This window comes from Salvia splendens, chromosome 17, assembly GCF_004379255.2.
Source record: "Salvia splendens isolate huo1 chromosome 17, SspV2, whole genome shotgun sequence".
NCBI lineage: Eukaryota > Viridiplantae > Streptophyta > Magnoliopsida > Lamiales > Lamiaceae > Salvia > Salvia splendens.
In genome coordinates this window covers 19375733-19447821 of record NC_056048.1, presented here as the reverse complement: position 1 = coordinate 19447821, position 72089 = coordinate 19375733, and the positions used below count along the sequence as shown (strand labels likewise).

The 72089-nt window shown below is 40.0% G+C and overlaps 2 protein-coding genes, 1 long non-coding RNA gene and 2 pseudogenes across 3 annotated transcripts; 4 read left to right on the top strand and 1 right to left on the bottom strand.

Annotated features, from left to right (window-relative positions):
- The first annotated feature begins 3236 nt into the window (after window positions 1-3236).
- LOC121775161 (E3 ubiquitin-protein ligase PRT1-like) lies at window positions 3237-6640 on the top strand. Its single transcript, XM_042172165.1, has 7 exons — window positions 3237-3388; window positions 3654-3682; window positions 3802-3981; window positions 4943-5248; window positions 5325-5513; window positions 5606-5691; window positions 6128-6640. Exons 1-7 carry the CDS (start codon window positions 3306-3308, stop codon window positions 6383-6385), a joined length of 1131 nt encoding a protein of 376 aa, XP_042028099.1. The 5' UTR covers window positions 3237-3305; the 3' UTR covers window positions 6386-6640.
- Window positions 6641-10565: 3925 nt separating this feature from the next.
- Window positions 10566-16647, top strand: LOC121775039 (annotated as a pseudogene).
- Window positions 16648-29709: 13062 nt separating this feature from the next.
- Window positions 29710-41954, top strand: LOC121773779 (60S ribosomal protein L13a-4-like). The gene is made up of 4 exons (XM_042170699.1): window positions 29710-30112; window positions 41137-41253; window positions 41342-41429; window positions 41649-41954. The coding sequence occupies exons 1-4, from the start codon at window positions 29841-29843 to the stop codon at window positions 41790-41792; spliced, it is 621 nt and encodes a 206-aa protein (XP_042026633.1). The 5' UTR covers window positions 29710-29840; the 3' UTR covers window positions 41793-41954.
- A 9274-nt stretch (window positions 41955-51228) lies between these two features.
- LOC121774427 lies at window positions 51229-59350 on the bottom strand (annotated as a pseudogene).
- Window positions 59351-62612: 3262 nt separating this feature from the next.
- On the top strand, window positions 62613-63453 carry LOC121774615. The gene is made up of 2 exons (XR_006044953.1): window positions 62613-63170; window positions 63272-63453. It is a non-coding gene; the product is annotated as an uncharacterized LOC121774615 (long non-coding RNA).
- The last annotated feature ends 8636 nt before the right edge of the window (window positions 63454-72089 follow it).

Genomic DNA, 72089 nt, shown 5'->3' with positions numbered 1-72089 from the left:
CCTTATAATGGTGGACGAAGGGAGAGTACTAGGCTCCTAAACCCTATATATAATTGTTTTTTAATGGCGATTAAGTAAAAAAATAAAATAAAATAAAATAGATAAATAAGTAATTACTTCATTCATTCAAGAGGTTCACTTTATATATATAGAAATAAACTCGCTCTCATCTTTCTAAAGTCTCGTGCCACTAGAATAGTTAATATAAAAAAATTAAATAAATAGTAGTACAGTAAATATAAAAATATAAAAAAATTTAATGTTTATATTTCAATTAAAAACATAAATGACGGGGAGTGATCAATTGCTAATTCACTTTCTAGTTGCTAACTACAACTAATTTAAGATCATATGATTTTAGAAATCTAGTGGTCTAAAATTTGTCACGTGTAATTTTCATTTTTATTAATTAAATCGAAAAAGATAAAAAAACTACCAAATTAGGGTTTTGGATGAAAATATCAATACAGTGTTTTGAAAATATCAACACAACACATTACTTATGTCAACACATTACTTTAAGACCACCCTCATCGGTGACTTTGAGATGGGGGCAAACATATAAGACAAAATAGAAAGAAATAAAAATAAAGCAAAAATTAAATAACTCAACCCAACCTCCAATTTGGGTCTTCCTAGCCGGCCCAACATAAAGTGGAGGGCAAAGGACACATGTCCATTTTCTATTGGCTCAATGTATTATTATTTTTGCTTTTTTTATTTACTACTCTCTCCGTCCACGAAAAATAGGGCACATTTGCCATTTTTGGTTGTCCACGAAAAATAGGGCACATTCAAAAAAAGGAAAATTTTCAACAACTTCTCTTTTACCTTTTTCCCTTCTCTCTTACTAATAATATGGATCTCACATTCCACTAACACTACTTCTCTCTTACTTTTTTCTCTTCTCTTCTACTAAAAATATGGACCTCATAATCCACTAACACTACTTCTTTCTTACTTTTTTCCCTTCTCTCTTACTTTACCAATTCTACATTAAAACTCGTGTTATTCACAAAATACCCTATTTTTCATGGACAGAGGGAGTATTAATTATTGATTAATCACTACTTTATTTATGTACATGTTTTAGAATTGTATACTATAAATATGAAATGTAAATATTTTAGATAATCACATTTTGAATATTTTGAACATTGTGAATTTAGGATATTTTTATTAATTTAGTTATTAATTTAATTAATTTAATTATTATTATATTTGTCTTTATATATCATTTCAAAATTATTATAATATGATAGTAGAAGATGAACGTGATACATATCAAAATTATTATGATGCCGCTGAGTTTATTCAAGATACACATACAAGAGTACATGAAGAAAATATTGAAGCCTTTTGCTATTCCACTCAACGGATCGGGAGCTTGTCATCATATATGACTAATCGAGCTCAACTCCGCAATAGAGAAGCTCATATTGCTCTTCGAGAATATTTGATTGAGCACATTTAGATTAAATTTGGCACAAAAAAAATAAATATGTACTAATGTTTATCTTGTTTAAGCTAGCTTTTTTTCACTCTTCATTTGTATTTTGGTTTGTTTATTTCTATTATCGTATTGTAGTATTTCTTAATGTGTGTAATTTATTATTATATTGTGCTTTAATTATTTGAATATCTAATATTTTCTGTTTTAAATTTGAATCATATACTTTTTTATTATAATTTTTAGACATTATTTAATATATTTAAATTAATTATAAATCAAAATATTAATGTAAAATATATGAAAAGGAAAATATTTAATTGAGTTGGGTTGGGTCACTTATGGAAGTAAAAAAGTTAATTGGTTTGAATTGAGTGAGCGTTGTGTACATGGAGGATAGAGAAATAAATATTTTATTAAAAAGTGATTGAGGTTGGGTTGGGTGAGGATCACGAATGGAGATAGTCTAAGATTGACATTCTACATGTATTATATTTACATATTTTATATACTATGTTCACATTTATTGCTGTACGAAAAAATGGAAAATTTTTGATTTTTTTTTTCAAATTTTGAAATCGGAATATATGCAAGTGAGATCTCGTTAGAACCCTAATGAAATTATCTTTAATTTGATATATGTTGTGCGAAAAAATATTTAAATCGAGAAAGTTATATGCGTTTTAAAGTTATATGATATTTTTCAAAATTTAGTTACAACTAATTTGTTGTAAATTGACCTTAATACATTTATTGACGTGTTTTTTTATTGATCGTATTGACATTTCGGAGCTGATGATCTAGGCCCATGATTTGAATATCTAAGGACTATTATTTAATTATAGTTAACAATTAAGTATTGAGTTAGCAATATAACACTCAGCATAAATGACTTGGTGATGTTTTTAATAATTCTTTGACAGATGTTAATAGTTTTAATATTAGAGCATCCGCAACGGTGGCCGCCCCGGCGGACGTCCGACCAGCGTGCCGGAAGTCCGCGCGGGACGTCCGCCATTAGGCAGCAGGGAGGCGGACGCGGACGCGGACGCGGACGTGCGTTGCGGACACCGGAGTTCCCCGGCATTCCGGCGACGTCCGCCATTGTGGTGCCACGACGGACATCCCGATTTTTAATTTAAAAAAAACTCTATACATACGGCTCGTTGAACTTCATTTCATTCGCTTCACTTGTTTTAACGAGTTTCTCTCTCTACTTTCATTTCTTTTAAAAAATATGTATGTTTTTTGTTTTAAATAAAGTGGTTGTATTTTCTCCGTATTCGTGTCGAAATTTTAATTCCATAAATTGTTTAATTTGGTGAATTTGTGAATTTTTATTATTGTGGATGTCCGTCCGAGTTTCTCTCTCTACTTTCATTTCTTTATAAAATATGTATGTTTTTTTGTTTTAAATAAAGTGGTTGTATTTTCTCCGTATTTGTGTCGAAATTTTAATTCCATAAATTGTTTAATTTGGTGAATTTGTGAATTTTTATTATTGTCATATCCGTTCGGATGGGAATTGGATCCCCTGCTGTGGCTCCAAGCACAGCAGTGGCTGCTGTTTCACACATTAATTTTTTTAAAATAAAAAAAATTAATATTTTATATATTATTTTAATATTATAATTTGTTATTAGAAAATTGGCTGTGTGTAACAGCAGCCCCTGCTTTGCTTAGAGCCACAGCAGGAGATCCAATTCCGTCCGGATGTCTTGGGGATGTCCGTCATTGTGCATTGGGATGCCCTTACGACGTGTCGAAGGCGTAACTTCCTGGTTAAGAATCTCTTTTTAAAGAAAGAGGAAGACGGTGAGACGGGAGCTATCTTCATGATTTTAGTGTTCTCGCAATGGAACAATGCGTTGCAAATCGTGCTGATATGGAAGAAGAAGAAGAAGAATTTCCAGACGAATTCCAGTGTTGCGTTTGCCTGTGAGTTTTTTCTGGTCTCTATTAAATCTAATTCTGGAACAAAATGCTCCATGTTTTTGATAAATTGTTAAATTGTTGTTACTCAGAAATCGGCCATAAAATGAATTAACGGTGTGATTTAGGATTTATCTCGATTTTTCGTTTAGGGTTGTTTGAATAAATAATGAGAGAAATCAATTTTACTGCATTTCGATTGTTATTTAGTGGTATATTTCTATGTTTTTGTATGCGCTGTGATTAATTGTGTTAGTCTTATATTTTGCAGGGATATCACGTACAAGCCTGTGGTTTTAGGTGTGTCTGTTGTAGTGGAAAGCTTCTATTTTGTTTAGTAACAAGCTTGCAACTTGTTTTTCCACTTGAAATTTCTCTTTGTTTGCAGACATTGTTCTTATTTTGTTACCATTTTTCAGCTTGCGGTCACATTTCTTGCTTTTGGTGTACATTTAAAGCCATGGACAGTTTGATGCAGTCTCGTTGTCCTGTTTGTCGCAACCCGTATAATCATTTTCCTAGAAGCTGTGGATTGTTGCATTTTTTAATCCTCAAGTTATATCCATCGCCCTACAAAAGAAGGGCAAAACAAGTTGCAGGTTTGAACTACTTATATTTAATTTGTGATAAGTTACTCTGAGTCACTTCATGAGATATGCTGTCCAGTTAGATTGCAAGGGGTTTTGTCATTGACATGCTCGAATCGGCCAATTATTTTTCTTCATTCTTCAAATAAGCATCTTCTCTGATTTTTCTTACCGGTTAACGAGTTGCAAAGCTGTGCCTTTCTGTGTACTTTCCCCAGCCTCTGTCAATAACCATATTCTTGAGGATAAGTAAAATTCCATTTTTATCCACAGAGGCCAGTTTTGATGATGCAAAATTACTGTGTTATTTTGGCCGGAAAAATATAGCATGACTCAGGCATTAAGGACAACGCTATTACTGTGTTGGATCCCGGAAGTGGCAAAGATTTGCTTGACTTATGCATATAAACAGATGATTTTTGAGCTATTGATACATGCAACATTACCTAAATGTAAGCCAATTAAGTAATCGTGTAGCCCTGTCGGCCCACGCCCCGGATTTTTACATAATTGCCCAGTCGCACCCCGCTCCCTGAAAAACACTTATGCTAGCACAATAATAAATTATACTCCCTCCGTCCCACATACTTGAGGCGCTTCTTTTCGGCACGGGATTTAAAAAAGTTGTGTTTAGTGAGTTAAATAAAGTAAAATAAAGTAGAAGAGGGAATAAAGTAAAATAAAGAATAAAGTAGGTGCAATTAGATGTTTTGTTTTTAGCCAAAAAGAGAAATGACTCACGTAACTTGGAACAAACCAAAATGGAATACGACTCAAGTAACTTGGGACATAGGGAGTATAAGTATATTAGATAAGTTGTGGGGTGATTCTAGGATGAAGATTATGTTTCATCTCTTCCTTTACTTTTATATTTTCTTGTTTATTCTAATTCGTGCATTTTAATGAACTCTAAACCCACACTACCATGAATATGAGTGGAGTAGCTGAATGCTCTTCTTTGTGATCTTTGCAGAAGAAGAAAAGGAGATTGGATATGCATCACCGCAATTTGAGGGAAACATTATTGAATCTCAATTAGGTGAAGTGGATGGCGCCCAAGATGCCACAGGTGAAGGAGATCATCTATCCATTAAAGATTTTTCACAACTAACTTTGCCTGAAGACAATACAAGTATCCAACCAACATCAAGCTCTCAAACTACTACAAATGATTCCAACTCTATCTCGAGAAGTACTAAAAAGGTCCTTGAAACCGATGTAGAATGTGCTGTTTGCAAACAACTATTGTATCGCCCTGTTGTTCTTAACTGTGGTCATGGTAAGCATTTCAGATATTTTCTACGTGCATGTCAGGAAGAGTATTATATTATTTTTCGATGTCTTTTGTTTTGCAGTTTATTGTGAGTCCTGTATTCAACCAGACGATAGTATCTATAGATGCCCAGGGTGCCAAAGTTCACATCCAAGAGGGATTCCGAGCGTGTGCTTATTACTACATCAATTCCTTGAGGAATATTTTCCTGAAGGATATTCGGGAAGGAAAATATCTTTAGCCCATAGCCACAGTCATAGCCCATCTGGAAGTATGCTGCCATGTTTATAATCTTTATATCTCGTGTTTGATAGTTCAACTTTATCAGTTTATCACGTCTTTCTTTTACATTATTGTCATAAGGCTCAGCAGGAAAACAGGAGGAAAGTGCCAAAGCTTCGGTTCAGCGAGCCAACTTTCACCCTGGGGTTGGTTGTGATTATTGTGGGGTATATCCTTTCACTCTTCTTTGCTTCTGTACATGATGTGGTATTTTAGTATTTCATTTCATGTCTCTTTTCAGATTTCTAGTAGATTGGTGGTTTGCATAATGTTCGGAATTTCATGGTATATGTACATTTGTGAGAGAGAGGATAAATCAATCTTTTTGAAGAATGTTGAAATTATAGATTCAAACTTTTGTCTATTCCAGGAAAGCATTGTTCCCATATCTATGCTTATCAGTTCCTTAGATGAAGAAAAAGTTACTGCATTCTATGGTAAAAGATATAAATGGTGTAGATGCATATAACCGGGAGTGAGCTTATTGTACTCATGTTTTTGACCATCCAAATGTGGATTTTGCTTGCCTATTTTATCTCGTCTTAGAGTCCAGTTATTGGAGGCTGATTGCATCTACTTTTTATATGTTTTCTGACTGCACAGATATGTCCTATTACGGGAGTAAGATATAAATGCAAAGACTGCGTGGAGAAAATTGGTTTCGACCTTTGTGAGAGTTGTTACAAAATTTCCGCCAAGCTTCCCGGTCGATTTAACCAGCAGCATACTATGGACCACAAGTTTGATGCTATACGACCACAACCTAATGATTTTATTATGGTGCTGTCAAGCTTTGGAGCTGAACTGTCTGCGGAAGATGACGGATCTGGTTTTGGCTCAGAGGACGACGGTGTAGCTTAATTTAATACATCGCCAAGGTGGATGTTCCATAAGAAGCAGCTACACTGATACCAAATACCTCTTGAAACGGTCGTTTAGACGATCAGGTTAGCAATTCTGCCATTCCTCTTCATGAAAGATGACTCTGCCTGCTTGGAATGTTTTAATACCCTTAAATTGATTGGAATGTTTTAATACAGTTGTAGTAATGCTATTATTATTATCTGTTTCGGACATCCAAGAATTTGCAGTAAAATATTTGGGATCCTTGAATTATAATGTATGTGGAAATTATGTCGATAAATACCCTTAAATTGTACCGATGTGTGTGATTTGCTTAAGTTCTTTCTCTTTTGGTGTTCTCAATTCGAACAGATAATGTAACTTTGGTATAAACCGAACCATAAACCATTACACACCCTAATTACGGTTCCCTGATATCTTCCAATTCTTGACTTTGTGTCACTTAGTGCAAAATAACCCATTTATCAACATGCCTAAAGGTCAAAAGTGATCCTAAACAGATGATAATTTTATGATTTTGGTCCAGAACATCATTATCTTTTGAACTATTTCATCCCCCACCATTGAAAATGGGGAGGATGTAATTCTTTTTGGACGGTGCTGTGAAAATGTTACAATTAACAGAGTTAAGTCAATTTTGACTGGATTAGGTTACTAATTACGTTTTATTAATGACTACTTGCTAAAATAATTCTTTTTGAAAAAATTTGAAATGAAAATAATTTTAGCAGAAGAAAAAGCAAAATACCAAAAAATACAAAATTATTGGAATTGTCATCCCTCCAAAACACCAAAAAATACAAAGCGAGATTGATGAACTGGAGCAGATTTGTAAGACATCGGTGCAGTAAATTGCTTGTTGATTTTCGAATGAATGTTTATCAAACACTTAGTGTGCAAACAAGTTTATACGACTTCTTCTACCTCTTCATGAATAAATGTTTGAAATTTTATTTGCTACCAAGTGGCAGATTTGGTTCATGAAAAGCAAAGAGAACACGGTACAAGGTGTTCAATTCCAGAATCGGTTTCACCATTTGAAATTGTATTTCATTACTTGAACTTGAATATACAAACAAACCCTACACCAACAAATAAACAAAATTCATACATCACAAAACTACCTAATTTATGTATGACCTATCATTCTCACTGATTGATGACAAAATCAAATCTCACCTATCCCCTTCGGTCTCGGGTAGTGACAACGAAGTCATGGCGTCGTCTTCGTCGATTGGCTCGCACCATTTGAAAAAACGACACTTTTTTCTCACAAATAAAGTATAGCTTCCCCCTTATAGGTTCCCATGATCCCATCAGTGTTGACCATTCAAGTGAAGCCACTATGTTGCAATGACAAAAATCGTACCGGAATCGGAAGTCACTTCCGCCGGACCCTCTGATGTAGTTCGGTCACTCCATAGTTGACGAAGTAGGGTTATTGCTGAGACTTAGGGTTCTTGAGTTCTTGAGAGCACATGAAACGAGAAAGAAGAAGAATGAAAACGCGTTTTGAATTTTCTATAAACATTCTTTTCTTTTTAATTATTTTTTATTCTAATCTAAACTCCTAGTTCAGTCAATAATTCAGTCAAAATAGATTTAACTGGTGTTGACCATCACTTTTTCACGACACTGTCCAAAAAGGACTAAATCTAGCTCGGTTTCAATTGTGCGGGACGGAAAAATTTAAAAGATAATATTTTATACCAAAAGCGTAAAGTCGCCATATATTTAGAACCACATTTAGCCTTAACTCTTTTGAAATTTTAATTTTCTTGTTAATGGAAATTGAGATCTTCCTCACTAGAGTAAAAAAGTTAATAGATTAGTGTTATTAGGGGCGCGGAGTGTACTAGGGCGATGAGGTGAAAAACTGGGAAGAGAGGCACAATTGGGCAATGAGGTGAATATCTGGGCGACGGGGCATGCACCCTATAAATCTGGTGCCAAAATGTAGAAGTATAATAATCATATATGAACATCTTAAATATGGCTGGGGAAAAATATCGAAATACCGGCTTTATGGTACCAAAAAAATATCAAATATACTGAATTTTCGATATACCGTGATTTTCGATACAATATGATACCTTACTGAAAAATTTCGGTAAGATAACGGTATGAATTTTCATACACCGCGGAATAACGTTGCATACCGAAATTTGGTATATAACGTAAATTAAGGTATATACCGTAAAATATAAATATAATTATATACTCCCTCCGTCCCAAGATAAGCGACTCGCTTCTTTTTCGCACTCATTTTGGAAAAATAATACTACCTCCGTCCCCAAAAATTTGTCCCACTTTGACCCGGCACGGGTTTTAAGAAATGTAATGGAAAGTGAGTTGAAAAAGTTAATGGATTGGGGTTCTTACTTTTATATATTAGTTTTATAATAAAATGTGAGTAGAAATGAGTTAGTGGAATATGAGGTCCACTACAAAAAATGATAAAAAGTGAAATGAGACAAAATTTGGGGGACGGACGAAAATGGAAAAAATGAGACAAATTTTCAGGGACGGAGGTAGTATAAAAAAGTTGAAGTGGGATAAGACCCTCCTCTACACAATTCTCTCTCTTACTTTACTCTCTGTCCACTCTAACTATTTTATATCATTTTTCCAAAACGAGGGCAAAAAAGAAGCGAGTCGCTTATCTTGGGACGGAGGGAGTATAAAATACTACCTCCGTCCCGCAATAAGTGTCACATTTTGCCATTTCGGTTCGTCCCACAATAAGAGTCACATTTCACTTTTATCATAAATGGTAAGTAGACCTCACATTCCACCAACCAATTCTACTAACATTTTATTATAAAACTAATATATAAGTGAGACCCATAATCCACTAAGTTATTCAACCCATTTTTCTTTATATTTCTTAAAATTCGTGCCCACACTAAATGTGACACTTAATGTGGGACGGTGGTAGTATATTTTATATATTTTTAAATATAAAATTTTTAAATATAATTATGACATATAAATATAATTATGAATGCAATATATTTAATATAATTTTTAAAATTATAAAATATAAATAATATTCGAAAAACTCAAATTATATACTTTCATTAATATTGAAAGTAAGGTATATCGCAAAAGTACGGTATATCGAAAATGAGGTACGATGGCGGTATGGAAATTCACCATACCGAAAATAAGGTATATTGAAGTTCGGTCAGTGGCGGATCCAGGAATTTATATTCGGGGGTGCGAGTCATATGATAAATCATTATATAACATACCAAAAATAAAAACTAATACTAAAAGCAATATATTTTGAAATATACAAATTTTAGAGTCATACATTTCAAAATACAAAAATAAACTACATTATATCTAATTTATTTTTCGACGAGTCTTCATTTCTTCAAAACGATTCACTATATCATCATTGGATACTTGTAGAAACACATATTTCTCAATGAAAGTGACCAAACAATCGTTCAAAGGTTGATCACCCATTCTATTTCTCAACTTATTATTCACAAACGTCATTCCAGAAAACACTCTCTCTACACTTGCAGTGGCAACCGGAAGAATCAAAATCAACTTGATAAGCAAAACCACATGCGAATAAACCACATCTCTTTTTGTTTCAACAAGTTTCACCAAAAGAGAACTAATATCTCGCAAATTCTGAAAGTCTTCATCACTTCTCATATCTCCAATGAATATATCAAGTTGGCACTCAAGGTCCATCAAATCAATGTTTGAAAAATCGGAAGGATAAAAAGTGGCAAGTTTGAGTACCTTTTCCTTGTGAAAAGAAGAGAAGCCATCTTTAGGATTGAAGCAAGCCATACATCTGAGCAATTCCATATTAACTTCATCGAATCGATTATCAAGTTCTTGAAGTAATAAGTCAATCACTTTGATAAACACATCAACACGAAAATGATGAAGATATGAAACTTGTTGAACAAAACGTTTTGATCTTCCATGAGGGCTATAGTGAGCTTTCATATCTGGAACAACAATGCCATGTTTATTGCAAATTGAGATTACCTTGTTCAAGTGAATCTCTCATCCATCCTCCCTCATTTTCTGTAGTTGATCTTTGGTTAAAGTGACAAGCCTCGTAGCATTATAGAAAATTCATTATAATAATAAAACATTTTCACTTATTAATTTTTGTTTAAAATTCATAATAACACTATTCTAAGTTTGCCCTTCGCTCAAGAAACACACTATAGAAAAGCTCCATCGGCAAGACGAAGCAACAAAATAGTTTCTCCAAATTTCGCCTTTCACTCCATCGCATCTCCGGGAATTGTGCAATGGCTGCGGCGATGACGGTGAGCTGCGCCGGTGGGCTACTGGCGATGCTCAACGAGAGCCACCCAACTCTCAAGATACACGCGCTGTCTAATCTCAATACCTTCGTCAACAACTTTTGGCCTGAGATCTCCACTTCCGTCCCAATCATGTATCATCTTTTTTCTTTTCTCTGTCTGATTACATGTACTGGGCCTTCTCTACCTTCATTTCTCTTCTAATTGGGAGTAAAGTTATGTTTTTTCAGCATTTTATGCCATGTTGGATATTGGATTCTGCCCTCCACCCAAAAATTGGGATTTCTTTGAAACTGTGGTGTATTTTAATCCTTGAATTCTGGTGGTTGGGGCTTATAGGAATAGCATCATGTAGTGGGAATTCAGTGAGCTGAGCTTCAGCTTTTGATTGATTCAGTTTGGACATTGGGTTTGATGGTGGGCTTCACTGGAAAGTAAAATTTCAAAGGATTAGTAATACAGGGAATGTGCCGTATAGGTGTACCGTGTTGAGGTAATTTCTAGGTAGTATGTGAAGTGAAACATTCTCTTTCAAGACAGGGGTTCCTAAGGCGGAAGTGAATGGAAACTCAAGATTCGCATTTTGATATTAATTTCGCTTCGCTATCAATACATGTTGTGTATGTGGCTTGGATGAGGACATGAAGCAAAATTATTTCGTAATCCATATAGTTTTTCTGCATCTCGCTGGTTTATGACTAGTTGTTTTGGGGGTGTAGCTGCCTATGGTTTTATGTAGCTAACTTGAGTTTGTACCGATGCATATTCTATGAGTTATCTTTGTATTTATAGTTTACTACTATCTGCCATTTTGGGATCTTTACTCGCCTAAATATCTGGTATTTAAGCACAATTTATTTGGGTTTTATTTTGTCTTAAATTCAAGTTTTATCAAGTCTGTTTGTGTATGTTTGACTTGTTATAAGTAAGATAATGATATTCTCTAATATAACTGCAGAGAAAGTTTATATGAAGATGAAGAATTTGAACAGAGACATCTAGCTGCCTTACTTGTTTCCAAGGTATAATATTTCATTTTTGGTTCTAATATGGTTACTCTTATTAGTTGCTTCCTCTGTGTGTTTGACTTTTAGAAATGACAATGTTTTTTGCTGTCTTGTTATCTTTGTCAGTGTGTACATCGGAGTAGTATTTTTTTGCAATTATGCATTCTTTATCTAAATTCTCCATATTAGGTGAAGACTTGTTTGATGCATGATAATTATTTAATCTTTTAATTTCTTTTGTCTTCTTTTTCAATGTACATTTGTTTCTCTCACCAGGTTTTTTATCACCTGGGTGAACTTAATGACTCACTATCATATGCTCTGGGAGCTGATCACCAGTTTGATGTGTCAGAGGATTCTGAATATGTCCACACTCTTCTTGGTAACTCTTGCTGCTTTGTCAAATTAGATTGTGTTGCTTCACGTGTAACTTTTGGTGGTGATATTATAATGTGCCCTATGTAATACTTTTGTCATCTTCTTATGTCCCTCAGCTAAGGCAATTGATGAATATGCTAGTCTGAAGACTACAGCAGCTGAGGCAAATTATGAATCAGCAGTAATTGACCCTAGACTGGAGGCAATTGTTGAGAAAATGCTTGATAAGTAAGTAAAGTTATATTTTCATCTGACTGAGAATTATTATGCAGTTTCTTTGCTTTGTATTGCCTTTTCTTACCCTTTCCTACAGATGAATTGCAGATGGAAAATACCAACAAGCTATAGGAGTGGCTATTGAATGCAGGCGACTGGATAAGCTCGAGGAGGCAGTTATAAGGAGTGACAATGTTCATGCTACTATTAATTACTGCATTGATGTCTCTCATAACTTTGTATACAGAAGAGAATACCGTCTTGAGGTGAATATTTGTAAACACATTTGATAGTTACTTAGGTGCCAAACTCTTGTGAATCTGTTATATGTTCAATATGAACTCTTTAGCATCTTATGAAGCTATTTGTGACTGTGTGTATTAGATATATAAGTATGACATTCTTGCTCTCCAATCTTAAACAGGTGCTCCGGCTTCTTGTCAAGGTATATCAACAATTTCCCTCACCTGATTACTTGAGCATTTGCCAGCGCCTAATGTTTTTGGATGAGCCCGAAGGAGTAGCAAGCATACTGGAGAAACTCCTACGATCTGAAAATGCAGATGATACACTGACAGCATATCAAATAGCGTTTGATCTCGTGGAGAATGAACACCAAGCCTTCCTTTTAAAGGTAAGGGATCTGATCCCCAGTGCCAAGAAGTCGCAGCCTTCAGAGTCAAAGCAGTCTGATTCTGCACAGCCAGATGCTGATGCTGTGACAGGAAGTATTCCTGTTGTACCGGAGGATGTTCAGATGACAGATGGGACTCAAGCAGATAATAGTACAGAATGTTCTAATCCACGTGAAGCTGCTTACGATGAGAGATTAACGAAAATGAGAGGGATTTTGTCTGGAGAGACTTGCATACAGTTGACTCTGCAGTTTTTATATAATCATAACAAGTGAGGCATTTCTCTAATTTTTTCTATGTATTGGTCTTTTCATATAACTAGATTCAGCTCACATGCCTAAAATTAAGTGGTCTAATAAACATTAGATTTCTTATCACCTTTCAGATCAGATCTTCTCATTCTTAAGACCATAAAGCAATCTGTAGAAATGAGAAATAGTGTTTGCCATAGTGCAACTATATATGCCAATGCCATTATGCATGCTGGAACAACTGTGGACACGTTTCTTCGTGAGAATCTGGTATGTATCCATTGACTGAATTAATTAAGAATTTTCCACCATATCATATACTATATCTATGTACTTCATATTCTCCTAAAACTTCATACTAATTGTATGTCAGGACTGGCTGAGTAGGGCGACAAATTGGGCTAAGTTTAGTGCTACTGCAGGACTAGGGGTTATCCACAAAGGTCATCTGCAACAAGGAAGATCGCTAATGGCACCTTACTTACCACAAGGTGGGGCTGGTAGTGGTGGTAGTCCTTATTCTGAAGGTGGAGCTTTATATGCTCTTGGTTTAATCCATGCAAATCACGGGGAGGGCATTAAACAATTCCTGATAGAGAGTTTGCGTAGTACTAATGTTGAGGTCTGTACTTTGACTTTTTCAAGTGATATTATTCTATGATTCTTATGTGACTCCATCACTAGTGGCTAAATGCTGGAATGTGATGAATGGTGCAGGTTATTCAGCATGGTGCCTGCCTTGGTCTTGGTTTGGCAGCTTTAGGCACTGCAGATGATGATATCTTCGATGAGATAAAAAATGTTCTGTACACGGACAGTGCTGTAGCTGGTGAGGCTGCTGGTATAAGTATGGGTTTGTTGATGGTTGGAACTGCTAGCGAGAAAGCTGGAGAAATGCTTGCTTATGCTCATGAGACACAGCATGAGAAGATTATTAGGTAATTATTGATTTCCCATTCAAGGCTGGGAAATATATTATGGCATGTCTTGTTTCGTTCCTCAGTCTTATTTTTTTATTGGACTTGTTGTTGGCAGGGGTTTGGCATTGGGTATTGCACTTACTGTCTACGGGAGAGAGGAAGAAGCAGATACTCTGATTGAGCAAATGACTAGAGATCAAGACCCTATCTTGCGCTACGGTGGAATGTATGCTCTGGCGTTAGCATACAGAGGAACAGCAAACAATAAGGCCATACGCCAACTGCTGCACTTTGCCGTATCAGATGTGAGTGATGATGTCAGAAGAACTGCTGTACTTGCCCTGGGATTTGTTTTATATTCTGATCCTGAACAGGTTTGTACCTTCCTTTTGGTGTTCCTTCTGCTAATCTATTGTTTAAATATCTATGCTTAAAATGTCTATTAACTTATGCTCGAACAAAAGGAGCTAAATTTTACCAGATGCTAAACTTATCTGTCTTGATTCATCTTAGATACAAGTGTTAGTCAAGGGTTCTTTCCTATCACGACTCATTATTGATTTATGTACTTCCTCGAAATGCAGACTCCTCGAATGGTTTCACTGCTATCAGAGTCATACAACCCACATGTTCGTTATGGTGCTGCACTAGCAGTTGGAATTTCTTGTGCAGGTACTGGTCTTAGCGAGGCCATATCATTGCTTGAACCTTTGACATCAGATGTCGTTGACTTTGTCCGCCAAGGTGCTCTAATTGCAATGGCAATGGTGATGGTACAAACCAGTGAGGCCAGTGATCCCCGTGTTGGTCAATTCAGGTAATTTTTGGACTGTATTTGACTTCACTACACCCAATTGTAATCTTCCATCTTACATTGTCTTTTAATCATAGGCGACAACTGGAGAAAATAATCCATGATAAACACGAAGACACAATGAGCAAGATGGGTGCAATTTTAGCATCTGGAATCCTTGATGCTGGTGGAAGGAATGTGACCATCAAGTTGCTTTCAAAGACGAAGCATGATAAAATGACTGCAGTTGTTGGTCTGGCCGTATTTAGTCAGTTTTGGTATTGGTACCCACTAATATATTTCGTTAGTCTGGCATTTTCACCAACTGCATTAATTGGTTTGAACAATGACTTGAAAGTGCCGAAGTTTGAGTTCCTGTCACACGCAAAGCCATCATTGTTTGAATACCCAAAGCCTACGACTGTACCTACCACTACTTCGGCTGCTAAGCTACCCACGGCAGTTTTATCTACATCGGCTAGAGCCAAGGCCAGGGCCAGTAAGAAAGATGCAGAGAAAGCAAATGCTGAAAAGGCCGAACCAAGTTCTGTAAAGGGAATGGCAAGTGAGGAAGATGGTGACGCCATGCAGGTATGCCGCTGTTTCTATATGATTGTGAAGTGAATTGCAGAAGTAGTACCTATATATATATATATATATATATGTAGTTTCAGTGAAGTGAGTCTATAACTGGGTGAGTCACACTTAGGTCTAATTCTCCAATTCGGAAAATCATTGAACCAAGTGTTAGGAAAGTGATCTTGTATATGATGCAGATTTTCACCAATTAAAATGTAAAATGATTGTGCCCTTAAAAACAGTATGTCTTGGTTAAAATTTCTGAACATTCTACGTTACAGATCAAAATATACATTATGTAACATCTAAATACAATCCTTACTGAACTGAGTAATAAACTCCATATTTCATGGTGTGGTCGTATTTTTTACATATGGAAGTAATGATCTCTCTCAAGTCTACACTGCTTGATAGTGGAACATGTGAAGTTGCTGACTTTAACCTTGTGTGTCTTATTATGTTGTCAGATTGATAGCACTGTAGAAAAGAAGTCTGAACCTGAGCCATCATATGAAATCCTGACCAACCCGGCTAGAGTGACTCCTGCCCAAGAAAAGTTCATTGAGTTTCTTGAAGACAGTAGATATGTGCCGGTGAAGTCAGCACCCTCAGGCTTTGTTCTGCTAAAAGACCTTCGTCCGAGTGAACCTGAGGCATTAGCTTTGACCGATTCACTCTCATCCACAGCACCAACTGGACAGCAGGGCTCTACCTCGTCAATGGCAGTGGATGACGAGCCTGCACCCCCCACACGCCTTTGAATATAAATCGTAGTGGGAAATGCTCCATTTCCTTTCTCTATGATTCTTCTGAGTAGTCCGAACAGAAATCATTGTGGCCCGAAAGTCAGTTAATCGAATGCTTGGAGTTGTATCCAATGTCGAATTGAGCTGATGAGCTTCTGCTCTTCCTTCCAACCCGCTCGATTATGCTTATTTGCTATGTTATATATGAATGCAGGGAAACAAGAAGTCCGTAGAAAACTGCTTCGCAGGAGGTCTCGGTGAGCAGGGGGTAAAGTCGACCATATAATCTGTATGTAGATGTACGGGTTATAGGAGACGCCGGCAGTTTAATTTGTATTGGATCAACTTTGCTGTAATTTTTATCTTCACTTTTTGTACTTTACATGTACCAACTTGGAATCTCTTTCATCAATGGAGCTGTTTTATCGTATGTTTTCTTTCCCTTTCCATTATATTAGAACATGGTTTCAACTTTGGTTTGTATTAGACCGATGCTGACGATGAGATAAAGATGTGAATGATCGTGCAGTTGCTCTGTGTGCTGTTGATTACAGAACATGTTGAATCATTAAAACATGATAGTGCTGAAACTTGTTTATAGGGAAATCAGGCTTCCATAGTTGGTGCAGCAATCGAGTTTGTGAGAGAGTGCCTTCAATTTGTCGAGAGGCATTTGTAGAAATCGTGCCCAATCAACGCAGTTTGACCGGATCATGTAAGTGACATAAGAGCATCCACAGTGGTGCGGATGTCCCGACGGACAACTCGACGGTCTTTCCAAAAACACCTCCTGCCACGTCATAAGGACATCCTAGTGCACAATGACGAACTTCCCCAAGGACATCACTGCGTACATCCACAATAATAAAAATTTACAAATTCACCAAATTAAACAATTTACGGAATTAAAATTTTGACACGAATACGGAGAAAATGCAACCACTTTATATAAAAAAAAGACATACATAATTATTAAAAAAGTACATAGTTAAAAAAACAACCTCCAGCTTCGACAAATGCGGCCCCCATCTCACTCCTCGTCATCCCCGCCGCCAGTCCCCTCGTCGCCACTCTCGGGCATGGATCACATCCCCAAATCACGCCTCATACTGTTGATGACATCCTTCAGCATCGAACTGTACAAGGGGTCGGTCGTTGTCTGCCACTTCTCCATTGTACGTAACAGGGTATCATGCCGCGGAACTCTGGTGTCCGCAAGTGACATCCGCGTCCGCCTCCCTGGTGCCTACCGCCGCTGCGGATGCTCTAATGTTCAATTGTGAAATTAAACTATACAAGATCGTTCTACATTCAAGGTAATTGGTCATAGTATATCTTCACTTTCTCTAAATCAATTTCCGTGGGAGATAGTAGATAAAGTTTCACTTAATATGGAGTTAATCTCATATTGATAAAAGAACCTTCACTAACCAAGTACGTAAGGGGTTCCATAATTCCATATAATAATTATGTGCACAAGTGACCGGTGATAAAGCTCATAAGAAAGTGTGCGCGGCGCCGCCGCTGCTCGCCTTGTGATGAAATTTGGCTTGAATCTTAGATCTTTGGCAATTAGTCTTAGGGATTGGCTCACGCCTAGCTTAATCTTTTGGACCAAGGTGACATATCTCTGCAAGCTCATCGTGCATACAGAGGTCCACCAAGTACGTACCTTAAATGAGCAACGATGTAAACATTTGTCCACGTGCTTCTTGATGGGATACGAACTAAACAACTAAACAATAAGTGCGAGCCCGATAGCAGTGACGGCCCATCAGCCCAAAACCTAAGAAAGAGTATCAGTTCGGCACAACCAAAGAGTTCGGTCAAAGCCTATAGCTCGGTAGTATCAGTTCGGCACAACCAAAGAGTTCGGTCAAAGCCTATAGCTCGGTAAAAGCCGACCAACCGAGCTCAACTCTCAGATCGGCAAAAGCTGATCGGCAAAGTTCAGCAGTTCGGTCTCAGTATTCGACCGAACAAGGAGATAGCGGACCCATGACCTCCATTACACCCACGACCTCCATTACACCCACGATCTATTTAGTGGTATTAAGCAGTTATCAACCCCCCTACCAGGGCTGCAAACCACGATCTTAGTTCGAATGTATAAATAGAACTTAGATCAGATAGACCAGGGTTAAGTTCTCTAGATCCTGAATCTCATATAGCAAGTCAGTATTGTAATCTGTAAGCTAGATCAAGCAATACAAATTTGCCCTCTTTTCTTCCCGTGGACGTAGATTTACCTCAGTAAATCGAACCACGTAATTTTCCGTGTTGTGATCGTTTATTACTTGCATTTATTCCCATCAAAAATTCGCCACATCATCACTGGCGCCGTCTGTGGGAAACGACAGAAAACCAAAACTGTGATAAAAGCGAGTTTTTGATCCTCTTCCACCAAAAAATGCATACCAGATCACATAATACCCATACTTCCGTCCGTGATGAACGTGAGGAAGCTAGTCCAGCCCGTAGGTCTGGAAAACAGCCTCGGGAGAAATCTGCCTCCAGTTCTCACGGTGAAAGAACAGACCACTCAAAAAGTCATCGCATCGAGCCTCCCCAGCAGCTCGCTTTGAATGAGGCTGTCAAGTTGTTCTTGGCTGAGAAGCAGGATGAGTTCTTAACATTCCTGCAAAAGAGCCAGAAGCCGGAGAAGAAAACGGCGGATTCTCCCTCCCCCTCCAGACATGAAAGTCACTACCGCAGTAGTGTCGTATCTTCCAGGAGAAAGAATCCTCACCACCGATATGTTCCTTCTCCTCCTTGTTACCGAAATCACAGGAGAACTCCATCTCCACCATACCGTAGAGATGTCGGATTCGCTATGTATGGAGCGCTGAAGACTCCATTTTCGGATGATATCACCAGAACTCCGTTGCCACAGAATTACCGAACTCCGTCAATGACTTATGACGGGTTAGTGGATCCTCATGATTTCCTGGGACGCTATCAGTATAATATGGCGAACCAAGGTCTCAATGAGGTTCATATGTGTAAGCTGTTTCCCGAGCTGCTCATCGGGAACGCAAGAAGGTGGTTTGATAGCCTCCCTCAAGGCAGCATTAGATCTTACAGAGATCTAATGGATGCTTTTCATAGGAGGTTCTTCCAGAAAGCGGAAACCCGAATCACTTCGGCTCAGCTGCTTTCTATACGTCAAGGTCGCGATGAAAAGATTAGCGACTTCATGACAAGATTCCACAAGGAATGCCTACAAGTAGATGATCTCAATGATCTACTTGTCATTTCGGCATTCCAAAATGGAATTCTGCCAGGAGCTCTCTACAGAAAGCTCGTTGAATGCAGTCCGCAAACAGCTCAAGAGATGTGGGACATTGCGGACCAGTTTTCTCGTACTGATGAGGCAGACCGTCGAAAACGGTCTTTAGACAGCTCTTCCAGAGGAGACAAGAGGAAGCCCGATCATAGCGATCAGGGACATCCTCGCCGAACTCCTTTTGAAAGAATTCAAAGGGCACCGGTACAAGACAGATTGGGACCACGTCTCAATCCGGAGAAACCACCCGCTCAGTTCGTACCATTGAACAAGTCGAGAGCGGAAATTTTCGAACTGCATTCTGATATGTTCGAAAAACCAAAGTCGATGACGAAATCGGCCACGCGCCGAAGTCAGGATAAATATTGCTCCTTCCATCAAGACCACGGTCACGATACCGAGGAGTGCCGAAATTTGGCAGCAGATATTGATGTTCTTGTGAAAGCAGGGACGTTAAAAAAATACCAAAGCAAGCCGCCGAAAAAGAATAAGAAACAGAGAAGTGCGAACTGCGCTCCTCAGGATCCTAAAAGGCAACAGGATCCCGAAGACGATGACGAGCCGCAATATGATGGAGTGATCCAGACTATTGACGCTCTCCCAGCCGGGAAGACTAAATCGTCTCTAAAATCAGAGCGCAGAGGCTTCAATCGAGAGGAGCCAACACATAAAAGGCTGAAGAAGGAGGAAGTAATTACATTTTCAGATGCAGATCCCGTCCCGGCCATTTCTCCTCATCAAGACGCTATTGTCATTCAAGCTGGAGTGGCAAACAAACTGATCCACAGAGTGTTTGTGGATACAGGAGCGTCGGTTAGCATTCTTTTTAAAGAATGTTTTGATAAACTGGAAGTGGATCCAGCTCGGTTCAGTCCGGCCCCAATTCCTCTGAAAAGTTTCTCCCAGGAGGACACCCGCCCTGAAGGTATTATCAGCCTTCCGATTACGGTAGGAAGAGCGCCTACTAGCTCCAGTACGGTGATCGAGTTTTTTGTGGTAAAAGCTCGATCCCCGTATAACATTATACTGGGAAGAGACTGGCTCAACACAGTTCGGGCCATTTGCTCTACTTATCACCTCACAATCAAGATCCCCACTAAAGGAGGGATAGCAGTCATCCAAGGTGATCAAAAGAGAGCAAAAGAATGTTTGCAGATTGCGCTTAAAAGTGCCGAACAATCAGATCGGCACCATCAAGCATAGCAATCACAGCAGCCGGAGTCAGAGGCAGGCGAAATGAACGAAGTCACACCGGAGCCGAACTCGATGAAAGTTCAGTTATACGAAGATGATCCATCCAGAACGGTCAAGATCGGTTTCGCGGGAACACCTCTACTCCGGGAAAAGACCATCCAGCTCCTCAAAGAGTACAAAGATGTCTTTGCGTGGTCTCCGTTGGACATGACTGGAGTGCCTTCCGAGGTAATTACACATCGGTTAAATATTGATCCTTCAGTCCGGCCCATAAAACAGAAGCAAAGACTCTTTGCGGCAGAAAGAAATCAAGTCATCCATGACGAAGTCCGCCAATTACTGAAAGCGGATGTATTATTTGAAGTAAAATATCCTTCTTGGGTGGCCAATCCTGTGATGATCAAGAAAAAAGAAGGAGGATGGCGGATGTGCATAGATTTTACAGATCTAAATAAGCACTGTCCTAAAGATTGCTACCCCCTTCCCAACATAGATAAAAAAGTAGAAGCTTTGATAGGCTTCGAAATTTTCTGTTTTCTTGATTTGTATAAAGGATACCACCAAGTTTTAATGGATGAGAATGATGCTTCAAAAACGGCTTTCATTACTGACTTCGGTATTTTTGCTTATAAAAAGATGCCATTTGGTTTAAAGAATGCCGGAGCCACATATCAAAGGATGGTAGATAAGCTATTTCGGCACCTGATCGGAAAAGAGGTTGAGGTATATGTTGACGACATAGTTGTTAAAAGCAGAAGCACTTCGGAGTACGAAAACAATCTCAAATCCACTCTCGACGTGCTCCGAAAAGCCAACCTCAAACTCAACCCCCAAAAATGTACCTTTTTGGTAGATTCGGGAAAATTTCTGGGTTGTTGGGTTTCAAAGGACGGACTCAAGGCAAATCCCTCAAAAGTTCAAGTTATTCAGAACATGGTAATGCCGAAGTCAATACATGATGTGCAAAGGCTAACTGGATGTCTAGCCGCACTGAATAGATTCCTTTCCCAAGCAGCCGAGAAGCAAATGCCGTTCTTCAATGTTTTGAAGAAGGCACCAAAGTTTGAGTGGGGAGCCGAACAGAAGAAGGCTTTTGACGAACTCAAAAGTTATTTAACCGAACTTCCTACTCTCTCTGCTCCAACAGATGCCGAAGTGATATTCTTATATTTAGCAGCATCAGATCAAACCATTAGCGCGGTGCTTGTACGAGAAGAAGGCCTAAAACAGCGTCCTATCTACTTTACAAGCCGAGCATTAAGAGGTCCCGAAACAAGGTATCAACCTCTGGAAAAAATTGCTCTGGCATTAGTAAATGCAGCAAGGAGACTGCGGCCATATTTCTATGCTCACAAAGTATGCGTTTTAACCGATCTTCCACTTCGGCAAGTTTTGACTAAGCCAGAAGCATCAGGCAGAATTGCCAAGTGGGCCATAGAGTTGGGAGAACATTCAATAGAATATCTACCTCGGAAAGCCATCAAGGGACAAGCCTTGGCAGATTTTCTTGTAGAGGCAAAGTTCGATCAGGCAATCCCTATTATTGCCGAACAGAAAAATCCTACCAATGATGAACTAACACAGCCCCAGAAACCCGAAGTAGAGCCGCCGGACTGTTGGATTGGATTCGTGGATGGAGCTTCGAATAAGACAGGAAGTGGAGCTGGTATTCTACTTATCGCTCCCGACGGACACGAAGTAACTTATTCACTTCGGTTCTTATTCCCAACCACTAATAACGAAGCCGAATACGAAGCCCTTCTTGCCGGACTTCAGTTAGCGCAACATCTACTTGTCAAATCTCTCAAAATTCATTGTGATTCACAAGTCATAGTGAATCACATGCTGGGTACAAGTGAAGCCCGTGGTGAAAGGATGAAAAAATACTTAGACAAAGCGCGAAGTATTAGCCGAAATTTCTCTTATTTTTGGATAATCCACATTCCCAGAGCGGGAAATAGCCGAGCAGATACTTTAAGTAAGTTGGCCTCATATCCGAGCTCAAAGGTGGAGGAATTACCGCACAGAAGCATTGATGAAGCTGAAGTACACTCAGTAACCAGTTCACCAAACTGGATGACGCCAATATTAAAGTATCTAGATCAAGGACAACTGCCCGGGGATAAGAGAGAAGCAAGGAAAATCACATGCCGAGCACTTCGGTATGAACTTCATGAAGGAGTCCTATATAGAAAGTCCTACCTTCAACCGTTATTGCGATGTGTAGGACCAGAAGAGACGGATTACATCCTTAGAGAAGTTCATGAAGGATCTTGCGGTAGCCACATCGGAGCTAGAGCATTAGCTAAAAAAGTTCTGAGATGGGGATATTATTGGCCAACTTTGGTACAAGAAGCAGTACAGCTAGTTAAGAAATGTACGAAATGCCAAATCCATGCAAATATCCCAAGGACGCCGCAGACTGATCTATGTGCTATGCAAAGCCCTTGGCCTTTTATGCAATGGGGCATAGACATAGTAGGACCACTACCACAAGCTCCCCGGCAAATGAAATTCTTGATCGTTGCCGTGGATTACTTCACAAAGTGGGTGGAGGCTGAACCATTAGCTACGATAACGAGCTCAAAGGCATTAGATTTTGTCTGGAAGAACATAGTTTGCCGATTTGGCATACCCCATATCCTCATTTCAGATAATGGGACTCAGTTTACTGACAAAACATTCAAGAATTGGTGCCAAGAGTTGAATATTCAACAGCGGTTCACTTCGGTCTCTCACCCACAAGCAAACGGACAAACGGAAGTAACAAACCGTACTTTGGTGAAAGGGTTAAAAGCTCGGTTAGAACAAGCCAAAGGACAATGGGTAGAAAATCATCCTCAAGTCCTATGGTCTTACCGAACTACACCAAAAACCTCCAACGGTGAAACTCCGTACAGTCTAGTGTACGGCACTGAAGCCGTAATTCCGGTTGAGATCGGCATACCCAGTCCCCGAACCCTTAATTTCTCAACAGAACTGAATGACGACGGACTGAGAGCCGAACTAGATCTTGCCGAAAAAAAGAAGAGAATTGGCCTTCATAAAAGAAGCCAAGTACAAGGAGCAAGTAACCCGGTATTATAACCAAAGGGTGAAAAAGCTGCAGTTTCAAGTGGGAGATCTCGTATTGAGAAACAATGAAGTAAGCCGAGCAGAAAAGCTGGGCAAACTTGAACCCACATGGGAAGGTCCGTATCGGGTGTCAGAAGTCCTGGGAAAAGGGTCTTATAAATTAACCCACATGTCAGGAGAACAAGTACCCCGAACATGGCATATTTCCAACCTCAAGAAGTTCTATTTGTAAGAGACAAGGTCCGGTCAGTCTTGTGTCTAGTTCGGTCCTAGGGTTATGTGCTTTCATATTTGTATTGTTCTTTATACTTGTCGTTTTTTAAAAGATTAAAATCTTTTTCGTCCTTTTTATTTGTCTCTCTATGTGCGTTTTGTCTCTCTATGTGCGTTTTGTCTCTTATAAATGTTACTGAGGTATATTGTTCTTTAAAGGCTGATCCCCTTTTTAGATCAATTATTAAAGACAATTGTGAGTCCAAGCTTCTAAGGAAGATACAAGACTCCACAATTCAGCTTAAGAAACAAGCAATTCGTCTGAAACGAACTGCAATAGGCCGAAAACCACTCCGGTTAACTAGGGAAAGTCCAATCCAAGCGATAAAACTCGCCAAATAAGGACACAAACTAAGTCCGGTCAAAGAAGAGTTTACTTCATAAGACCGAGGACGAGTACAGGGAAAGTCCAATCCAAGCGATAAAACTCGCCAAATAAGGACACAAACTAAGTCCGGTCAAAGAAGAGTTTACTTCATAAGACCAAGGACGAGTACACAAACTAAGTCCGGTCAAAGAAGAGTTTACTTCATAAGACCGAGGACGAGTACAATAAATGAAATAAAAAATCGCTGAACTGTAAATACGCAGTGATAGAAGCGAAATGAAAAAATTTCATTTACTAAGTCTTGTTGGGCATACAATTCCGCTGCCCTACGAGAATGCGTTACACCATTACAAAGGACTACTCTACTGTCTACGGTTGCTAAAGTTGAGCCACCTATCCAAAAAGTCCTCATGATGCTGAGTTCGGGCGTTCCGAGCAGTTGAAGAATCAGTAGGTGGACGAGATGCTCTGATCGACCTACCGCCTCTTCTCTGAGTCCGGGAAGTTCTAGCACCTCGGCGGCGAAGAGTCTCTTCACGAAGCATTCGCTGATCTTGCTCACTCATATTCACCACTCCTCTACGAACTTCAGGGCGTTCTTGTCTTGACGTTTCCGGTTGCTCCTGAGTCCGTTGCTGACTTGGAGTAGGTTCTTGTCTTGACGTTTCCGGTTGCTCCTGAGTCCGTTGCTGACTTGGAGTACGTTCTTGTCTTGACGTTTCCGGTTGCTCCTGAGTCCGGTGCTGATTTGGAGTAGAAGTTTGAGTAAGTGGATCCGAGGTTTGAGTTGGAGCGTGAGCGTCTGTTAGCGGGAAACGGCTAAGGAATCTCTCGATCGCGGGACGCCGGGAAAGAATGATGTCGTACCGAGAAGCCAAGCGCCGTAATGATTTCACAACTTGTTGGCAAGCCGAGCTCTCCAGCGCATTGTTCTTCCGGAGTACATGAAGCTTCTCCCACAGTTCATCAACCTGATTCTGAACTTCGGATATAGTCATTCCCCCGCGCCCGCTGATGAAGTCTTCATATGCAGTCCTCTCAGCGATGACAGTATTCAGCTCGGCCTCTAGATCTCTCCTTATGGACTCTAAGTCCTTATTGTTGGACTCCAGCTCCACTAAACGAGCCAAGAGTTCATCATACTTCATCTGGTCATCTATAGCTTTTTTCTCAGCTTCATTTAAAGCCGAAGAGTATAGCCGCTTCCAGTGAAGTACCTCCAGCTCCTTAGAGTAAAGAATACGAAGCAGCTATGTCAGTTCGGCATTTCAGTTTACCGAGCAGGCAGTAAACCACAATAGGAGTAAAAGAGATTAAGAAAAGCTATAAGGAAGACACGAGTGTAGAAAGGAGAATTTTTTCATTCAAAGAAAAAATTTACACAAGGAGGGCTTCAAGGCCATTTTACAAATAGAAAGAAAGAAACTAAACTAAGAGAAGGGAGACGAAATCATACTTCGCCAGTTTCATCTCCGGCTTCTCTGTGGGTTTCAGCTCCTTTCTCCTTGTCTACCTCGGTCTCAGCCTCGGCCTCCCTACTCCCTCCCTCCTGCTCGGCGCCCCCATCGCCGGTCTGCTGATCCTCCTGCTCGGTCTCCCGGCCGGCCTCATTTTCCTGCTCACCCTCTTTGAAAATTGAAGCGGGTGAAACAGGCCCCAAGGAGGCAAAGATGGCCTCCATGTTCTCGTCACGGTCAGCACGGCAATTACGGACTCGTTCAGCAGAAAGCAGGACCGATGAAGATGCAAGCTCCTCAAGGAGCGGCAGACTCTGGAGGCGCGCTGCAATCTCTCGGCCATACAGCGGCAAAACGACTCCGGGTTCCTGCTCAGCGTTATCGGTCATCAATTTCAGCAGATCGCCGATAAGGGCCGAAAATTGATTGCTCAAAAAGAGTTTCTCCGTGTAAACACGGAGAGCCTCCCCCTGAGCAACCACGGAAGCAGCCTCCCTCTGTTTCGACTGCTCTCTCTGGATGATGAGCTGGTTTTTGGCACGCTGGGCTTCATCCTGAGCCGAGATCCTAGCGGCCCTTGCCTCCTCAAAGTCTGCCCGAGCCTGTTCGGCCTGGTGACGAGCAGCATTCAAATTCCTCTGCATCTCATCATAATCGCTGGACGCTTTAGAGAGTTCAACTGTGACGAGCTTGCAGAGCATATTGTTCCTCTGAAAATGGAAAAAGGAAAAAAGTCAACAGAGGGGCCACAAAAAATATAGGAAAGAAGCAAAACCAGAAAATCAAGAAGGAAATTCACCTCCACAAAGTCCTTTGGCCATAAAAAGGGCTCAGAGATATGTTCCGAAGTGGCCGCAACCGCTCCGGATCCACAACCCCCCAGGACAATGTCTCTCTGTGGCGCTTTTGGGGGTTTCTGAGTCTTCGCCTTCCCCTTTGCCGAAGTCGATTCCGGCTTTTTTGGATCCGAAGACTGACTCGAAGAGGTCTTCTGCCTCTTCGGATTCTCCTCGGCATCAGACGCCGAGCTGGTGGCTCTCTGTTTCTCCGGCTCCTTGGATTCGGAGGATTTGCGACCTAGCCTGCTTAGCATGTTCACTGCCAAAAAGCGAGAAAACAAAGTTAGTTTTCGCCGCTAAAGCAGTAAAGCATAAAAAAGAAATCCTCACCCTCAGTCTCTTCGTCCGAAGACGAGGAATCGAACACGAAGTCACCCTTGACGAGCTCAGATTCCGAATACTGTTTCCTAATCATGGGAATCTTATTGAGCTCGCCCTCGAGCTCGTCCAACGGTTCTACCCGAGGATGAGGAATTACGGACTTCGGCCCTCTCCAGGAAAAGTCCGGAGCCGCTGTCCTATTGTAAAAAAAGAAACGATTTTGCCACTTCGGCCATTTGGTTTTACAGAATGCTCTGAAGGGCTGTAAAGGGATCAAGTAAAACCAGGATCCCTTTCTCTTAAACTGAAAGAAATTAAGGATTGCCCTCAGAGACAGATCCTTTTCTAGTCTACGCAGCTCGGCAGCAAAGGCCGATAAGTGCCTCCAAGAATTTGGAGTCACCTGACCTAAAGGAAGTTGAAAAAAATCAAGAAGCTCTACAAATGCAGGGGGAAGAGGGAAACGAAGCCCGCATTCTAAGCAGGCTTCGTAAACGGTGGCATAACCCTCCGGCGGCGAGTTAGCCCTATGAATGTCGTCGGGAATCACCACTAACCCCCCAGGAAGAAAATATTTTCCGTGTAAGGATATCACAGTATCCTTACTCAAAATGCTGTGGAAATATTCTACCGTCTTCTCCCCGGACCTTTTCCGGCCAGAAGACCCCTTACCCCCCTTCCTACCACTACCTGATTCAGAAACAGATTCAGAAGAAGAAGACATGATTCTTACTCTTTGATGGTCGAAAGTCTCTGAAGAAATTCTTGAAGAAGCGGAAGAAAATTTTACGAAAAAGAGAGAGAATACAGAAGAAATAATCGCAAAAGTATTCCAATGATGAAGAGAGGAAATATTTATCAGATTCGCAAAGGCATTTCAAATTCGTCGCACCGTTTCAAATCCCACTTTTTCTGGATTCTCTGGCCGGATTTGCTGTCACATTTAATGCAGACACGTGCAGAGCACGTCCCCTGACGTCAGCCTCCCCCTTACACTTATCCGAAATGCCGAAGTGATTCACTTCGCTTTTCGGGGGGGGTGGTGATGGGATACGAACTAAACAACTAAACAATAAGTGCGAGCCCGATAGCAGTGACGGCCCATCAACCCAAAACCCAAGAAAGAGTATCAGTTCGGCACAACCAAAGAGTTCGGTCACAGCCTATAGCTCGGTAGTATCAGTTCGGCACAACCAAAGAGTTCGGTCACAGCCTATAGCTCGGTAAAAGCCGACCAATCGAGCTCAACTCTCAGATCGGCAAAAGCTGATCGGCAAAGTTCAGCAGTTCGGTCTCAGTATTCGACCGAACAAGGAGATAGTGGACCCATGTAATCAACCCCACGACCTCCATTACACCCACGATCTATTTAGTGGTATTAAGCAGTTATCAACCCCACTACCAGGGCTGCAAACCACGATCTTAGTTCGAATGTATAAATAGAACTTAGATCAGATAGACGAGGTTAAGCTCTCTAGATCCTGAATCTTATAGCAAATCAGTATTGTAATCTGTAAGCGAGACCAAGCAATACAAATTTGCCCTCTCTTCTTCCCGTGGACGTAGATTTACCTCAGTAAATCGAACCACGTAATTTTCCGTGTTGTGATCGTTTATTACTTGCATTTATTCCCATCAAAAATTCGCCACATCATCACTTCTCAATGTACCCACACCAGTGCCTTCCGACTGTTACACTTGCCATGATGACAATTTTTTAATGTACATGGAGTTCAGCAGGCATGGCCTGCCAATACAGTGCCAAATTTTATCGTTGTTATCAGGTCGACCTGATAAAGATACAACAATTTCATATCGAGTTCATGTGTTCGGGCATGATTCGAGTAACCCGTTAATAATGAATATTATTATGTAAATTATTTAATTTCTTATTATAATTATTTTTATGTCGCTTCCATTCAATTCTTCACTTTCACCACCGGGAGCTCAACTATTACGCTGTTGTCGAGTCATATCTCACTCGCAATATAGATATACCGTTTTTGTGTTGTTATTGTGTGGTCCTCCTGTCATTATTGTATTGTGTTGTGTCGAGTTAAACAGAATAGGCTCATGTCGTTAACATGTTTGTATCGTGTAAGGGTTTAAATATGCTAGGGTTCGTGTTCAGGTTGAGCGTTTCATTTATAGATCATGTTCGGGTTTACACTTAACAATTTGAGTTGTTATCAGCTCAATTTAATTACAATCTAATCCACCTGATTTACAAGCCATAATTACGAATTAAGATGATGTTCCCTATATCATCTACAGCTAAAAATTCGTGGATCGATATATCTAATTGGAAGGGAGAGCCAGTGTTCAAAACTCAAAACATTTTTTTCAAAAAAAATTTGCTCGTTAAAAATTGCAAACAGATGAATTTTTCTTTGCTATATGAAAACTAAAAAACTACTCATTTCTTTTATGAAAATTGTGGCACTTAATATTTTTGGCGACATCATACAGAAGACTGTCATGTTTTAGATGTTTATTTTGTACTATAACAAAATGAACAACCATGAAATATTTTCTTTTTTAATTGTTCCATTAAAAATAAATTATTTTCTATTTTAACACCATCTCTACTTTTTTTTTTCATCCGTTTTACTTTACTCTTTTTTTATTAAGTCGATCAATAACATTACATAAAATTTAATACTGAAATTCAATATTTTATGTTAATTGGAACGGAGAGAGTAATAATTATTAATGGGAGAAAATGTAATGGACTTAGGCCCAAATCGGAAGCCTAGCTCAGAAACCACAAAACCCTATTTTCCGTTGATTTTCGCCGCGGCACTGCACCAGCCTTCCGCCTCCGAGGAGAGAGAGAGATAGTGAGTAGAGATGGTGTCAGGTTCGGGGATCTGCGCGAAAAGAGTTGTGGTTGATGCCAGGAACCACATGCTCGGCCGGTTGGCCTCCATTCTCGCCAAGGAGCTCTTGAACGGCCAGAGAGTGGTGGTCGTCCGATGCGAAGAAATCTGCCTCTCCGGCGGCCTTGTTCGCCAGAAGATGAAGTACTTGAGATTCCTCCGCAAGCGGATGAACACTAAACCCTCGCATGGACCCATCCATTTCCGCGCCCCTTCAAAAATCCTCTGGAGAACCATCCGTGGGTATGCTTTATGCCCCTTTCTACATTCATTCTCCCTCTTTACTTTTTTAATTTCCATCTCTCTCCTGTATCTTATCATCTGAAACTGTTTTGATTGATATAGATGTTTTTGTTAGATACTACTAATTTGTTGTTTTTGAACTCAAAATTAATTATACTATTCATTACAGAATGTAGATATTCTTTTAGCTAGTGTTGCATGCATGAGTATAAACCGTGATTAGCTTACATGCATGCAACATTAGCGAACATGCATGCGATATATAGTGAGAGCGCGGTGACGTGGCATTAGTTAAGAGGTCTCGACCAATGAGAAGAAGGCAATGACGTATTAACAGCCAATGAGAAGGGTCCTACGTGGAGGATACTAAGCTAGGAGGCGGCATGAGCTAGCTCGAGCTAGGAAACGGAGTATAAATAAGCTTAGCTACTCTTTCTTTTGTTTTTAGCGTTGATATTGTGTTGTTGAGCTGTAAGCTCGGAACTTAGGTCGTGGATCTAGAGTTCCTCTTCGTTTGTTCATTCATATTGTGTAACTCTTCGTTTGTGATTCAATAAAACGTTCATTCCTTGATCATTCGTGTGTTGTGATTGCGGATATCGCGGAATCTCGGTGGAGTTGAGCTAAGATAGGGAGGTTACGACGAGAGATCGTAACAATTGGTATTCAGAGCAATCGATCTCCGGACGTCGGAACGGTTACTAGAGGTGCGGAAATGGAGAAGAAAATGTTGGAGGCGATGGAGCAGAAATTGCAAGAGATGCGAGAAGAGCATAAGGCCGAGATGATGGAGATGTCGCAAACAATTGCTGCGCTTAATTTGCAGAATCAGAAAAATAATGAAATGGAGACTGGTTGGAATAGGTATGAAAATGGAGGAAGATCGACGCGATATGAATTTCCTAAATTCGATGGAGACGGTTTTGAAGGGTGGATGATGAGAGCTGAGTACTTTTTCCAAGTGGCTAAGGTACCTGAAGAGGATAAGGTTAGAGTGGCTGCAATTCATCTAGAAGGGAAGGCTTTGCAGTGGCATCGAGGTTTTGAAAGCTTACATGGAGATATGGCGTACGCGGATTGGTCGTGCTATAGCTCATCTCTGGCTGCTCGCTTTGGTGCTCACGCATATGAGGATCCATTAGCTGACCTCAGGAACATCAAACAAACAGGTACGCTACAAAATTACATGGATACCTTTGATGAATTATATCCTAGAGCTGGAATTAGAGAGGATCAAGCTTTGAGCTTCTTCTTATCTGGATTAATTGATGAACTACAAATGCCTGTGCGTATGTTTAGACCTAAGGCATTATCTGAGGCTTACTCTTTAGCTAAACTACAAGAGTTGACTGTGAGAGCTCTAGGTGTTAAAACAAAGGTTAGTCAGAGCCATGTTCAAGCGAGCAGTAGCTACTATTCTAATAGCAAACCTTTGGCTGTGACTGCTACTAATAAGGTTGGAGTTTTGAATAACTGGAATGGAAGTAACAAGGAGGTTGGTAGACCGAATGGTGTTAGAGCTAGTACCAATTTGACTCCAAAAGAAATGGATGAAAAAAGGGCAAGAAAAGAGTGTTTCTGGTGCACGGAGAAATTCACTCCAAACCACCAGTGTAGTAAGAGAAGATCATATGTTGTGCAGCTGCTTGAGGTAGGAGAAGTGGGAAGTAATGAGGTGCAGGAAGTGAGTGAGGACGAAGAAGAAGATGAGAAATCTGATCTGCAGCTCTCCTTACATGCTGTGTGGGGAAAGGATGGACCTCAAGTAATGAGGATTAGAGGGAAATGTCAGGGTAAGATCTTGAGAATATTGATAGATACTGGTAGCACTCACAATTTTTTAAGCTCGAAAGTGGCTAGAAAAATCAATTGTGAACTACTTCCTGTTAATTCAAAAGCTGTGGAAGTAGCTAATGGGCAGATTCTGCAATGCACCCAAAAATGCAATAGGTTGGAATGGGAGATGCAAGGATCCAGATTTCAGAGTGAAGTCTATCTTATTACTCTGGAGACTTATGATCTGATATTGGGTGGAGAATGGTTATCCACTTTGGGTGAGATTAAGTGGAATTTTAACAATCTCAGTATGGTTTTCAAGTTGAATGGAGAGAAAGTGAAGCTACAAGGTGAGAGATGGTAACCTAAGGTTGAGCAATTGAATTTTCTACACATAATGAATCCAGATGAAGCTGATGTTAATGAGAGAAAACTCAGTCAGTGGATACCTGCTGTTGAGTTGGAGACAGATTTATGTTATGAGCTTAGTGTTGAGGAAATTTGGCCAAAGCTTAATATGATGCTTAAAGAGTTTGCTGAAATATTTGAGGAGCCGAAAACACTACCTCCACAGAGAGAACTGGATCACAAAATTATTTTAAAAGAGGGAGCAGATGCCATCAACATGAGACCTTATAAATATGCTGCACATCAGAAAAATGTTATTGAGGCTATGATTGAAGATATGCTTAAGGCTGGAGTTATTCGACATAGTGAGAGCCCTTTTGCAAGTTCCATTGTGTTGGTTAAAAAGAAGGACTCTACTTGGAGAATGTGTGTGGATTATAGAGCATTGAATGCTATCACGGTCAAAGACAAGTACCCTATACCTGTTATTGAGGAGTTGCTAGATGAATTGGGTAAGGCTGCTTGGTTCTCAAAGATTGATTTAAGGTCAGGTTACTGGCAAGTAAGGATGAGACCGGAGGATGTCCACAAGACTGCTTTTAAAACTCACTCCGGGCACTATGAGTTTTTAGTCATGCCATTTGGTTTGACAAATGCTCCAGCAACATTTCAGAATTTAATGAACACAATTTTCAGGAGTTATTTGAGGAAATTTATACTGGTATTCTTTGATGATATTCTAGTCTACAGCAGCAACCAAGAGGCCCATGAGCAACACTTGAGAGTAGTTCTGGAATTGATGAAAGAGCATAGCTTATTAGCTAAAAGGAGCAAGTGTACTTTTGGGTGTAAGAAAGTGGAGTATCTCGGTCATGTTATATCTCATGAAGGAGTCTCAACTGATGAAGGAAAAATAGAAGCAGTGAAACATTGGCCTCAGCCTAAGACTGTCAAACAAGTGAGAAGCTTCCTTGGCTTAACTGGCTATTACAGGAGATTTGTGCATCATTATGGAGTGATAGCTAGACCACTGATAGAGGTGATTAAGGGCAATATATTCAAGTGGACAAATGAAGCACAAGAAGCTTTTGAAAAACTGAAAATGGCTATGATAACAGCTCCTGTGTTGGCCTTGCCAGATTTTACTAAAGAGTTCGTTATAGAGACTGATGCTTCAGGATTTGGAATTGGAGCTGTGCTAATGCAAGATAAGCATCCCATAGCCTTCATTAGTAAGTCCCTATCTCCTAAATATCAGACTTTATTAGTATATGAGAAGGAATTGTTGGCTATTTTAATGGCTGTGAAGAAGTGGTATCATTATTTGCAAGGCAAGAAGTTCATCATTCTGACTGATCATCAGAGCTTGAAATATTTGATGGATCAGAAGCTGACTACACCTACTCAACAAGCTTGGATGACCAAGCTAATGCAATTTGATTATGAAATTAGATACAAGAAAGGCATTGAGAATTCAGTGGCTGATGCTTTGTCTAGAGTTCCAGAAGTGATGACTTATGCTCTAACCTCCTTTGTGATTCCTCTTGAGTTAATTGCAAAAGTTAAGGAATCATGGAAAAAAGACACTCTGATCCAGAAAATTTTGGAAGAAAAAAAGCAGAATACAGAGTCTCATCCAAAATTTAGTTGGGAGAGGGAAGAACTGAGAAGAAAAGGCAAGCTGGTGGTGGGAAATGATGTGTTACTTAAGGCTCAGATCTTATCTACCTTCCATGGATCTGCTTTGGCTGGTCATTCAGGAGTATTGGGAACTTACAAGAGGATAGCTGCCCTGTTATATTGGCCGAAACTGAGAAAAGATGTCAGAGAGTTTGTGCGACTATGTGTTACTTGCCAAAAATACAAGCCGGGTAATACTTCTCCATCTGGATTATTACAGCCTCTCCCAATACCTACTGCAATTTATACAGATATCTCAATGGATTTTGTTGAAGCTTTGCCGAGCTCTCAAGGTTATGACACTATATTTGTGGTGGTGGATAGGCTAAGTAAATATGCACATTTTATGGCTCTTTCACACCCATTTACAGCAAAGAAAGTAGCTGAGGTGTTTATGGATTCTGTGTTTAAATTGCATGGAATGCCAGTTAAGATTGTGAGTGATAGAGGAGCTATCTTTGTGGGGAGCTTCTGGAAAGAATTCATGAGCTTGTTAGGGGTTGAGTTGTTGTATTCCACGGCTTATCACCCAGAAACGGATGGGCAAACTGAAATAGTCAACCGAAGTTTACAATGCTATTTACGTTGTGCTATGGGAGAGAAACCGCATACTTGGTTCCATTGGTTGAGTTTGGCTGAATACTGGTACAATACTACTTATCACTCGAGTATTAGAATGACTCCTTTTGAAGCTCTATATGGCTTTACACCTCCTTTACATGTTCCTTACTTACCGGGTGATTCCAATATTGAAGCAGTCGATCTTGCTCTCAGAGACAGAGAAGAGATGCTTGCTATACTTAAACGAAATGTCCAGAAAGCGGCTGACAGAATGAAGAAACAAGCGGACAAACACAGAAGTGATAAGGAGTTTGAGATAGGGGAGTGGGTTTGGTTGAAATTGAGAGAGTATAGGCAGAGATCCATCCGAGGAAAACACCACAAATTTGAGCCCAAATACTTTGGTCCATATCAGATATTGGATAAGATTGGTGCAGTAGCTTATAAACTCAATCTACCAGCCTCGGCTACAATTCACAATGTGTTTCATGTATCATTGTTGAAACCAGCTTCTCCTCCAACAGGCCCCGTAACTGATCTACCAGAGATATCTCACTTAAATGACGCTATTCCTCAGGCGATACTCGACAGAAAAATGGTTAAGAGACAGAATCAAGCGGCTACTAAATGGCTCATCCATTGGGAGGGAAAATCGCCGGCAGATGCTTCATGGGAGTTTGCGGAGGTGATTAAAGCCAGATTTCCATGGTTCCTTGTGGAAAAGGAACCTTAAGAGGGGAGCATTGTTGCATGCATGAGTATAAACCGTGATTAGCTTACATGCATGCAACATTAGCGAACATGCATGCGATATATAGTGAGAGCGCGGTGACGTGGCATTAGTTAAGAGGTCTCGACCAATGAGAAGAAGGCAATGACGTATTAACAGCCAATGAGAAGGGTCCTACGTGGAGGATACTAAGCTAGGAGGCGGCATGAGCTAGCTCGAGCTAGGAAACGGAGTATAAATAAGCTTAGCTACTCTTTCTTTTGTTTTTAGCGTTGATATTGTGTTGTTGAGCTGTAAGCTCGGAACTTAGGTCGTGGATCTAGAGTTCCTCTTCGTTTGTTCATTCATATTGTGTAACTCTTCGTTTGTGATTCAATAAAACGTTCATTCCTTGATCATTCGTGTGTTGTGATTGCGGATATCGCGGAATCTCGGTGGAGTTGAGCTAAGATAGGGAGGTTACGACGAGAGATCGTAACAATTGGTATTCAGAGCAATCGATCTCCGGACGTCGGAACGGTTACTCGAGGTGCGGAAATGGAGAAGAAAATGTTGGAGGCGATGGAGCAGAAATTGCAAGAGATGCGAGAAGAGCATAAGGCCGAGATGATGGAGATGTCGCAAACAATTGCTGCGCTTAATTTGCAGAATCAGAAAAATAATGAAATGGAGACTGGTTGGAATAGGTATGAAAATGGAGGAAGATCGACGCGATATGAATTTCCTAAATTCGATGGAGACGGTTTTGAAGGGTGGATGATGAGAGCTGAGTACTTTTTCCAAGTGGCTAAGGTACCTGGAGAGGATAAGGTTAGAGTGGCTGCAATTCATCTAGAAGGGAAGGCTTTGCAGTGGCATCGAGGTTTTGAAAGCTTACATGGAGATATGGCGTACGCGGATTGGTCGAGCTATAGCTCATCCTTGGCCGCTCGCTTTGGTGCTCACGCATATGAGGATCCATTAGCTGACCTCAGGAACATCAAACAAACAGGTACGCTACAAAATTACATGGATACCTTTGATGAATTATATCCTAGAGCTGGAATTAGAGAGGATCAAGCTTTGAGCTTCTTCTTATCTGGATTAATTGATGAACTACAAATGCCTGTGCGTATGTTTAGACCTAAGGCATTATCTGAGGCTTACTCTTTAGCTAAACTACAAGAGTTGACTGTGAGAGCTCTAGGTGTTAAAACAAAGGTTAGTCAGAGCCATGTTCAAGCGAGCAGTAGCTACTATTCTAATAGCAAACCTTTGGCTGTGACTGCTACTAATAAGGTTGGAGTTTTGAATAACTGGAATGGAAGTAACAAGGAGGTTGGTAGACCGAATGGTGTTAGAGCTAGTACCAATTTGACTCCAAAAGAAATGGATGAAAAAAGGGCAAGAAAAGAGTGTTTCTGGTGCACGGAGAAATTCACTCCAAACCACCAGTGTAGTAAGAGAAGATCATATGTTGTGCAGCTGCTTGAGGTAGGAGAAGTGGGAAGTAATGAGGTGCAGGAAGTGAGTGAGGACGAAGAAGAAGATGAGAAATCTGATCTGCAGCTCTCCTTACATGCTGTGTGGGGAAAGGATGGACCTCAAGTAATGAGGATTAGAGGGAAATGTCAGGGTAAGATCTTGAGAATATTGATAGATACTGGTAGCACTCACAATTTTTTAAGCTCGAAAGTGGCTAGAAAAATCAATTGTGAACTACTTCCTGTTAATTCAAAAGCTGTGGAAGTAGCTAATGGGCAGATTCTGCAATGCACCCAAAAATGCAATAGGTTGGAATGGGAGATGCAAGGATCCAGATTTCAGAGTGAAGTCTATCTTATTACTCTGGAGACTTATGATCTGATATTGGGTGGAGAATGGTTATCCACTTTGGGTGAGATTAAGTGGAATTTTAACAATCTCAGTATGGTTTTCAAGTTGAATGGAGAGAAAGTGAAGCTACAAGGTGAGAGATGGTAACCTAAGGTTGAGCAATTGAATTTTCTACACATAATGAATCCAGATGAAGCTGATGTTAATGAGAGAAAACTCAGTCAGTGGATACCTGCTGTTGAGTTGGAGACAGATTTATGTTATGAGCTTAGTGTTGAGGAAATTTGGCCAAAGCTTAATATGATGCTTAAAGAGTTTGCTGAAATATTTGAGGAGCCGAAAACACTACCTCCACAGAGAGAACTGGATCACAAAATTATTTTAAAAGAGGGAGCAGATGCCATCAACATGAGACCTTATAAATATGCTGCACATCAGAAAAATGTTATTGAGGCTATGATTGAAGATATGCTTAAGGCTGGAGTTATTCGACATAGTGAGAGCCCTTTTGCAAGTTCCATTGTGTTGGTTAAAAAGAAGGACTCTACTTGGAGAATGTGTGTGGATTATAGAGCATTGAATGCTATCACGGTCAAAGACAAGTACCCTATACCTGTTATTGAGGAGTTGCTAGATGAATTGGGTAAGGCTGCTTGGTTCTCAAAGATTGATTTAAGGTCAGGTTACTGGCAAGTAAGGATGAGACCGGAGGATGTCCACAAGACTGCTTTTAAAACTCACTCCGGGCACTATGAGTTTTTAGTCATGCCATTTGGTTTGACAAATGCTCCAGCAACATTTCAGAATTTAATGAACACAATTTTCAGGAGTTATTTGAGGAAATTTATACTGGTATTCTTTGATGATATTCTAGTCTACAGCAGCAACCAAGAGGCCCATGAGCAACACTTGAGAGTAGTTCTGGAATTGATGAAAGAGCATAGCTTATTAGCTAAAAGGAGCAAGTGTACTTTTGGGTGTAAGAAAGTGGAGTATCTCGGTCATGTTATATCTCATGAAGGAGTCTCAACTGATGAAGGAAAAATAGAAGCAGTGAAACATTGGCCTCAGCCTAAGACTGTCAAACAAGTGAGAAGCTTCCTTGGCTTAACTGGCTATTACAGGAGATTTGTGCATCATTATGGAGTGATAGCTAGACCACTGATAGAGGTGATTAAGGGCAATATATTCAAGTGGACAAATGAAGCACAAGAAGCTTTTGAAAAACTGAAAATGGCTATGATAACAGCTCCTGTGTTGGCCTTGCCAGATTTTACTAAAGAGTTCGTTATAGAGACTGATGCTTCAGGATTTGGAATTGGAGCTGTGCTAATGCAAGATAAGCATCCCATAGCCTTCATTAGTAAGTCCCTATCTCCTAAATATCAGACTTTATCAGTATATGAGAAGGAATTGTTGGCTATTTTAATGGCTGTGAAGAAGTGGTATCATTATTTGCAAGGCAAGAAGTTCATCATTCTGACTGATCATCAGAGCTTGAAATATTTGATGGATCAGAAGCTGACTACACCTACTCAACAAGCTTGGATGACCAAGCTAATGCAATTTGATTATGAAATTAGATACAAGAAAGGCATTGAGAATTCAGTGGCTGATGCTTTGTCTAGAGTTCCAGAAGTGATGACTTATGCTCTAACCTCCTTTGTGATTCCTCTTGAGTTAATTGCAAAAGTTAAGGAATCATGGAAAAAAGACACTCTGATCCAGAAAATTTTGGAAGAAAAAAAGCAGAATACAGAGTCTCATCCAAAATTTAGTTGGGAGAGGGAAGAACTGAGAAGAAAAGGCAAGCTGGTGGTGGGAAATGATGTGTTACTTAAGGCTCAGATCTTATCTACCTTCCATGGATCTGCTTTGGCTGGTCATTCAGGAGTATTGGGAACTTACAAGAGGATAGCTGCCCTGTTATATTGGCCGAAACTGAGAAAAGATGTCAGAGAGTTTGTGCGACTATGTGTTACTTGCCAAAAATACAAGCCGGGTAATACTTCTCCATCTGGATTATTACAGCCTCTCCCAATACCTACTGCAATTTATACAGATATCTCAATGGATTTTGTTGAAGCTTTGCCGAGCTCTCAAGGTTATGACACTATATTTGTGGTGGTGGATAGGCTAAGTAAATATGCACATTTTATGGCTCTTTCACACCCATTTACAGCAAAGAAAGTAGCTGAGGTGTTTATGGATTCTGTGTTTAAATTGCATGGAATGCCAGTTAAGATTGTGAGTGATAGAGGAGCTATCTTTGTGGGGAGCTTCTGGAAAGAATTCATGAGCTTGTTAGGGGTTGAGTTGTTGTATTCCACGGCTTATCACCCAGAAACGGATGGGCAAACTGAAATAGTCAACCGAAGTTTACAATGCTATTTACGTTGTGCTATGGGAGAGAAACCGCATACTTGGTTCCATTGGTTGAGTTTGGCTGAATACTGGTACAATACTACTTATCACTCGAGTATTAGAATGACTCCTTTTGAAGCTCTATATGGCTTTACACCTCCTTTACATGTTCCTTACTTACCGGGTGATTCCAATATTGAAGCAGTCGATCTTGCTCTCAGAGACAGAGAAGAGATGCTTGCTATACTTAAACGAAATGTCCAGAAAGCGGCTGACAGAATGAAGAAACAAGCGGACAAACACAGAAGTGATAAGGAGTTTGAGATAGGGGAGTGGGTTTGGTTGAAATTGAGAGAGTATAGGCAGAGATCCATCCGAGGAAAACACCACAAATTTGAGCCCAAATACTTTGGTCCATATCAGATATTGGATAAGATTGGTGCAGTAGCTTATAAACTCAATCTACCAGCCTCGGCTACAATTCACAATGTGTTTCATGTATCATTGTTGAAACCAGCTTCTCCTCCAACAGGCCCCGTAACTGATCTACCAGAGATATCTCACTTAAATGACGCTATTCCTCAGGCGATACTCGACAGAAAAATGGTTAAGAGACAGAATCAAGCGGCTACTAAATGGCTCATCCATTGGGAGGGAAAATCGCCGGCAGATGCTTCATGGGAGTTTGCGGAGGTGATTAAAGCCAGATTTCCATGGTTCCTTGTGGAAAAGGAACCTTAAGAGGGGAGCATTGTTGCATGCATGAGTATAAACCGTGATTAGCTTACATGCATGCAACATTAGCGAACATGCATGCGATATATAGTGAGAGCGCGGTGACGTGGCATTAGTTAAGAGGTCTCGACCAATGAGAAGAAGGCAATGACGTATTAACAGCCAATGAGAAGGGTCCTACGTGGAGGATACTAAGCTAGGAGGCGGCATGAGCTAGCTCGAGCTAGGAAACGGAGTATAAATAAGCTTAGCTACTCTTTCTTTTGTTTTTAGCGTTGATATTGTGTTGTTGAGCTGTAAGCTCGGAACTTAGGTCGTGGATCTAGAGTTCCTCTTCGTTTGTTCATTCATATTGTGTAACTCTTCGTTTGTGATTCAATAAAACGTTCATTCCTTGATCATTCGTGTGTTGTGATTGCGGATATCGCGGAATCTCGGTGGAGTTGAGCTAAGATAGGGAGGTTACGACGAGAGATCGTAACAGCTAGCATGTTAATTTGATTTGATTTGATTTGATTCGATTCCCCACAACAACATATCATAGTACTCCCTCCGTCCCATATTAATTTGGGATTGATTTTTTAGTGTACTTACATTAGTATTTTAAGGTGGTGTTCGGTTTCCTAGATAAAATTGTAGCAAGATATAATCTTGCAAACCGAACGTCCTCGAGTGTAGTGAGAGATCGCTTAATAATAGAATACTTAATTAACTCTAATGTATTAATTAAATATCCTAATTCTTACATAAAATATAAGTAGTGTAGCTAGTTTGGTACTAGCTGAAATAGAGCTAGTATAATTTTCTTAGAATTACTTTTTCTAATACTATGTGATTAGCAAAGCTGCTTGCTTTGTAGCTGCATTCTGATTTAGCTACAGTTTTTGTTATACTGGCTCTGGTCGATTTGAGTCTGTGTTGATAACTATTCTTGATGGATCAATATTGATTTGTCTTCAGGAAAATACTTCCTCTAGGAATGTATGGTAATGCGGTTTGCGGCTTGTATTTTCAGGATGATTCCCCACAAGACTAAGAGAGGAGAAGCAGCCCTTGCACGCTTGAAAGTTTATGAGGGTGTCCCACCTCCATATGACAAAATCAAGAGAATGGTCATTCCTGATGCACTCAAGTGAGCCTGTTTTCTAAATGTTATGCAATCAATTATTCTTCAATTTTGTTTCTATAAAAAGTTTAATGTTTTATTTCCTTTTCTGTAGGGTGTTGAGGCTTCAAGCTGGCCACAAATATTGTCTGTTGGGTAGACTCTCATCGGAAGTTGGGTGGAATCACTATGATACCATCAGGGTAAGTTCAATCCTTTTCGGTAGTTTCCTCATTTCTTGAATTTTCCATATAGGTTTATATCCAACTTGCTGTTGTGGCTTAGCGTTGATTGGCATTGTTAAATTCTTTGTTTGAAGAAGTTGATATTGTTAATAATTCATGACTGTATCTTATCAAATTCGTTATGAGGGCACAGCCAGATTGTGGAAATTATAAATAAGTTGTTTTTGTTTGTTTTAGGAGCTGGAGAAGAAGAGAAAGGACAGAGCCCAGGTAACCTATGAAAAGAGAAAGCAATTGAACAAGCTGAGAGCCAAGGCTGAGAAGGTTGCTATTGAGAAACTTGGCTCACAGCTTGATGTCATTGCTCCTATTAAGTACTAAAAATTGTGATATATAGCTGTCGAGTGATAACTTTGTTGGAGACTACGGAGTTAGATTCCGTTAAGTATTAAATCTGTTTTTTCTTTTTGTCAAACTTACTATCGTTGCTGTAATTCTCAAATTTTGCAAGTTTTAATAGATTTTCCAATGTTGTTGCCATAACTCATGTCTTTTATTTACTCGATTAATTTCATCCCGTTTGCGTGTGATTGTTTGAGAGTGGCAGATACAGTTTTTAGTAATCATATGAAGTTTCTCTGCATCATTTGAAGATAGATCATCTCTTGATCCATTGTGTATATTTTCAGCAGATTAGAGTTAGTTTCGAGTCATTGCATTTGCCTATATGCTGAGACTCCCTAAGAGCATCTCCAATAGGTTAGGACGTCAAATAGTCCTCAAATAGCCTTCACATTGCCACATCATCAGCACTACAATTCTCCTGCAACATCAGCTTGCCACATCAACTGGACATCAAATAGCCCTCAAATAGCCTTCACACTACCTATCCACATCACTAATAACAATTATATAATTTAATTTACACTCATATCAACATACGGAATTTAATTTACGAGACAAATACGGAAAATTCGAATAATAATATTAAAATTTAAAAAGTACATTAATTTTTTTAAAAAAAGTACAATAATTAAAAAAATTACATTTAAAAAATTACATAAATTTGCATAAAAACTAACGCCTTGCAATCCTCCGCGCCCACAACTCTTCAACTAAATCCTTTTGCAGTCGAATATGAGCCTCCGTCTGACGCATGTCGGCATGTGCTTGGAGGAGAGCTTCTTCATCGTGCGGTACCCCACCTCGTACGTTGGCGGTGGTGACGCCGTGGCTTGGACCTGCTTCATTATCGTCGGTGGCCCAATCAGTCAGTTGTACACCTTCATCTTCGACGATCATGTTGTGCATGATAATACAGGCGTACATTATATCAGCAATGCAGTCGACATGCCACAAACGCGTTGGTCCCTTAACTGCAGCCCATCGAGCTTGAAGCACACCAAATGCGCGCTCCACGTCCTTTCGCGCCGACTCCTGCCGCGTCGCAAAGTAGGCCTTCTTCGCATCTGATGCGCACCGGATCGTCTTCACAAAGATGGCCGTTGGCGACAAAACTGATGGCCGGACCGACACCCTGGCACTGCTCGTTGAAAAGGGGCGACGAGTTGAGGACGTTTAGGTCGTTGTTCGAACCGGCTATCCCAAAATACGCATGCCAAATCCACAACCGGTAATCAGCCACGGCCTCGAGGATCATCGTGGGATTTTTTCCCTTGTAGCCGGTCGTGTAAAACCCCTTCCAGGCAGCGGGACAGTTCTTCCATTCCCAATGCATACAATCTATGCTGCCTAGCATTCCCGGGAACCCGTGCTGATCCCCGTGCATCCGCAGCAGATTCCGGCAATCTTCGGGGGTAGGCTTTCGGAGATACTGATCACCGAATACTTCGATCACGCCCTGGCAGAAATACTTCATACATTCGATGGCAGTCGTCTCACCGATGTGGAGGTATTCGTCCCACATGTCTGCCGCAGTGCCGTAGGCCAACTGCCTGATTGCCGCAATGCACTTTTGAATAGGGGTGTGGCCGGGTCTGCCAGCCGCATCGTACCTGAAGCGGAAATACAAATATCGCTGCTCCAATGCGTTAACAATACGCATAAATAAGTCCCGCCTCATCCTAAAACGACGCCTGAAATGGTTGGCGTCAAAACGCGGCTCCTCTGCGAAGTAATCTGTGAACAGGCGCTGATGTGCAGCTTCATGATCACGATGCACCACTTGTCGACGGTGGACAACTGGTCATGGGCGAGGTGCCGCCGGCTGCATATAACTCTGCATCCATCGATCAACCTCACGGCTCGTATAGGCATCTAGCTCTTCGTTCATCATACGCTCGTACGCATCCGCATCCCCACCACTACCACCGGCATTACTCATTTCTTAAATTGATCTTGAACAGAAAGTAAGGTAGAGAGAATACTCGTTAAAACAAGTGGTGCGAATGAAAATGAGGTTCAACGCGCGTATATATAGTGTTTTCGAAAAAAAAAAAAAATTAAATCCGACGCCGGTTTGGCGCCGATCCGGGACGCACAATGGCGCCCGTGAGGATCGGGGTCGGAACCGGCGTCAGCGCGGGAATCGGCATGGCGACGCCGATTTTGACGCCGATTTCGCCGACGCCGGTTCCAATGGTTCGGCGTCAAACCGGCGTCGGCGAAAAATCGGCGTCGCGGTGGTGACGCCGGTTATTGGAGATGCTCTAAATCGAACTAATCCACACAGAAAAAAGAGATTTCCCCCAGTTGTTTGTAAACATACTATTTGTGGCGTTCTTTTAATCAACCAATGCTGCACCTAGAGAGATGCCCAAGGTTTAATTAACCAGCGGTTAATCGTGAAATTGGAACAGCTGGTTATGGTTCTGAGCCGTAACTATGAAATTAAAATGGAACCAAAATTGTGACATTTTGAACCACGGGTTGGTTCAGGTTCGAAGAATTCAGAACCGAAACAGTGACAGAACTGCCGGTTTCGGGCGATTCTAAACCAGAACTGCAAAAAACTGTCGGAAAACCGTGAAACCGAACCGGAACTGTGAAAAATTGCCGAAATACTGGCTGTTTAGAGCTGAAATCGGAACCGTTTGAAACGGAATTGTAACCGTGAAATATGTTCAAGGTTTGGTTCTAGTTTGAGATTTTCTGGAACCCGAACAAGTGGTTCCGAACAGTAGCCGCTGGTTCCTAAACTTTGGGCATATCTATCTGCACCACAACATAGTCCCTCTAAAATCCATCACTAGTCGACGTTGATCCATTCGGAAAGGCCACTTCACAATGATCCCATAGACGCGCTGTCCTTCTCACATTTGCATATGCCATATATATGGTGTCCGTTTAATCAATGAAAAATTAGTTTCATTTTTCTATTTTATCTTATCCCTTCATCTTCTTTAAAGGAGAAGCCAATAAAAACATATACTTCATTTGTTCCAGACTAAAGATGTTTTTTTTGTCACCGTGAATTTAGATAACGGTGTTTAGTAAATTAAATTGTACAGTAAATAATAAAATGAGAGAGAATAAACTATGAAATAGAAAGTAAATATATAGTAGAATAAAGTAAAAGGAATAATAAATTAAGAGATATGAGGATAAGAAGGGAGTTAAATTATTGGTAAAAAGAGAAATGCCATAAATTTCAGTTGGTTGATTATTTTTTGTTTGAATCATTTGGAGAGATGGGAAGTGAAGTAGCAATGAATAAATTTCTGAATTTGGCTTCACAACATCCACTATAAGGTGGACACTTCCAATAGCACTGCCACTTTTTTTTCCACAATCACTTCGTATTTGTCCGCGCCCACACAAAAAAAGTGTCCACAACAATAGTGGACACTTTTTTAACCACTTTTCACTTTAATTTTTTATTTTTATATTTTAATTCAATTATAATTAAAATTATCGGATTACACATAATTAGAAAAAACGGCTATAATTAAATAAATTAAAATTGAACACTAAATTTTCGTCGTATTAAAGTAATGGAAAAGTTGTACAATGAAAATTTAATCTATAGAAAATCACACATGTTCTTCACGCTGCGCCTCCTCCCCTACGTGCCCATACCTCTTCAATCAAATCGGCTTGGAGTATGGCATGTGCTGTGCTCCTGCGCATATCAGTGAAACGTTGGAGCAAATATTCATTACTACATGGTACAACCATCTGTATCGGCACAGAGGCAACACCGCGACTTGAACTTGCACCATCTTCCGGTGCCCAGCGCTCTGCAGCAAATCCTTCATCTTCTATTATCATATTGTGCAATATGATACATGCTAACATAATATTCGCGACATCATCTTCGTGCCAAACTCGTGCCGGGCACCGTATAATGGCCCATCGCGCTTGGAGCACACCAAAAGCTTGCTCAACATCCTTCCTAGCAGCCTCTTGTTTTCGAGCAAAATATTGTTTCTTCGGTCCAACCGGTTGGCAAACTGTCTTGACGAATACGGGCCAACGAGGGTATATCCTATCTACCAAATAGTATCCCCTGCGGTACTGCGTTCCATTGGCTACAAAGCTGATTTATGGACCCTTCCCCCGGCACTCATCTTTGAAGAGAGACGATGACTGCAGAACGTTGATATCGTTGTTCGAACCCGCAACACCGAAATACGCATGCCCGATCCACAAACGGTCGTCAGCAACGACTTCCAGAATCATCGATGGACCTTTGCTTTTGAAACCAGCAGTGAACTGGCCTTTCCACGCCACCGGGCAGTTTTTCCACTCCCAATGCATGCAATCGATGCTTCCTAACATCCTTGGAAAACCGTGCACCGAACCGTGCATATCTAGCAGTGTCTGGCACTCATCAAAGGTTGGCTTTCGTAGGAACTCCGGACCAAAGATTTCCCGGATCCCCTTACAAAACCGCCTGAGCACCGTTAGGCTAGTCAACTCACCCATCTGTAGGTATTCGTCGAACATATCAGCCGGTCCGGCATAGGCAAGCTGCCTAATTGCAGCGGTGCATTTATGAAAAGTAGACAGCCCGATCTGGCCAGTGCAATCACTCCGGAGGGTGAAGCACCTATACCGCTCCACCAAATTCGTTGCTATATGAGTGAAGAGCCGTTGCGACATTCTGAAACGCCGACGGAAAATCTCGGGTGGGTAACGGGGGTTATCCACAAAGTAGTCTGCCATTAGCCGCTGGTGCGCTCCGCTATGGTCTAGTTGGATGGCCCGACGATGAGTAATCGCACGAGGGAGCGCGGCCTCCGCCGCATCCTCCTCGCCGGCTTCCCTCTGCACCTCTTGAATCAGAGAATTCCACGCGTCATTCCAAAAATCGTCCATTTTTAGTACCAATGGAATCCACAAATTATAGTGAGCGAAAGTATGAATAAAGAGTTGGAATGGTGTGAAAATAATGAGGGAAATGGGGTTTATTTATAGGTAAATTAAATAAATTTTTAAAAACAACGAAAAAAATTTGTCCGCCCCCTACAGGTGCGCCGCTCACCGCCGCGCTATAGGTCGGCGCGTCCTCGCCGCCTAGTCACCGATCGCCCTTCCGCCCCAAAAAAAGCATCCGCACCGGGGCGGACGCTTCTCCCGCTATAGTTAACCGCGGTGGCGGAGGTTTCGGGGCGGCCGGCGCACCGCCCCTATAGTGGATGCTCTTACAATGGAGGTTTAGATAGTGTTGACGTTGCTGGTTTCGTTTCTAATTTAATTTCTCAAATGGAAATACAATTATGGTAGCTTTGACTATGTATCCAAACACACACAGTTGGGAAGTGAACAACAACATGCGCACGGTCAAATGATTTTAATGTTTGGATCTTATTAGAGCCTCCACAATGGCGGCTAGCGGACCGGTTAGCCGATTCCCGGTGTTGGCCGGTCCCCTTGCCGAACCATTGTAGGCGACGAGACGAGCGGCAAATCGGAGAGAAAATCGGCGAGCGCACGCCGATATTCGGGCGCTGGCCAATGCGCTCGCCGATCGGCTGGCCGCCATTGCAGGCTCCTGATCAGCGAGCGATCGACCAGCTCAATTTTTTTTTTTAATTTTTCGAAACACTATATATACGCGATCTGTATGTCTATATTTCGATCTCAACTTTGAACCAGAAATCGATCATAAGAAGAGGATGAAGACGAAGAGTCGCGTCTCTTCGTTTTCAAATTATTGCAAATTAGTCCTTCAACTTTCGGAAATTACGTTTCCGGATGAATTTTCTATATAGCAACTTTCGGAAATTACCTCAACCAGGGGCACTGCCCCTTGGACCCCGTTACTCGGGGGCGCTGCCCCCGAACCCCCGTCTAATCATAACGAATTCAAATAAGTGTACACTCCGCACTTTCAACTTATTTGATGTCTCATTATGATCATATTGATCATTCAAGTTAATCCAATTACAATAAAATATACAACAATTTGCACGTCGTTTTCATTCACACCACTTGTTTTAATTGAAGAGTTGTGGGCGCAAAGGACTGCACGTAATGTAATTTTTTTTAATTAATGTACTTTTTAAAATTTCAATATTATTATTGAGTTTTCTCGTATCTGTGTCGTAAATTTATTTCCGTATATTTTGTGTGATTGTTAATTATTTGTTTTTATAATTTTGTTTATTGTGGCTAGGCTATGGGTAGACTATTGCATGAAGAGTTTTAGTGTTGCTGATATGGCAAGAGTAGTATGTGGCTAGGATATGGCTGTCGTATTTGTATTTCTATTGGATACGCTCTTAGTTTAGACAGTCATATTATGTACAGAGACTCGTTCTGCATACGTGGCATGTGAATCATAAATTTTCTCTCATTGAATATTTTTTTTAATATACCCTTAACCTTTGTTTCCATATTATTCTGATTTTAAGGCAACTGAGAGTCCAACACTTTTCTCTAGATATACTAAAATCTTTCTACAAAAATCTGGTTGGCATCTTCGCTATTTCTACCTTCCCACTCTTATCTGCAAATTCTCCCTTTTCTGTGAATTTCTTGAATAATCGCAAATTTGATATTAAATGTCGAAGGTTAATTTCTTGAACCATTTCAAAACGAGTTCAATTTGTATATGAATGTTTGTCTGCAAAGATCATTTTGAAAAAAAATTAAATCTGCGCCAATTTTTTCGTTAAATTTTAGGAAGAATTAGTATAAACTTTGTGAAAATTAACTGCAAAATTTCGTCAAAATATGCTGACTAATTCTAATTGAATTGAATGACTTGGGCATTCATTAAATTGTGGGAAGGTTTGATCCATGGTGAAAAAAACCTCATTCTGAAGGTTGAAGACGAACAATCGGTAAGAGAATTGATGGTCCCACCACTACCACAATTTGTGGAAGTATCACATTTTAGAGAGAGAATATTAAGAAGACATAATTTAACACGTAGCTTATGATTAACTTGCCACGTACGATAGGCCGCCCGATGCCTCGGGCGCTCCATCGTCTGTCACTGTGGGTGTGCTGACGATGTCCGATGCATCGTCCGCGCCTTATAGATCGTCCGCGGACGATACGCGGACGATAGGGCATCGTCCGCCCACAGTGGGCGACGCAGACGATGGAACGCATTTTCATTTTTTTTCTTCGAATTTTTGTCTATTTAAACCTCATTTCTCATTCTATTTTTCATACGAACATTTCTCTCATATCTCACTTTCCATACGAATATTTTGATCATCTCTCACAAACAAAAATGAACCATGACGACGACTGGAGTACCTCAGAGGGCGTTAGTCGGACCTTGACTCGAGCCTTATTCGATGCCGTTAATGACTCAATGGCGGATTGCTTAGCCGAAATGCAGCGCGAGGAGGAGGCGGCGGCGGCGGAGCAGATCCCCAGACCTATTCGACGTCGGACGTTTGTTTGCCGCGACCACGCCGTATCTCACGAACGTCTATTTGCAGACTATTTTGCCGAGCAATCACGGTGGGGGCCGACTATTTTTCACAGCCGGTTTAGAATGCATCGTTATCTTTTTCTCAGCATTGTCCAGACATTGGAGTCACGTGATGAATACTTCTAGTATCGGGAAGATGGCATCGGTAGACCCAGACTTACGCCGTTGCAGAAGTGCACGGTTGCACTCCGGCAGTTGGCCTACGGCACCACGGCGGACATGTTCGACGAGTACTTTCACGTCGGGGAGACAACTGGCCGCGAGTGCCTGAAGAGATTTTGTAGGGGAGTTGTGGAGGCTTACAACGACACATATTTGCGAAAGCCGACTGCTGTGGATTGTCAGGGCCTGATGAAGATGCACGAGACGGTGCACGGCTTTCTTGGGATGTTAGGGAGCATCGACTGCATGCACTGGGAGTGGAAGAATTGTCCGACAGCGTGGAGAGGCCAATTTACTAGTGGATACAAGGGCAGCCACCCGACGATGATCCTCGAAGCCGTCGCTGACCATCGGCTCTGGATCTGGCATGCTTACTTCGGTGTAGCGGGGGTCGAACAACGACATCGACGTCCTCAACTCATCCACACTCTTCACCGAGCACTGCAATGGCAACGGCCCGGCCATAGAGTTCATTGCCAACAAGCACCAATATCAAATGGTGTACTACTTGGGCGATGGCATATACCCAATGTAGCCTGTTTTTCTGAAGACGATCAACTGCCCAATGGGTGAGAAGAGAGTTTTATTTCCGGAAAAGCAGGAGGCGGCTCGGAAGGATGTTGAGCGGGCATTTGGTGTGCTCCAATCACGGTGGGCAATAGTGAAAGGGCCGGCGCGTCTCTGGTTCAAGGAAGCCATCGCCGATGTCATGTATGCGTGCATAATCTTGCACAACATGATAGTCGAACACGAAGGTGGAAGTGTCACCGATTGGGCCGATGATGAAGGTGGATCTAGCTCCAGCACGTCGATCGCGCCCCACGCTCGAGGATTACCAACGGGCTTCAATGAGATTCTATCTAGACAGGCCTCAATGCGCAACCAACAAGACCATGCTCAGCTCATGAACGACATGATTGAAGAAGTTTGAGACCATAACCACCGTCGTTGAGAATGCGTATTTTTTTAATTCGTATTGTAATGTATTAATTTTTAAATGAAATGAATGTTTTTTCCAATTTTTGTAGTTATTTAAATATTCAAATAAAGAAAATGCTTAGGCGGCCTTTAGGGTGGCTTATTGGGCGCCCCAGTGCAGGTGGAAGGGTAGGAGGATAAAATGATGATGTGGCGGTGCATAGGGCGCCCTATAGGGCGTCCTATAGGGCGTCCCATTGCTAATGCCCTTAGGACGCGCAGCAGATCAAGTCTCGTCATATACATTGTTCTATTGTGAATTTGTAAATGAAATTAAATTTGATTTCGCAAGTTTAATTGTACGTACGCCCTTCATCCCAACTTAATTGGAGTGTCTTACTGGGCACGGAATTAATAAATAATAGTATTAAATAAAATAAATGAAGATAAAATAATATAGAAGAAAATATATAGTATAAGAGATAAGAGAGAATAAAATTGGACAGAAAATTAAGTATGAATGATTAGTTGTTTTATTTTTACCTTAAAAGGAAATAACTCAATTAAATTGGAAAATAACTCAATTAAATTGGGACGGATGAAATAATATTTAATCTTATTTCATTTATTGAATGATTTAAAAACTTTCTAACTTGAATAAAATATGAAAATAAAAACAAAAGAAATCCCATCCTTAATTGAGAAACAAGATGTGAATGCTTTCTTGGTACGGTTATGATTTATGAAGTGCAACAACTCAACTCAACTCGAGCACGGCTCAGTCAGTTAGACACTTCTTCTTTGTTCAATATGTTAAATGCTCGAGTCTTCACGGGAGTAGATGAAGACTATTACATCTTCTTATATAAAAGAAAAAAACACTCAACGATGACCCATAATTTTGAAAGCCTTCTTCACCCAACCTTGATCATCAATAAACGAAATGTTGGTCAATCGTTTCGCCTCCCTCGCTTGAAGCTTTGGCGCCCACTTGACTCTCCCGGATGTATTCGCACCCGGGCCTCTACAGTCGTACTCAACCATCATCAACGTCGATCCGCATTTTTCGCTCATACGTAATCTTTTCAAATTAGATTAATAGTATATGTATGAATGTGAAGGAGAAGATGTGTTACGTACTCATAGCCGGTGGTGCGGGACTAAGCATCTCAACCTAGAGGCTCTATGATGTCTGCCATGGCTGTGTTGTAAAATAGAACCCTAGCGTAATCCCTCCACGGCCTTCCTAGAAAGAATTTCCCATTTCCAACTATGTTGCAGTTTTTGAAGACGAAGCCGCTTGTATCTTGAGGATGGTTTTTTCCCTGAGATGTGATGTAGGCGGTTTTTCCGTTCAGAGCTGCAGCAACCGCTGAAATGGTGCAGCTCTTAATGAAAAAATAAAGACCAAGTTATAAGTTATAATCCATCAAAGAAGAAGAAGACGAAGATGAAGATTATTTATAAGGACCTCGTAAATGGATTGAGCGCTGCCAAAGATGAAGTCTACCGCGCCTTGGATGGTGCAGCTTCTGTACAAATGGCGGCCGTAAGCGTCCCACAAGGTGTCTTGCACCCCAAAGAATCTACACCGGTAGAAGGCTGATTTATCGCCTTGGACCAGTGCTGCGACCGCGGGCTCTACTGGATTTCGAGTTCTTTTTGGAGGATAGTTGTATGAGTTCTACACCAGACAATGTAGTTGAGTCAGTATTCCTTTTTTTGGCAAAAAAACATTTTTTTCTTCCATCTTACTTTATTCTCACTCAACACAATTTTTAAAATTTCACGATTAAAAGAAATGTCTCTACTATAGGTGGAGTATTACGTATAGCGAATGTAATGCCCCGGGCAAGTATGTTGTCAGCTTGAGAAATGAACGGAGCCGTTTCTGTTAGAAAATACAATGTGGAAAATAAAAGATTATTGCGGAAAGTAAAAGACGGGGAGAACTTTAAAGATTACATTGTGAATGACTTGAATTTTTTTATCTCAATGGTTACACAACCTTTTATAGGCTCTAATTCTAACTATACATGGAAAATATATTCTAATTATACTAATATCCTTTGTATTTGATTTTCCATAATCTTTAATTGCTTTCCTTCTTTATTCTTGCCATAACTTCATCCCTTGCCTTCTTGTTCTCCAATTAATTGATTTCCTTATTCCAACACTCCCCCTCAAGTTAAGTATCGAGTTTTTAGACACTTAACTTGCATGATCTTTAGTTTGATAAATAGTTTATACTCGCATTTAAGAGTTCTTCAATTTACATTGACAGTTTATGCTCGTATCATTGAGCTTCTTCAATTCATCAATGATAGTTTATACTTATACCATGGAGTTATTTTTTCTTCATTGAAAGTTTAGACTCGTTTCAAGGAGCTTCTTCATTTTTCTTCATTGAAAGTTTAGGCTCTTATCAAGGAGCTTCTTTATTTTTCTTCATTGAAAGTTTATGCTCTTATCAATGAGCTCTTTATTCATCATTGAAAGTTTAGACTCATTTCATGGAGTTCTTCAATTTTTGTTGACGGTTTTAACTCGTGTCAAGGAGCTTCAATTTCTGGTTGACAGTTTTAACTCGTGTCAAGGAGTCATCTTAGATAGTTTTAGCTCGTATCCAGGAGCCATCTTAGATAGTTTTTTCTGACTGACGGTTTTTACTCGTGTCGAGGAGCTCATTCTGACTGACAGTTTTTACTTGTGTCGAGGAGCTCATTCAGACAGTTTTGACTCTTGTCGAGGAGCTAATTCAGACAGTTTTGACTCATGTCGAGGAGCCAATTCAGACCATTCTAGGTCCATTCTTCGGCTAGAGTCAGCCTTCTTCTCCGAGCGTGGTTGCTAGGGGTTGGCCACTGGCCTTTCATCTTCTCACCATTTTCTGATTTCACATCAACCTCTTATTTACATGCCACTTCAGACTGAAGTTGTTTCCTTCTTCTCTTTAATTTCCTACATTTGTTAGAGGCCAGTTCTGGAGCCAATTGATGATCTTTAATATCCAGATTTTTAGAGGCTTCAACTCCATCCATTTCATCTCCTTTGTGAACATTATAACCCTCATTACTTTCATCGTTACTGGCCTTCTCTTGTCGCCGTCATTTGTTTGATAACTGGATTCCTCTGTCTGGCTATTTTGAATATCCACCCCATATGATTCTGAATCACTTTGATGACCGAACTGCTGATTTTGATGAATGTAATAACCAATGAGGTATACACTCCGAGGTCCAATAACAGAAAACACAACATCATCTGCCTCCTCAAACTCCAAATCTAAATGGCATGACTCTGTCTGGTTGGGAAACTGGACTCTTCTTACCCACATTACATTGCACTATACTTTTCTTGGTAGCATCACTGATCCCCAAAGTTGCCTGGGAATCCGCAGCCTTCCTATGGCCTTCTCACAAGAATGAATAACAGGCTTTCCGGGCTTAACCTCAACACCCCAGAATTGAGCAAATTATTGTTCCCATGCTTTTCTTCTATCGACGACCTGCAGTCTTCTTCTTGGTTGGAATCATCCGGCTATGGCAGTTCTCTCCCCCTCGGCTGGATGATTCCTCACTCTTTCTCGAGGATTAGCGTTGGATTTTTCGTGGTTGTTCCTTCAACATCATCTTTTGGCAATGGGTTCGCAACGTCCTCTCGACGACATCCCATTCCCACCAACTCTTCACAGCGGCTGTGTGGCGGCAACATTAGCTCTCTTCCCCTCCCTGCGCAGACGTTGGCTGCTCCGCCTCCGTCCTCGACAATTATCTCCTTGATTTCAGAGATTGAATCGTTTAGCAGTGGCTGATATCTCCCCCTCGGCCAAACGCTTCATCCATTATAGCATGAGTTCGCAGCCTCTTACGGCTGCCACCTCTTCGGCTGCCACCTCTTCGGCAGTAGCTTCTCCTCTTTCGTTCTACTTCTGCACGTTTCTCCATCGTCGACCTCTTGCGTTTGCTGTTGCCTGCTGAAGCGGCTTCGGTTGGCCCTTCTCTAGATGGCATGAAAGGGTTATGTGGCATTGTCGTTTAATGGCTGATTAATGGTTATGTTTGAAAGGGTTTTGGATGGTTTTCGGAAAGGGATGATGATGAAGGCTTGTTTAGGGTTTTTTTTTTTTTTTTTTTTTTTTTTAAATTAACTTCATATATTTATATCATATATATGAAGGAGGAAATTACAAATCAACTCCTATAACAAGGAGGAAAGACAAATTACGCCACCTAGGGTTCGAACTCGAGACCTCCAGGATGGACGCGGTATCCAGCACCCTTTACCGCTAGGCCAAGGGGCTTATAACAAGGAGGAAAGACAAATTACGCCACCTAGGGTTCTCTGGATTTATTTTATTTTTTATTTTTATTATATAGAGACAGTGATCGATCCCTATGATCGAACCTGCTCTGATACCATGTAAGAAAATACAATGCGGAAAATAAAAGATTATTGCAGAAAGTAAAAGACGAGGAGAACTTTAAAGATTACATTGTGAATGACTTGAATTTTTTTATCTCAATGGTTACGCAACCTTTTATAGGCTCTAATTCTAACTGTACATGGAAAATATATTCTAATTATACTAATATCCTTTGTATTTGATTTTCCACAATCTTTAATTGCTTTCCTACTTTATTCTTGCCATAACTTCATCCCTTGTCTTCTTGTTCTCCAATTAATTGATTTCCTTATTCCAACAGTTTCATTGATGGGGCCATGGCCATTCCACACAATGAAGGTTTTCTTTCTTCCTGCTCCTTTGAGGAAGATGAATGGTTTGTCGTACGGAATCACAACTTGCTCCCTGGGACATAAACAACCAATTGTCAGAATAAATCAAATTTTACTGAACAAACAAACGCATGAAGATTGATTGTGTTACCTGATAAACGGTAAATTGGATCGGTAAAGAAGGGTTCCTCTTATTCATTCATATGTTCATTATACATTAGCACTCATATATAGGATTAGAGAAAACTATACAAGGAAGAAGACAATTAATTACATTGATTTGGTATCTTCTATGTTTAGTAGAGAATGATCCCCTATATCTTCGGTAATTAGGAGGATATCCTCCGTGATCTTCGTGATCTTCTCCAACACTCTCCCTCAAGTTAAGTAATGGGATTCCCGATACTTAACTTGCATAATACTTCTCGAAAGGACTTCGAGTTCACTCCCTTTGTCAATATGTCCGCCAGCTGATCTTCGTATTTGACATAAGGCATCTCGACGATCTTAGCTTCAATGTTGTATTTTATTAAGTGCCTATCAACTTCCACATGTTTTGTACGGTCATGTTGGACTGGATTTTCCGAAATACTTATCGCCGCCTTATTATCACAGAACAGTTTGCACGTTTGGGATGAAAAAAGTTCCAACTCCTTCATAAGTTTCCATAGCCACAGTAGCTCGATCAGTCCACTCTCAATACCCCTAAATTCTGCTTCTGCGCTAGATAGTGCCACCACCTTCTGTTTCTTACTCCTCCACGTCACAAGGTTACCTCCTACAAAAGTAAAGTACCCTGCTGTAGACTTCCTATCGTTTGGGTTTCCGGCCCAATCAGCATCAGTGAACCCATGTATCTGGAGGTGCCCATGCTTCTCAAAAAGGATCCCGTGTTCGGCTATCCCCTTCAAGTACCGAATAATCCGCAAAACTGCCTCCTAGTGATCCTCTTGGGGTGCGTGCATGAATTGGCTAACAACACCCACATCATAAGCAATATCTGGTCTTGTATGTGACAGATAGATCAACTTACAGACCAATCGTTGGTATCTTCCTCTGTCAGTCTGCTTTTCCTTTTCCTTTATCTGTAGTCCGTGGTTTCAAACCATTGGAGTATCTGCGGGTTTACAATCTATCATCCCAACTTCAGCAAGTAAATCCAACACATATTTCTTCTAATTTATAAAGATTCCCTTCCTCGATCGCAGTACTTCTATCCCCAAAAAATACTTCAACGGCCCCAAATCTTTCATATCGAATTCGCTGAATAGATTTTTCCTCAATTCCGCCATTTTTGCTAGATTTCCTTGCACAAAATTTGCCACTCCGTATCTGCTTTTCTTCCCAATCTTTTCCGGGGAATATCTTTTTGGTGGAATTCCTCTTGTGCTACGGGGAGGAAGAACATATCTCCTAGTGTCACTATCAACTGTGTTGTCTTCTTCCGATGTTTCTGCATTTGCCGGGTCAGTATCAACCGTATGGATGTTCGGTTCAGTAATTACCTCGGATATCGGTGGAGAAGGATCGGGGGATCGTGGTTGAGAAGACTCGCTTGACGAGACATGATCGGCGGTAGTGACAACTGGTTCTGTTAGGTCCTCAATCGAAGAATTTGGAAGTGGCACAACCCAACTTAGATAGTCCACAGAACTATCGAACTCATTCTCCCCCTGACTACTAAGGTGGGTGTGGTAGAAAAGTTCGGTCTCTAAGAAATTACAATTCATGGTAGTGGTGATCTTTTTGGTGCTGGGGTCAAAGCATCGATAACCCTTTTGGTTTACCTCGTACCCAATGAAGACACATTTGGTAGCACATGGGGATAATTTGGTTCTCTCGCGTTTGGCAATATGAACATAGACCGTGCAGCCGAAGATCTTGGGTTGAAGGTTCAAGTGTTGGGGAATTTTAGACAGAGAGGATAGGATATCAAGTGGGGTCTTTTTGTTTAGGATTTTCGTGGGTAGGCGATTCATGAGGTAGACGGATGTAGCTATGGCTTCTGGCCAAAAATATTGAGGGACTTTGGATTCAATCATTAGGGCTCGAGCTATTTCCAGAATTGTTCTATTTTTCCGTTTGGCTACCCCATTTTGTTCAGGTGTATAAGCACAAGAAGTTTGATGGACCATTCCCTTTTCTTGGAAAAATTTCGTCATAGGACCATTAATAAATTCCCTCCCATTATCGGATCGAAGAGTTTTGATTGAAGTATGAAATTGGGTTTCAACCATTTTAAAAAACAAGACAAACTTATCCATAACTTCAGACTTATGTTTCATGAAATAGATCCAAGTCATCCTAGTGCAATCATCAACAAATATAACGAAGTATCGAAAACATTCCCCCCAGTAAACGGTGTAGGACCCCACACAACAGAATGTACCAAAGAAAAAATAGATTGCACACGAGTGTTTGAGGGTTTAAACGACTGTCTGTGGCTTTTAGCCAAAGCACAAGTTTCACAAAAAAAATCAGTAGGAACAAGCAAGTTTGGAAAAAGTAGTTTAAAGTACCCAGGGGAAGGATGTCCTAGTCTTCGGTGCCACAGGCAAACCTCTTGTTTCGTGGACCCGTGAGCCAACATCGCACTACCAGTTTGAGCTATCTCGTCCACGTAGTAGAGTCCACAATTCTCAGTGCCACGCCCAAGTATCCTCTTCGTCCGAATATCCCGTAAAATGCAGAAATTTGGGTGCATCAGGAGAGTACAATTCAATTCTCTTGTAACATGACTGATAGACATCAATCGTTGAGACAAAGTTGGAACATATAAACAGTTCTTGAGACGCAATGTAGGAGATATTTCTGCAGTGCCAGATCCTTCAACAGTGATCAATTCCCCACTAGCTGTCTTAATATAAGTCTTGGTAATCTTACCCATATTAATAAAGTCATTCCTATCTGGGGTCATAGTATATGTGGCCCCACAATAAAAAATCCAACCCTTCGTCATATTAGCCCTTTTATTTACATGAAATGCATCAGAAATCTTTTCTAAGGGAGCAAAAGGGTTTTTTGACAAAAACTCACCTATATGAGGGCTAATATCAGAATTTCCATAAAAAGGGGTCAAAATCTAATTTCAAGTAGTCTGAGGGTCTTCCCTTCAAAGCATGGGCTCGATTTCTTAATTTGGCATAATTTTAGGGGGGCTGGCATAATTTAGGAGAAATCCTTTGGGGGGGGGGGGGGCTGGCATAATTTAGGAGAAATCATTGGGTTTGGTTTAAAACCAAACCCGTTACCTCCCGAAGTCGGCAGATGCGCATGTCCACTCCGGCGAGGCGGTGGAGGATCGGCTCGAACGCCTTGTATCGGAGGATCTCCGGCTCCACTAGCTCGATCAGCTTGCCGTTGATTTTGATCAGACCGCGGCCGCGCTTGCAGTGGGTGGCCGCTACTGCCGTCTTCTTCCCGCCGAAGCAATGCACGGACTCGGTTGCGGTTGGAGTAGCCATGATTCTCTCTCTCTGTCCCCTTCTGTTGCTTTGTTCGGCTGCCGCTTCTTCCCTTCCGGCGAAATTGCCGGCTCCCCGGATGTCGGAAGCGTCAGTTGGTGATGCAGATTTGGTGCCGGAATTGGATACTACTTCGGCATAAGACGGCGGTTGGTGACGCGTGACAGCCGTGGTAAGTCCCTTCCCGGCGGTTGGTTCTTGCCCAGCAGCGGTGGTATGTTGTTCTTTGTATTGAGCAATTAGCTTTGATATGTATTCAAGGAGTGTTTCAAAATCGAGAATCTGGGGTATTTGGATTGTGTTCATAATTTTTGTATCTGTGAAATTTTCTGCTGAAGGTGTCAAGCTAGTGACCGATCCACCGGATCGACACTGCTCTGATACCATGATAAACGGTAAATTGGATCGGTAAAGAAGAGTTCCTCTTATTCATTCATATGTTCATTATACATTAGCACTCATATATAGGATTAGGGAAAACTATACAAGGAAGAAGACAATTAATTACATTGATTTGGTATCTTCTATGTTTAGCAGAGAATGATCCCCCATATCTTCGGTAATTAGGAGGATATCCTCCGTGATCTTCGTGACCTATAAACGCCTTTTTTGATATCGATTGTAGTCCACTTCCGGTTCTTGGAAGGAACGGAATTAACGGCGGCTTGGATGCTTCTGAAACCGTGTTTTCCCGACGGATCAACCACGACGTGAGAAGGCGTTCGATGTTTTCCAGCAGCAGTGATGGATGAGAAGAGAGCAAAGATTGATAATATGCAAATGCACCATTTATAAGATAGCATTTCTTTTGTTGGTGTTTAAGACAGGATTTCACTTGAGGAAATGTTGGAAAATTTTTTGTACTATTGAGAAGAGATATTTAGTGTAGTGCATAGATATAATTGGAAGTTTATATAATGGTGGAGAAGGAATGGGAAGAGAATTTTGCTGCAATCATATATGAGGATATATGAGTTAATACAATTTTATACATTTACAGAAATGGCATGATTTCATTATAAATGATTATAGAGATTAATTTGCTTCTAATTCAATTCACAGAAAGCCAGAGCATATCGAATCTATATACATCTGGAATATGAAACGTATATATCCAGGGTTCCTGAATTTCATAATGTCCATTTGTAAATGAATCCTAGAGGCTAGAAATTCAATAATAAACATATAAATAAAGTTTAATTTTATGTATATCCATAAAGTATTCCAAAGTCATTCTGGAATTTGGCAATCCAAATCATTTCTTAATAACATAGTTATCCGAAATGTAATGTAAATTGTAAAGTATCATTACAAAATATCGTTTCTTACTAACTAGCCCATGATTGACTTGGTAAGATCCACTATCACTAATCCTATATTTTTGTTATTTCTACATTAGTTTTAAGATAATTTTAACTAAAATTATTATAAATTCATAATCATTCATTCCATTATAAGCGATTCATATTCCTGTATGACACATTCAACCAAAAATTATTTATATCACTTTTTAGAAAAAGAGATATTAATACATTTTTCTCTCTCTTACTTTATTCTCCTATTACTTTATTTTCTTTTTAATTCTTTACTTTATGCTCCCTCCACTCAACGGTTCAAATATAATTTCTTAAATTTTATGTCTAAAACTAGCGCGTCATCTATGGCAAGACGCGTGAAGTACTACTACTTTTATTTTTCAAAATTCCACCTGAATTTTCTAGAAAATTGATAGTACAATAAAATAGTACTAATATAAACATACAATTATTTAATAAATAATAATGTATCATCCAACGAATTTATGAACTATGATAAAAAAATATAAGATATTATAAATAGTTAATCCTGCGAAAAAAAACATAAAAAAATGTTTTGTATAGCACAACCCACTTACTAAGTAGGCCTAGGCTAGATTGTGTCCAAACTGTTGGAAAGAAACCCAATCCAATTCGCTTAAGTAGGGGCCATAGGCCGAGCCGAGCTTCAAGCTTCCCGGCTCGAGACAGGTCTGGGGTGGACTAGCTCATCCGACCCAATCAATCGCGGATCCAGAAACTAAATATCGTGGGGTCGAACTAAATAATAACAATACTATTTAAAATAATTATTTAAATTATTATTTTATAAATATATTTTTTAATTTATATAATTATTCTGAGTATGCAAACAACATGTATATAATTTTTTTAGGATATTGGCACCTAATATTATAAAATTTTTCAAAAATTTGTTTTTCCCAAGAAATTTGAACTTGACATATTATAATATCACGAACTTAAATAGTTGTTGAATTTTTCTCACCGGCAACAAAATCTAATTACTCCAACATTAAAATGAGATGGATAACCAATCTGGCTTCTAGGGATTTTTTAATCACACCACTATCATTTTTAAGTGGTAACCATATCTTATGTGATGTAATAACAAATGAAATGTAGCCGGATTTTGTTGTTGGTGGAAAAAATTCAACAACTATTTATATTTGTGATATTATATGTCAAGTTTAATATTTGTAAAAAAACAAATTTTTGAGAAGTTTCATAATATTAGGTACCAATATCCCAGTTTTTTTTAACATCCTAAGTTGTCACGACCGCACTTTCTAAGGATAGAAAACCCGGTTGATCGCGACTAGGGGAGGATGAAAGAAGCGGGGAAAGAACTTTGGGACAACTGAACATAAACTTTGAATAACTGAAAATAACTCAAAATGTATCAAAGTGCAAACATGTTACAATAAACTAGGAATATCATTAATTCGGACTAACAAAATTGAATATGAACTAGACATTTGCGGAAGCGTTCAAGAGCGAATGACACCGTGTATGGAGACACGATGCATCCGAGTACTACTCTATCGATAGATCTTTGTTGTCTGTGCTCAACACCGCCCATCGTCATCACTGCTCAACCTGCACATTTTTGAAACATATGCAGGGCTGAGTACTTGGTGTACTCAGTGGACACGTGCCGAAATATATTTTAGTGAAAAGAAACTGGTTTTGTCAAGCCATTACTAAGTGAGCTCGGGGTTTTATCTTAAAGGCCCGAGGACACTAAAAGCATTTTTATGTAAAAATATGTGACTACAGTCTATTTTTTCCTAGAACAAATACCATATCTGAAACTGTGTGAATTGGGAATGTATTGGCTCATCCCACTTACAGACCCGAATTCGCTTAAACTGAACTGGTCTAGTAGGGACGTCACCCTTGCTAGACAAACAGATAGGCAAAGTTCAAAACAAAACTTGACATGACAAAACATACTGACAACTTAAATTAGCTGAAAGCGTTCATATTGGGAACGTAAATAACTGAAAGCATTCATACTGCAAAATATAATGGGAACATAAAAACTCAAAGCATCTATCATATAAAGCCCACGTAATATCATTTCACAATAGCACTTTTCATAAAAACTATACTGTAAATACAAAGCCCACAATTATAGTGTAGGTTAGAAAAGCCCACATAATCATATAGGATAGAAAGCCCACCTCGTTCGTTTAATTTCTCTAACTTGAATTTCTCGCTCTGATCTTAACTCGCGGAGATAGTCCTTTGTGAAAAACATAAACATAACAACATACTAATTAGACTCGAGACAATATCTCATTAGAATGCATGCCTCCTATTAAATTCCTTTTATTTATTTTTTGTTCACCTCTATGGAAAATTCTGGAACTTGCATATTAATTAAATCGGGAAATTTAATTAATAGCACTTCTAATTAGACTTAATTATTTCCGTGACTTGAGAACGTCGTCTTAAACTCCTTTTCAAATTTTGGAGGTCGCCCAAGGCGTCGCTGGCGACGCCGGCCGGCCATTCGTGCACCCTCCATCTGTCCGCAACACCTTCAACACTAATTTCAGCCCAACAATTTAAATCCTGGCAGCCCACATATTTTAATTAAACTAGAGCCCAAGTATTTAATTTCCTTTAGCCCAAAATTAATTAAAAGTCCAAGGCTTAATTATTTTCCCACCTTATATCTCCAATTTAATTTCTGAGGCCCAACAAAAAGATCCAACTACTACTCCCTTCCACCATCTCGGTTACTCTCTCTTTCTCTCAAAACCTCCGTCGTCCTCCTTTCAATTTTTCTCAAGATACCCCAAATCGGCAACCCAAACTCCGTCGCCTTCCTCCTCACGACTCCACTCCGCCGATATCACGCCGTCGCTGTTGTCCCAGCTCACCGGGTCAGCCCTCACCAGCCACCGCCGCTGCTGTCTCCTTTGCGGAAATTGCTACTACAGCGAGAGGGGGTGGTCGTCGTTCACAATCCACCACTGTGGAATCACCGCAGCCGAACAGCACAGCCGAGTCAGGCACCTCGCTGTCGCTTCTCTGCGGCCTTATCTCGCCGTCGCCGCTGCTGCCATTCCACCAATAACTCCTCACTTGCTTTTCCTTAACTGAATTTGGATTTATCTTGCAGGCATAGAAGTGTTGTTAGCTAAAGAAGTGACAATCGGTTGGAGTCTTTGGGGATGTGGCATGGCTGGCAGTCCTTTAGGGAGTCAAACAAGCTGTCCCCTAACAGCTGATTCATTTTGGCAGGGAAGTTGGAGGATGCAGGTGCTAAAAAGAGAGGTGGCTGACTTGTCATGTTTTGGTAAGGTCTTAGCTTATTTTTTTGAAGGCATGGTCGTCTCATTAGTGTTAATGGAATGGCTGCAGGTCTTGGTATTAAATGACTCTGTATTCTCATTGCAGGTGCTTTAGGGAAAGAGTCGAGCTAGCTGGATTCAACATGGGCCGAAAAAAAAATATTTTAGCTTGCTAAGAAGAGGCCCAAAATCTATGTACACCCTTTTTTCATGATAGTTTCTTGACCCAATATTTATTTTGGACTTGAGTTCTTTTATATTAAACGAAAATTGAGAATCTTCTTGATCGATCGTAAACGTCCAAATGCTCCTTTGACAAGAGCTAAAAAGATGTCAAAAAGTCGGGGTGTTACATAAGTTTTACAAATGTAAAAATAATTTGAATATGAATATTAATGTTGAAAATTTAAATTATAAAATCAAAATTAGAAGAAATTAAGAAGTATTTATTTTATATTTATTGAAGTATGTGTTTATGTTAAATAAATTGATTTATTGATATATAAAAAGATATATTTAACCTTAAATTAAATGAAATTATTAGATGAGACATATTTTCTAAAGAACTAATAAATAAAGAAAGAAAAATTCAAAGCATATTTTACAATCATACACACATAATTCAAGATATTTAATCTAGTAGTAGGAGTATTAATTTTAATCAAATACTGCACATAATTCTATATGCTAGTATTCAATTATAGCTTGCTAGGTAAATATAGGGAATATAAATCAATAATGACCAGAAAAGACTTTTTGTATTCACCATCTTCAACCTCTCTCCACATTACCGTTTCACTTTCTCAAACCTCTCAATCTCTTCATTCTCGACAACCGCCTCACTTCTTTTCTCTATGCTAGTCACCTCATAATCTCTCTCACACTGCATTGGGGCGGAATGCGAACACTGTGGGGTCTGAGGCGGATGAAAGGAGCTTTCCAGCGGAACTCCGAGGCCAATGGTGGGGTCGCCCGACCCCGCCCAACCCCACTTGGATCTGCCGCTGGACCCAATTGACTATTCTAGAGTTTGAAAAATCAAATTATTAGCTAATAAAATTTGAAATAATGTTTCTAAAATATTAAAAGTTCACATGTTTTTTTTACCGAGAATTAAATTGTCAAGACCAAAATTTATCTCTACTTTGTATATTAATTCAAAAATTTATTCTTTACATAACTTAAAACCCTTTTCTTTATATTTTAAGTTTCGTATACTTTTTAGAAGTATTAGTTTAACACATGTGCGATACACAAATCTTACATGTTGTAAACGACCATTATTCAAATTATTATCAATCTATGAACATTTCATAGAGGTGAATCCAAACATAGAATTATATTAAAGAATATTTTTCAATAATAAACACTTTTAAATTCTTTAAAGAACATTAAATCTTGCAAGACCACGAGAGAAGTGGACATGTTAGGAATCTTAATATTCCTACTCATACAACAACATGCACATATTGGCTTCTGACTTTAGATGGGTCTTCTAATTGTTCTTCAGATTGTGTTAATATAGTTTTTGTATATTAAAAGTTTTAGGGTTTAGGGTTGCAAAATTTTGAAATATTGGTGGTTTTCCATGCATATGTTTTTATTATGGTGCATTTTTTCAAAATGAAGTACGTTTTCAGTGTGCGATTCAGGGAGGCCACTTTCATTTCCCCCGCAATATAGGTTATTTTTTCTAGCCTTATTGCAGTCTGATCGACGACTGAAAATGAAGAGAAAACTCAAAAGGAGGATACAATATTCATTCAAGTTTGATACAAATTGTACTCTAACTTGCTTTAATTACCTTTAATTTGATAATATATGGTATGTGAAAAATAATTTAAATCAAACAACTTGTGAAATTTAATATTTGATATATTTTATGAGAGGTAAATTTGTTTACAAATTTGTGAAAGAAATGACACAAATTTTACCTTCTTCCTATTTTTGAAAAAAAAAACAGATGGACACTTACATATTTGCCGCCACCAAATTATGAAATTATATAAATCAGATTAGTTCCTAATTGGCATATACTACTTTCGTCCCATAATAGGAGTCACATTTGATGTGGGTACAAGTTTTAAGAAATGTAATAAAAGTGGGTTGAATAAGCTGTGTCCCACTTATATATAAAATATGAGTGAAATAAGTTGGTGTAATGTGAGATCTACTTACCATTTATGATAAAAGTGAAATGTGACTCTTATTGTGGGACTGACCAAAATGTCAAAATGTGACTCTTATTGTGGGACAGAGATAGTAAGATATACTCCTTCCTTCCCTAAAAATAGAAACTCTTTTCTTTTTGGTATTCTCCCTAAAAATAGAAACTTTCTATTTAAGCAAATTTCTTTTTCTCTAATGAGGTGTGACCCATTTTGCACTAACACACTTTTCTTCTATCTCTATTTTATTTTACCAATTTTCTATTAAAATCCGTGTCATTTCAAAAAAATTTATTTTTAGGAGTACTTATTTTTAAAATACATCCTAAGGTATTTTGACACTATTGATGGTTAGATCGATTTGACCGATTGAACCATGAACCACCAGTTTAATAGATTTGCTTACAACTTATGATTTTAAAACATTGAAATAATTTAGTAGGTGCATTGGCAATACCTAAAAACTCATTATGTCAATGTTGTTTCCTACAGTTGACTGGAGTAACAGTAGATTAGGGAAAAACTCTTATCAAGTTAAAAAGATAAAGAAAGTCGAAGAAAAATCGTGCTCTGTCGACAATCGGAAATTCTAAGCGGAAAACTAAATAAAGATAAAAGACAATAATTACGATTTCATTGATTGAATAATGAGAATAACAATAGGTCCTACTCCCTCCGTCCCACAAAGATTGTCCCATTTTTCCATTTTCGTATTGTAGAAATCATGGAATAAATATGCCCGATCAATGGATTTTGACCAAATAATAAATATGACGAGACATCTAATTTTGTGAAACTAAATGATATAGCGTCGATCTACATTTTACGTAGATAAATGTAGTATGTTCACTTTCTCAAATCCGATTTCCGGTGAGTGAGAAATAGTAGATTAAAGTTGGGCATAATTAGCTTTTAATTAAAGCTTGAAGTTGGAGCTTAGGGAATAATTAACTAGTGTTAATTATCCCACATTGGAGAAGTGACACATCTTTTAATGTGTTTAAATTAAGTGACTTTATGTTACTTAATAATTATAGTGGACCAAGATGGGTAAAAGAGCCCACACGCGCTCGCCGCCGCCGCCGCCCGCCTGATCCCGATCTCGATCTTAGATCTTGGCAATTGGTCTTTGCGTGCTCTTTGGGCTTGGGTCTGGACCCGTAGTAATCTTTTTAGACCACCGCTGAGTCAGCAATCCAAGTGGCTTGACACATCGTCAAGCGTGGCACAGTCAAAGCCTACAAGGCTGCCACGTGAGAAATCCACACGCTCCACACGCGAAAGGCACACTCCTGCCACACGCTTGTAACCGCCGACGGTTACGAATCTGCCATAATGAACCTTCATGGCTTGGTTGGCCCTGCATGGTGGCTTGGCATATAAATAGGCTAGCCATTCCACTGCATTAGGTACAATATTCACAAGCATTTGCATCATAAGCTCTCTCCCTCTCTGTGCATTGTTTTTTCTGTCGAAAGCTCTGCCCTCTCCTCCATCTAGTTCGCCGGAGCTCTGTTGATTGCGGTGCTGCTTCACCAGAGACGTAGTCGTTTTATCTTTGGGGACGAAACGCCAATCCGAAGAGCACTACCAAGGCGTATCTCATCTTGCGGAAAGAGGACTCCTCGACTCGGCTAACAAATTTCACGGTTTAGTTATTTCGATTTTCAGTTGTAATTTCAGTTCAGTTTTCATTTGTATTTCTTCTTTTGGGTTGTATTACGCCCGGTTGTATCTCTTGAAATCCCAGAAACCAACAATCGCAAGACGAGATATAACTTGCCTTTGAAGGAATTTGGACCATAAACTGAACTAAAACTTTCGAAACATTTAACACCTTTGCTGGAGATGTCGACGGAATCCACCACCGCTGCTGCCACCGCCGCCGCCGCCATTTCCTCCACCATGGCGAACACTGGACCTGTCAACACTTCGTCGATCCCGACGATGATGCCCACTCTCGGGCGCTATCCATCTTCATCAACAACCCCTTCAGGAGTTTGTTAACCCCCTTGGGCCCACTAGTGGATCCACCTCGAGTGGATCGGTTGGTTCCACTTTTAGTGGTTCCTTCGGATCCTTTAATGGATCGAGTGCTGGGGCCTTCGGGTCTCACACGAGTGCTGGGGCCTTCGGGTCTCACACGAATGCTGGGGCCTTCGGGTCTCACGCGGGTGCTAGTTCCTTCGGGGATAGTACGATCATGGCGGGCTCTATGCCCAACATGAATGGTGGGGGCTCTATGCCCAACCACGTTGTTGGCTCCTTCGGGGGCAACGAAATTGGTTCCTTCCATGGACCAAGTTCGACACCTTTGGCACCAAGAATGATGCCACCTGCCAAGAAGCCACCAAAGTTTGGAGGATCTGACTTCAAAAGGTGGTACCAAAAGATGTTGTTCTACTTGACAACATTGGGCGTCGCCAACTTCCTCACGGAAAACAAACCGCCCACGCCAAGCGATCAAGAGACTAGGCTCGAAGTCATGGCGGACTATGATGCTTGGAGAAAAGGGGATTATCTATGTAAAAATTTTATTTTAAGTGCATTAGATGATAGACTCTACAATGTATACTCCAATGTAACCACATCTAAACAAATGCGGGAAAGCCTAGAAAAGAAGTATAGTATAGATAATGCTGCAGGTACTGAACAAGTTGTAGCTTCCAAATTTATGGACTACAAGATGGTCGACTCTCGACCCATCATGGAGCAAGTCCAAGAGCTCTGAATGATCATCCACGCATTAGTGGCTGAAGGGATGACCTTGCCCGACAAATTCCTAAGGTGCACGATCATCGACAAGCTTCCTCCTAGTTGGAAGGACTTCAAGAGCTATCTCAAGCACAAGCGAAAGCAGATGACCCTTGAAGACTTGATCGTGAAATTGCGCATTGAGGCTGATGTGCGCAAAAGCGACCAAAAGGCTAAGGGCTTCACCCCACTTGAAGCCAAAGCCAATCTGTTGGAGCGGGGCGGTCCCTCCAACAAACGCCCTCGCCCAAATCGTCCAAGTGACAAAGGGAAGGGAAAGCAGCCTACAAAGAAGTTAGAAGGCGATTGCTACAAATGTGGCAAACCGGACCACTTTGCAAAGGACTGTCGCAGCAAGAAGAAGAGGCCGGCTGCCCGCGTCATTGAGAAGAAGTTCAAGGACAGGGATGAAAACGACCTCATTGTTGTGGTCACTGAAGAAGTTAACCTTGTTCACAACAAGGGTGGCTGGTACATCGACACCGGCGCTACTGCTCATGTCTGCTCAGATAGGAGCAAGTTTGCCTCCTACACTGCTGTTGAAGGGAGGAAGATCAACAAGGGGAATCAAGCATCATCCGAAGTCCTCGGCATTGGGAACGTGAGTCTCATGATGACGTCTGGCGTCACTATCACTTTGAAGGATGTGTTGCATGTCCCGGACATCTGCATGAACCTAGTGTCAGGATCAATACTTGTTAATATGAGGTTTAAACTTGTATTTGAGTCTGATAGGTTTGCATTGTACAAGTTTGGAAAATCCCTCGGAAAATGTTATGTAACCGATGGCCTTTTCAAGCTTAGTGTAGCAACTCACAGTGTTGCAAAGCCTTTGGCTAATAATAATAAAGCATCTACTTCCTCTTACTTGACTGAGTGTTCAAATTTGTGGCATTGTAGATTGGGACATGTAAATTCAAAAGCCATTAAAAGATTAGTGAATTTAGATTTACTAAAGGATAATGAAGTGGATATCCAAGATAAATGTGAAATTTGTCTTGAAGCAAAAATGACTAAGTTGTCGTTTCACTCGGTTGAACGCAGCACAAAACCCCTTGAATTAATTCACACGGACGTATGTGATTTAAAGCTGGTGCAAACTAGAGGTGGTAAAAAGTACTTTATCACTTTCATAGATGATTGCACAAGATATTGCTACATTTATCTTTTAAGAAGTAAAGATGAAGCAATAGAAGCTTTCAAAATTATAAGAACGAAGTTGAGAATCAACTTGGTTGTAAAATCAAAATGATTCGAAGCGACAGAGGAGGTGAATATGTAGCCCCCGTTTGAGGAGTTATGCAACGCAAGTGGTATAATTCATCAAACAACTGCTCCATATTCACCACAATCTAATGGTGTCGCAGAACGCAAGAATCGAACTCTAAAAGAGATGATGAATGCACCGATCTCGATCCCGATCTTGGATCTTGGTAATTGCTCTTTGGGTGGTCTTTGGGCTTGGGTCTGGACCCGTAGTAATCTTTTTAGACCACCGCTGAGTCAGCAATCCAAGTGGCTTGACACATCGTCAAGCGTGGCACTGTCAAAGCCTACAAGGCTGCCATGTGAGAAATCCACACGCTCCACACGCGAAAGGCACACTCCTGCCACACGCTTGTAACCGCCGACGGTTACGAATCTGCCATGATTAGCCTTCATGGCTTGGTTGACCCTGCATGGTGGCTTGGCCTATAAATAGGCTAGCCATTCCACTGCATTAGGTATAATATTCACAAGCATTTGCATCATAAGCTCTCTCCCTCTCTGTGCATTGTTTTTTCTGTCGAAGCTCTGCCCTCACCTCCATCTAGTTCGTCGGAGCTATGTTGATTGCGGTGCTGCTTTATCAGAGACGTAAGCCGTTTTATCTTTGGGGACGAAACGTCAATCCGAAGAGCACTACCGGGGCGTATCTCGTCTTGCGGAAAGAGGACTCCTCGACTCGGCTAACAAATTTCACGGTTTAGTTGTTTCGATTTTCAGTTGTAATTTCAGTTCAGTTTTCATTTGTATTCCTTCTTTTGGGTTGTATTACGCCCAATTGTATCTCTTGTAATCCCAGAAACCAACACGTCCGTCCCACAACTAATATATAAAAGTAGAACCCACATTCCACTAACTTTTTCAACTCACTTTTCATTACATTTCTTAAAACTCGTACCCAGTCAAAGTGAGACAAGATAATAAAGATATGAAAAAGATATGATAATATAATAATAGAGATATGGGAGATATTTCGGAAGATATAATCGTATCAATAAGTTTCAGCAGTTCGCCAAATTTCGCTTTTTCATGGAGCATTTTGTTTCAAGAAAAAATTCTACATACATAGTACTGGCTACTAAGATTAACTCTTTATAATATGAATGCAATATCTAAGTACATAAATTTAGATATTTAGTTATTTCGAAGCGTAAATTTATTGTATATACTTCTAGGGGTGTGCTATGTTGCTAACTTTGTAAGTTGCTAACTCTGCTAACTCATCACGCAGTGTATTAAAAATGTCAACACATAATGTCAATGCAATATATTGAAATGTCAACAAAATTATGTGTTGACATATTAATGTCATCATGCTGACATTTTTAATACATTGCGTTGATGAGTTAGCAGAGTTAACAACTTAAGAAAGTTAACAATTGATCACACACTGTACTTCTATATATGGTCAATACTTAATAAATATTTGAATGTATGGGAAATTTTTATACTCATGCTTAGTTAAATTTTTTAATTACTTAGCAAGTGAAAATGACATATGAAATTGAAGAAATGTTCAAGAAATTGATCAAACATTATATACTAGGACATTAAGAACAATCATGATGGCCCGCCAATACATTTCTATGACTTTGGCAGCTCAAAATGCTTTCTTCACATACTACACTGCCATGGGATAGATTTCGACAATGTAACAATGTGGCACCAGGGTACCAATCGATACTCTCCCATATGTATACCGCTACAACAAACATATCTTATAAGGACACAATATTTGAAACCCAATTACCTGGGTTAATTTTTTTGTAAAAATAGGCACCATTTATGACAAAAATAAAAGGCGTCCAACTTGATTACACATTTGTCCACTACATTCTTATATTTTTTTGCTTTTCTTTTCTTGACGTTTTCATCTGCAACTTTTAATTTTGGTTGGGACAAATTGAAGAATTTTTTTTAAAGTTTAAGTGGTGTATTTAAGAACACAAATTAACGTCCTCAATTGAATGAAATGTCTGTAGCATTTTTTTTAGTGTACTATAGATACACGTGGTTCCAGAATCAATGTAGACGAAATAAACATAGACGATTACGGTATTTTAGACATGTAGCCTTCTGATGTGGTGGCACTCCCCTCTAGATGATGTTGCAGGTTCACTAATAACTATGTAAGAATGTTGTTTCTAATGATCATAGGTTTGTGGAAAAGTTAACTAATTTGGATAATACTCTTCTATTCACCATTTAAATTTACTATTTTGGATTATCCACGGTTTAAAGAATCATTTACTTTATTCCATTTTTGATATGCGGTTACACTCACAATTAATTCAATATAAAATTATTATAATAAAAATGGGTCTCACATTCATTTACTTTCTCTATTTTACTTTTATTTACAAAATCAAGCAATTTCATAAAACTTATGTCAAGTTAAAATGGTTCTTTAAATGGCGATTTGATGAAGTACTAATCTTATACAGTTGACCGAATAATTTGTGTATATGATAAAAACTAGAAACATTTGTTGGGTAACAGCAAATAAATTTTCTGCAGTTTGCCAGATTTGGCTTCTTAATTCATATTTTGTTTCAAGAAAAAAAATTCAATGTATATAACACTGACGCTTATTGTTTAATCTGTATAATATGAATGTAACATCCAGTACATTATTTCTGATATTTAATTATGTCAAAGTACAAATTTATTGTATATACCTTGTATATGGTCAATACTTAATAAATATTTGAATAACAACATGAGAAATCCAGCCCA

Excerpts from the sequence above, each read along its gene's own strand:
- LOC121775161 (XM_042172165.1), top strand. The coding sequence starts at position 3,306 with ATGGAACAATGCGTTGCAAATCGTGCTGATATGGAAGAAGAAGAAGAA. Across the intron at positions 3,683-3,801 it reads GTACAAGCCTGTGGTTTTAG|CTTGCGGTCACATTTCTTGC; the intron begins GTGTGTCTGTTG and ends ACCATTTTTCAG. Across the intron at positions 5,249-5,324 it reads TGTTCTTAACTGTGGTCATG|TTTATTGTGAGTCCTGTATT; the intron begins GTAAGCATTTCA and ends TTTGTTTTGCAG.
- LOC121773779 (XM_042170699.1), top strand. The coding sequence starts at position 29,841 with ATGGTGTCAGGTTCGGGGATCTGCGCGAAAAGAGTTGTGGTTGATGCC. Across the intron at positions 41,254-41,341 it reads GTCATTCCTGATGCACTCAA|GGTGTTGAGGCTTCAAGCTG; the intron begins GTGAGCCTGTTT and ends CCTTTTCTGTAG. Across the intron at positions 41,430-41,648 it reads ATCACTATGATACCATCAGG|GAGCTGGAGAAGAAGAGAAA; the intron begins GTAAGTTCAATC and ends TGTTTGTTTTAG.